Raw genomic sequence first — 70,734 nt, 5'->3', positions numbered from 1 at the left:
TGACTGAACACCCATAACCACATACTGATGGTTAAATCTCTTGAAATGTTGAAATGGACATGCTTATCTATCTACAGTATATACATGGACATGCTTCGCAACTAGGAAGTGAAGGTGGGGAACTAGGAAGTGAAGGTGCGGGCGGCGCCCCAGCGCCCTCTATCGGCCAGCCGCCACTGGACATGCTTATCTATCTATATACATGGACATGCTTATCTATCTATATACATGGACATGCTTATCTATCTATATACATGGACATGCTTATCTATCTATATACATGGACATGCTTATCTATCTATATACATGGACATGCTTATCTATCTATATACATGGACATGCTTATCTATCTATACACATGGATATGCTTATCTATCTATATACATGGACATGCTTATCTATCTATATACATGGACATGCTTATCTATCTATATACATGGACATGCTTATCTATCTATATACATGGACATGCTTATCTATCTATACACATGGACATGCTTATCCATCTATATACATGGACATGCTTATCTATCTATATACATGGACATGCTTATCTATCTATATACATGGACATGCTTATCTATCTATATACATGGACATGCTTATCTATCTATACACATGGATATGCTTATCTATCTATATACATGGACATGCTTATCTATCTATATACATGGACATGCTTATCTATCTATATACATGGACATGCTTATCTATCTATATACATGGACATGCTTATCTATCTATATACATGAACATGCTTATCTATCTATATACATGGACATGCTTATCTATCTATATACATGGACATGCTTATCTATCTATATACAAGGACATGCTTATCTATCTATATACATGAACATGCTTATCTATCTATATACATGGACATGCTTATCCATCTATACACATGGATATGCTTATCTATCTATATACATGGACATGCTTATCTATCTATATACATGGACATGCTTATCTATCTATATACATGGACATGCTTATCTATCTATATACATGGACATGCTTATCTATCTATATACAAGGACATGCTTGTCTATCTATATACATGAACATGCTTATCTATCTATACACATGGACATGCTTATCTATCTATATACATGGACATGCTTATCTATCTATATACTGTACATGCTTATCTATCTATATAAATGGACATGCTTATCTATCTATATACATGGACATGCTTATCTATCTATATACATGGACATGCTTATCTATCTATATACATGGACATGCTTATCTATCTATATACTGTACATGCTTATCTATCTATATACATGGACATGCTTATCTATCTATATACATGGACATGCTTATCTATCTATATACATGGACATGCTTATCTATCTATATACTGTACATGCTTATCTATCTATATACATGGACATGCTTATCTATCTATATACATGAACATGCTTATCTATCTATATACATGGACATGCTTATCTATCTATATACATGGACATGCTTATCTATCTATATACATTTAATTGACATTTCACACAACAGGGTTTTCTATCTTTGTCATGAACAGAAAAACACTTATAAAGCCAAAGTGTATTAAGTAACTAGTATCACTGTAGTCGTATACTACATAGGGTTGTCATGGTAACGTGTTCATGACAGGGATTTATGATTACACTTATTTTAAGGTAATATTCAAATCAAAACAAATCAAATCAAGTTTTATTTGTATAGTGTATTTCTCTCTCGGAACAGACTGATTAGTATATTGGCGTTAAAAATAAATCCTGCGATCAGGCAACTCGGGATTGGAATTTAAGCCTCAGGTGATTCCTCGAACGAGGATCAGGCTTGTGTCATGAGTGTTCACAGAACACCGGCTTAGAAACCCTCGATATGGGCGCATGCACGCAGACATAAAGAGCCCCGAAGAGTCAAACTGTCGAAATGAAGATTGGTCTTTATGAAGACGACAAATAAGATGTAAAATAGTGTAATACTGCCGCAATTAACAAGGCGAGGGAAATGGTTTGGCAAGAAATTGCTGACTGATTAAATGCGTAGGTCATACTAGCCCCAGTTATTGTTATATGTTCATATTTTAATAAATGAATATTTACTACTGTGGTGATATCAGCAGCAGGCTACATACAACCATATCGTCACAATGGCCAAGTGGTATTGACCGCTGCCATAGTATTTATTCGTCATTTTAAGATGGTGGTTCAAATCCCTCTTCTGCCACACTTTTTACTGCATTTCGTTGTCTGAATCTAATCTAAAATCTCATCTAAAAAAGTATGTAGGCTATAAAATGATGGTGCAGGCTAATTTACAATAACTGACACGATTACAATGGTGTTTGAAGCCTGGAGTAGTAAATCATGTTCTTCTAACTGGACCCTGGATTTGGCATAAATTATTTTTTCTTATGATTACTGATGGATAGATGATTCACTTAGACAGATATATATATATTGTAGCGAACGGAGACTTGGTAGTGTAACTCGCCCCATGCGGGAATCGAACCCCGATCTCCCGCATAACCGACGACCGCGCTAACCATTAGACCAAGAGAGTTAACTCCCTTGGAGGAGCTGTTAACGGGGCCTCATACAGGATCGTTACACTATCCTCACCGTTCGGGAGAGCGTGCCCTCACGCTTCACTATGTCAAGTCCCTCACGTGGACACGCCTCTCCGATGGCCTTCCTTCCATCCCAACTTTCAGACACCAGTGTAGCGAACGGAGACTTGGTAGTGTAACTCACCCCATGCGGGAATCGAACCCCGATCTCCCGCATAACCGACGACCGCGCTAACCATTAGACCAAGAGAGTTAACTCCCTTGGAGGAGCTGTTAACGGGGCCTCAGACAGGATCGTTACAATATATATATATATTGTAAATCGATTTGCATGAAGGCTTCGGTTAAATGTAAAAAAAAAAAAACATTCAATTAAATCAAGTCTCGAACACGCAACCTTGGGAACTCTAACTGGCTGCCTTAACCCCTGCGCCAGCCACATCGCTGTAAAAACAGCAATGCAAGTTGATAGACATACCTATTTATTTTTTTTACACTTTTTTATTTATCTATCGATCTATCTATCACACTTTCAAAATAAGTTATCTATCTATCGATCGATCACACTTTCAAAATATTAAATGATCTATCTATCACACAGTCAAACTATATATCTACCTATCTCGTAAAAAGTGGGAACTAATATTGCCTAAAAGACACTTGACGGAACTGTCGTTCGGGATATAGTTTCCGCCTGTGAGACAATTTTGACGCATGTATTACCTAAACCAACCTCTAAACCTGCTCGCGACCAGAATTACTCAGAAGGATTGGTTGCATAGCAACCAAGCAGCGAATTATTTGAGCCACATTGATGGAACCGAATGCAAGATGAAATTATCGCCAATTAGAAGATAATCTCTCTTAGTGGAATGGGCCCCTGTACACCTGGGCCATATTCCACAAAGCTCGATAAAGTTCTAAGCCTCGATAAAGTTCTAAGCCTCGAAAATGTTAGCTTGCGTTCGGTGCCATCAATGTGGCTCAAATAATTCGCTGCTTGGTTGAGCTCCTTCTGAGTCAGATATAATTAGCCTGGTCCCGACCAGGCTAAAACACAGGCTATAGTCATCCGTGCGTCAAAAAAGGCTCACAGGCGGAAACTAAACCCTGAACGAAAGTTCCTCATGTGTCTTTTAGGAAATATTAGTTCCCACTTCACACGAGATAGATAGATTAGATAGTTTGATTAGATAGTTTGACTGTGTGATAGATAGATAATTTGATATTTTGAAAGTGTGATCGATCGATAGATAGTTTGATTGTGTGATAGATAACTTGATATTTTGAAAGTGTGATAGATAAAACGATAGATCAATAAAGAAAAGAGTGTAAAAAAAAAAAGAAGTAATTGTCTCAACTTGCGTTACCGTCATCACAGCGGTCTGGATGGCGTAGTGGTTAAGGCTGCGGACTCGAGTTCCAAAGGTTGCGGGTTCGAGACTTGACTAAGTCATTCATTATTTTATTTTTTTACATTTAACCGAAGATTTCATGCAAAGGTTTCAAACACCATTGTAATCGTGTCAGTTCTTGTAAATTAGCCTGCACCATAATTTTATAGCCTACATACTTTTTTAGATGAGATTTTAGATTAGATTCAGACAACGAAATGCAGTAAAAAGTGCGCCTGAAGAGGGATTTGAACCACCGATATAAAATGACGAATAAATCCTAAGGCAGCGGTCGATACCACTAGGCCATTGTGGCAATATGACGGTTTGTAGCCTGCTGCTGATATCACCACAGTAGTAAATATTCATTTATTAAAATATGAACATATAACAATAACTGGGGCTAGTATGACCTACGCATTTAATCGGTCAGCAATTTCTTGCCAAACCATTTCCCTCGCCTTGTTAATTGCGGCAGTATTGCACTATTTTACATCTTATTTTTCCGTCTTCATAAAAAATCAATAATTCGGAATGCTGCGCAAATGTAGTACCCCTGCAGAGTGGAGTATCTTCATTTCGACAGATCGACTCTTCTGGGCTGCGTATGTCTGCGTGCACGCGCCCATATCGAAGATTTGTAAGCCTGTCTTCTGTGAACACTGATGACACAAGGCTGATCCTCATTCGAGGAATCACCTGAGGCTTGAATACCAATCTCGAGGTCCCTGAGCGCCGCATTTAATTATAGCGCCGCTATATTAAGCCACCGTTAGTGGAATATGGCCCTGTACACTGTGTATCCAGGAAATGTTCCCTGCATCTTATCGGTGTACACTGTCCACAAATTATTTACAATTATTTCTATGTTGTTGAAACTGCTTCATCCAGCACGGGGCACAGATCCTGGTACAGCCTGGTACTTCAGCTCCCAGGTACTCTCTCCGGTCAACAGAAGATCTCAAGTGCAGTTATGATGCAACAACAACAACAACAACAACACAACAACAACACAACAACACAACAACACAACCTGGTGTCGGTCCTGGTACAGCCTGGTACCAGGTTAACATTGAATTATTACAGTTGGTTCCCTCAACTAGCAAGTGTAAAGGTTTATCTGGGGTATGACTTGTCCAGGAGTGGGTCAGGAGTCAGGACTGAGGAGGTTACCTGGATGATCACCTGAGGCCATTGTTGGATCGAGGCTCATTCAGGACGTCAGAGATCACTCCGCCCTCTGGCTGGGTGGTGACGTCAGAGATCACTCCGCCCTCTGGCTGGGTGGTGACGAGGCCTCCGCGCTGGACTGCCTCCAAAACACACACACACGAACTGACACGGCCAACAGATCATTATATAGATGAGAGATAGAATACAGGCCTACATGTGGTACATACTATTGTATTCAGGCACATAGGCTGTAGTGCATATATTTTTATTTTTACTTTTTATTTTTAAATAAATACATACAGATGTCGTGTTCTCGTGATGTTGTGCGTCCTAAGCTGCAGGTTAAACTAGTAAAGCTTTATTTATATAGCGCCTTTCTTTCTACATGAAATGCAACTCAAAGCGCTTTAGTGTGTGACTGATCTACATCTCTTGTATTATAAACCACAGATCAGGAGGTAGGCTGAATACAAACAACCCAAACCCTTTCAGCTGAGATATTATTGGCTTTGGTGACGTCGTGAAAACTCAAACTCGTCTTCTAACTCAGAAAATAAAGTGAAAGCTGCACCTTTTAACCCCTAAACAATAAACTACATAACATAAAAAATAACTACATCCAACTTTCTGATAAGATAACTATTGAGCAAAACCAGCAGAAATACCTTTTTATACGTTCAGCAGATCGACGACAGCGAATACAGACGTTCAATGTCAACGTGAAAGTGACAAACAACGAGGGGAGGGACTGAAAGCCTGACTGAAGCAGAACCTGGATATTCCAGCAGGGGGAAGCAGAGATCAGAACCTGGATATTCCAGCAGGGGGCAGCAGAGATCTGTGAGACTCAACTGTAGCTTAGAGCCTCAGACAGACTGGTGGCTCTCTGTAGACTGTGATGTCCAGTCTCTCTCTCTGTAGACTGTGGTGTCCAGTCTCTCTCTCTGTAGACTGTGGTGTCCAGTCTCTCTCTCTGTAGACTGTGATGTCCAGTCTCTCTCTCTGTAGACTGTGATGTCCAGTCTCTCTCTCTGTAGACTGTGGTGTCCAGTCTCTCTGTAGACTGTGATGTCCAGTCTCTCTCTCTGTAGACTGTGGTGTCCAGTCTCTCTGTAGACTGTGATGTCCAGTCTCTCTCTCTGTAGACTGTGATGTCCAGTCTCTCTGTAGACTGTGGTGTCCAGTCTCTCTCTCTGTAGACTGTGATGTCCAGTCTCTCTCTCTGTAGACTGTGATGTCCAGTCTCTCTCTCTGTAGACTGTGATGTCCAGTCTCTCTGTAGACTGTGATGTCCAGTCTCTCTCTCTGTAGACTGTGATGTCCAGTCTCTCTCTCTGTAGACTGTGATGTCCAGTCTCTCTGTAGACTGTGATGTCCAGTCTCTCTCTCTGTAGACTGTGGTGTCCAGTCTCTCTCTCTGTAGACTGTGGTGTCCAGTCTCTCTCTCTGTAGACTGTGGTGTCCAGTCTCTCTCTCTGTAGACTGTGGTGTCCAGTCTCTCTCTCTGTAGACTGTGATGTCCAGTCTCTCTCTCTGTAGAATGTGGTGTCCAGTCTCTCTCTCTGTAGACTGTGGTGTCCAGTCTCTCTGTAGACTGTGGTGTCCAGTCTCTCTCACTGTAGACTGTGGTGTCCAGTCTCTCTCTCTGTAGACTGTGATGTCCAGTCTCTCTCTCTGTAGACTATGATGTCCAGTCTCTCTCTCTGTAGACTGTGATGTCCAGTCTCTCTCTCTGTAGACTGTGGTGTCCAGTCTCTCTCTCTGTAGACTGTGATGTCCAGTCTCTCTCTCTGTAGACTGTGATGTCCAGTCTCTCTCTCTGTAGACTGTGATGTCCAGTCTCTCTCTCTGTAGACTGTGATGTCCAGTCTCTCTCTCTGTAGACTGTGGTGTCCAGTCTCTCTCTCTGTAGACTGTGATGTCCAGTCTCTCTCTCTGTAGACTGTGATGTCCAGTCTCTCTCTCTGTAGACTGTGATGTCCAGTCTCTCTCTCTGTAGACTGTGATGTCCAGTCTCTCTCTCTGTAGACTGTGATGTCCAGTCTCTCTCTCTGTAGACTGTGATGTCCAGTCTCTCTCTCTGTAGACTGTGATGTCCAGTCTCTCTGTAGACTGTGATGTCCAGTCTCTCTCTCTGTAGACTGTGATGTCCAGTCTCTCTGTAGACTGTGATGTCCAGTCTCTCTCTCTGTAGACTGTGATGTCCAGTCTCTCTCTCTGTAGACTGTGGTTTCCAGTCTCTCTCTCTGTAGACTGTGATGTCCAGTCTCTCTCTGTAGACTGTGATGTCCAGTCTCTCTCTCTGTAGACTGTGGTTTCCAGTCTCTCTCTCTGTAGACTGTGATGTCCAGTCTCTCTCTCTGTAGACTGTGGTGTCCAGTCTCTCTGTAGACTGTGGTGTCCAGTCTCTCTCTCTGTAGACTGTGATGTCCAGTCTCTCTGTAGACTGTGGTGTCCAGTCTCTCTCTCTGTAGACTGTGATGTCCAGTCTCTCTCTCTGTAGACTGTGATGTCCAGTCTCTCTCTCTGTAGACTGTGGTGTCCAGTCTCACTGTAGACTGTGATGTCCAGTCTCTCTGTAGACTGTGGTGTCCAGTCTCTCTCTCTGTAGACTGTGATGTCCAGTCTCTCTCTCTGTAGACTGTGATGTCCAGTCTCTCTCTCTGTAGACTGTGATGTCCAGTCTCTCTCTCTGTAGACTGTGATGTCCAGTCTCTCTCTCTGTAGACTGTGATGTCCAGTCTCTCTCTCTGTAGACTGTGATGTCCAGTCTCTCTGTAGACTGTGGTGTCCAGTCTCTCTCTCTGTAGACTGTGATGTCCAGTCTCTCTCTCTGTAGACTGTGATGTCCAGTCTCTCTCTCTGTAGACTGTGATGTCCAGTCTCTCTCTCTGTAGACTGTGATGTCCAGTCTCTCTCTCTGTAGACTGTGATGTCCAGTCTCTCTCTCTGTAGACTGTGATGTCCAGTCTCTCTGTAGACTGTGATGTCCAGTCTCTCTGTAGACTGTGATGTCCAGTCTCTCTCTCTGTAGACTGTGATGTCCAGTCTCTCTCTCTGTAGACTGTGATGTCCAGTCTCTCTGTAGACTGTGATGTCCAGTCTCTCTGTAGACTGTGATGTCCAGTCTCTCTCTCTGTAGACTGTGATGTTCAGTCTCTCTGTAGACTGTGATGTCCAGTCTCTCTCTCTCTGTAGACTGTGATGTCCAGTCTCTCTCTCTGTAGACTGTGATGTCCAGTCTCTCTCTCTGTAGACTGTGATGTCCAGTCTCTCTCTCTGTAGACTGTTATGTCCAGTCTCTCTGTAGACTGTGATGTCCAGTCTCTCTATCTGTAGACTGTGATGTCCAGTCTCTCTATCTGTAGACTGTGATGTCCAGTCTCTCTGTAGACTGTGATGTCCAGTCTCTCTGTAGACTGTGATGTCCAGTCTCTCTCTCTGTAGACTGTGATGTCCAGTCTCTCTGTAGACTGTGATGTCCAGTCTCTCTCTCTGTAGACTGTGATGTCCAGTCTCTCTCTCTGTAGACTGTGGTGTCCAGTCTCTCTGTAGACTGTGATGTCCAGTCTCTCTGTAGACTGTGATGTCCAGTCTCTCTGTAGACTGTGATGTCCAGTCTCTCTGTAGACTGTGATGTCCAGTCTCTCTGTAGACTGTGATGTCCAGTCTCTCTCTCTGTAGACTGTGATGTCCAGTCTCTCTGTAGACTGTGATGTCCAGTCTCTCTGTAGACTGTGATGTCCAGTCTCTCTGTAGACTGTGATGTCCAGTCTCTCTGTAGACTGTGATGTCCAGTCTCTCTCTCTGTAGACTGTGGTGTCCAGTCTCTCTGTAGACTGTGATGTCCAGTCTCTCTCTCTGTAGACTGTGGTGTCCAGTCTCTCTGTAGACTGTGATGTCCAGTCTCTCTCTCTGTAGACTGTGATGTCCAGTCTCTCTCTCTGTAGACTGTGATGTCCAGTCTCTCTGTAGACTGTGGTGTCCAGTCTCTCTCTCTGTAGACTGTGATGTCCAGTCTCTCTCTCTGTAGACTGTGATGTCCAGTCTCTCTCTCTGTAGACTGTGATGTCCAGTCTCTCTGTAGACTGTGATGTCCAGTCTCTCTCTCTGTAGACTGTGATGTCCAGTCTCTCTGTAGACTGTGATTTCCAGTCTCTCTATCTGTAGACTGTGGTGTCCAGTCTCTCTCTCTGTAGACTGTGATGTCCAGTCTCTCTCTGTAGACTGTGATGTCCAGTCTCTCTGTAGACTGTGGTGTCCAGTCTCTCTGTAGACTGTGGTGTCCAGTCTCTCTCTCTGTAGACTGTGGTGTCCAGTCTCTCTGTAGACTGTGGTGTCCAGTCTCTCTCTCTGTAGACTGTGGTGTCCAGTCTCTCTGTAGACTGTGGTGTCCAGTCTCTCTGTAGACTGTGATGTCCAGTCTCTCTCTCTGTAGACTGTGATGTCCAGTCTCTCTCTCTGTAGACTGTGGTGTCCAGTCTCTCTCACTGTAGACTGTGGTGTCCAGTCTCTCTCTCTGTAGACTGTGATGTCCAGTCTCTCTCTCTGTAGACTGTGGTGTCCAGTCTCTCTCTCTGTAGACTGTGGTGTCCAGTCTCTCTGTAGACTGTGGTGTCCAGTCTCTCTCTCTGTAGACTGTGGTGTCCAGTCTCTCTGTAGACTGTGGTGTCCAGTCTCTCTGTAGACTGTGATGTCCAGTCTCTCTCTCTGTAGACTGTGATGTCCAGTCTCTCTCTCTGTAGACTGTGATGTCCAGTCTCTCTCTCTCTGTAGACTGTGATGTCCAGTCTCTCTCTCTGTAGACTGTGGTGTCCAGTCTCTCTGTAGACTGTGATGTCCAGTCTCTCTCTCTGTAGACTGTGGTGTCCAGTCTCTCTGTAGACTGTGATGTCCAGTCTCTCTCTCTGTAGACTGCGATGTCCAGTCTCTCTGTAGACTGTGATGTCCAGTCTCTCTCTCTGTAGACTGTGGTGTCCAGTCTCTCTCTCTCTGTAGACTGTGATGTCCAGTCTCTCTCTCTGTAGACTGTGATGTCCAGTCTCTCTCTCTGTAGACTGTGATGTCCAGTCTCTCTCTCTGTAGACTGTGGTGTCCAGTCTCTCTGTAGACTGTGGTGTCCAGTCTCTCTCACTGTAGACTGTAATGTCCAGTCTCTCTGTAGACTGTGATGTCCAGTCTCTCTCTCTGTAGACTGTGATGTCCAGTCTCTCTCTGTAGACTGTGATGTCCAGTCTCTCTCTCTGTAGACTGTGATGTCCAGTCTCTCTATCTGTAGACTGTGGTGTCCAGTCTCTCTCTCTGTAGACTGTGATGTCCAGTCTCTCTGTAGACTGTGATGTCCAGTCTCTCTGTAGACTGTGATGTCCAGTCTCTCTGTAGACTGTGATGTCCAGTCTCTCTCTCTCTGTAGACTGTGATGTCCAGTCTCTCTCTCTGTAAGACTGTGGTGTCCAGTCTCTCTCTCTGTAGACTGTGATGTCCAGTCTCTCTGTAGACTGTGATGTCCAGTCTCTTTGTAGACTGTGATGTCCAGTCTCTCTGTAGACTGTGATGTCCAGTCTCTCTGTAGACTGTGATGTCCAGTCTCTCTGTAGACTGTGGTGTCCAGTCTCTCTGTAGATTGTGGTGTCCAGTCTCTCTGTAGACTGTGATGTCCAGTCTCTCTGTAGACTGTGATGTCCAGTATCTCTCTGTAGACTGTGATGTCCAGTCTCTCTCTCTGTAGACTGTGATGTCCAGTCTCTCTCTCTGTAGACTGTGATGTCCAGTCTCTCTCTGTAGACTGTAATGTCCAGTCTCTCTCTCTGTAGACTGTGATGTCCAGTCTCTCTGTAGACTGTGGTGTCCAGTCTATTTGTAGACTGTGATGTTCAGTCTAATGAAGCAATGTCACACTCGAGGTTGTGCTGTTATACTGAATATCAGCACGGCTGTGATTCGGTCGTAGGTACGAGGCCGCAGGCCGGGTTGTTATACAACAGTTTTACAGCGCCATTTATTAGTTAACAGTAATAAGCGACAACAGATTATGATTTGTTTGTTTATTTAATCATTTATTTCGGCTCCACCAACATAAAATAGTTCCACAACTGAACTACAGCTGGACTGGTTGCCTAGTAACCTGAACACAAACATCCGCAGGCTAGCTACTTTGTATCGTGTACATTTATCTGTACGTTTCCATTTATTAAGCAACCAGTGAAATATGACTCGGTTGACAGTCACTTTGGTGGTGAATGTGTGGATGTGATTCAGACGAGTTGACATCAGATACATTGCTCCATCCTGTTCTCGGTGGTCTGATGGTCTCCAGTAACTTTTTAGCTTTCAGACCTGCAAAACACATTCGTCCTCTTCTGATGACCATTCATAATTTAACTCAAATGTTATTTGGAAATATATCCGTCTTTGTTTGAAACCAACACACTGATAGATAATCTGATAGATAACGACAGTTAATGTAGTCTAATTAACGGTCATTTAATAGAACACCTGTGCGGCGGAGTGATACATATAGTTAAAAGTCCCAGTGCTGTTATACTGTATATCGGCACTCATGGAATGCCTCTTGTCCAATCAAATTACTTGGTCTGAACTAACTGTTGTATAATGTAACGTAATACAATTCAACGACTGCCAGTGGCCCCTGGTCCTAGCATAGATGACTGTTTCTTATGATGACTGATGGACAGACTTACTTATGTTATATATATACTTAAATGTATTTGTTGTAAGTCGTTTTGGATAAAGGCGTCTGCTAAATGCCAAACATGTAAATGTAATTGTAAAGGCAAAGGATAAAAACGGAATAATCCTTTCAAATACATTGAACTATTTCTCTACACTATCTTTAAAAAAGTTTTCTGAAGGTGGAACTTTCAGTTTCAAATCTACCATGGTTACATGGTTGAACACAGGGGGCGTTACCATGGTTACATGGTTGAACACAGGGGGCGTTACCATGGTTACATGGTTGAACACAGGGGGCGTTACCGTGGTTACGTGGTTGCTACTGACGTCAGAAGCGTGAAAATAAATAATGAAAATAAATAATTGAAATAAATAATTTCAGCAGCTTTACTCAAATAGGCTGCGGCATTCAAGCCATTCAGATTCAGATTCAGATAACGTTTATTGCCATTATGCTTGACACATGTAGGAATTTGCTTTGGCATTTACAGAAGGTGCATTTATGCTTTTTTCACATATACATTAACAAAACAAGTACAAATACAAATGCAAAGACAGGCAAAAACAGGACAACACAGGTCAGACAGTGCATGAATAGTGCTGTATGTAAAGTGCAGTGCAGAGTTAATTCAAGGTCCAGTGCATGTTCAGTCCTGGGCAGACTTGGAGGCGGGGGGGAGGGGGAAGCCAGAGTCATTTAGCAGCCTGGCGGCTGAGGGGAAGAAGCTATGCCTGTGGCGGGCCTTTAATGCCTTAGGCAGCCGCAACCTTCTTCCAGAGGGAAGCAGGGTGAGGAGGCCGTGGCCGGGGTGGAAGGGGTCTGCCATGATCTTCCTTGCCCTCCTCAGAGCCCTGGTGTCATGCAGGGAGTTGAGGGAGGGCAAGGGACAGCCGATCACCCTCTCTGCTGAGCGTATTACCCGCTGCAACTTGGCCTTGTCCTTGGTCGTTGCAGCAGGGAACCAGGTGATGATGGAGTGGGTGAGGATGGACTCTATGATGGCCGTGTAAAACTGGACCATCATGGACCTCGGCAGCCTGAATTTCCTCAGTTGCCGGAGGAAGAACATCCTCTTCTGGGCCTTCTTCGTGAGGGCCTCGGTGTTCCGCTCCCACTTGAGGTCCCGGGAGATGGTCATGCCTAGAAAGCGGCATGACTCCACGGAGGCCACCGGGGTACCTCCCAGCGTGATGTCCACCACCATCTCCACTGTTTTTAGAGCATTGAGCTCCAGATTGTTAAAACTGCACCAGCTCTGCAGCCCCTCGATCTCACCCCTGTAGGCAGATTCGTCCCCCCTGGAGATGAGGCCCACCAGGGTGGTGTCGTCTGCAAACTTCAGGAGCTTGACCGAGGGGTGGCGGGAGACACAGCTGTTGGTGTATAGGGAGAATAGTGCTGGAGACAGGACGCAGCCCATGACTGACAGGTTTGACAACTCTCTGATTCCTGGGGGTGTACATACAGGATGACCTGTCCTGGAAGACCAACACAGCAGCCATCATCAAGAAGGCACAACAGCGGCTCTACTTCCTGAGAGTCCTCAGGAAATACCACCTCAGACAGGAGCTGCTTGTGACCTTCTACCGCTGCGCAGTGGAGAGCATCCTCACCTACTGCATCTGCGTGTGGTTCTCCAGCTGCACAGCCGCAGAGAGGAAAGCGCTACAGAGAGTCGTGAGATCGGCCCAGAAGATCATCGGCGCCCCCCTCCCCTCTCTGGAAGAGCTGTACAACACACGCTGCCTCAGGAAGGCCTCCAAGATCTCCAGAGACCCATCCCACCCTGGGAACGAACACTTTGTCCGGCTGCCCTCAGGCAGGCGGTTCAGGACCATGTCCGCAAGGACAAATAGACTGAAGCTCAGCTTCTACCCTAGGGCCAATCAGGCCCTGAACACAGCAAAGACCTAGGTTCTAGGCCCTGGACAATCTAGACAATTTGATGGCAGCTACTAGATTGTAATCAAGTGCAATACTGAAATACAACTGTGAACATTTCAAACCTGCAAACTGCGACACTTTAAATGAATGTGCAATAATACTATGTGCAATATGACAACCCACGTGTTCATAAGGTTCAGAGATAGGAAATGTTAGGATATTTATAGCATAGCATAGAGTACAGCACAGTGTTTTATTTGTATAGTATAGGAGTATAGTATAGTGGATAGTGTATATAGCCTTTATTTATGTAAACCAGCTCTTTTCCCTTCTTGTTTTTAGTAAAAAATTTTCCTAGCACCAGGGGAGCCCCCCCTCCTAAATTTCGTTGTATAGTACCTGTACTGTATTAATGACAATAAAGACCATTCATTCATTCATTCATTCATTCATTCATTCATTCATTCATTCAAGGTTTGACTAATGATTGACAACAAGCCCAAAGTGTGCCAAGAAAACATTCCCCACACCTTCACACCTGGATGGATGAGAAGGTGTACAGGGGGGTATTCCATCAACGTCACTACAGGAAAATCCAGGCTTATTTTGATAAGTGTCATGAGACTTACGTATATAAATAAGCCTAGATTGTCCTTTAGTGACGTTGATGGAATACCCCCCAGGTGTTCCTAATAAAGTGTTCAGTGACTGTAGACTGTGGTGTCCAGTCTCTCTGTAGACTGTGATGTCCAGTCTCTCTCTCTGTAGACTGTGATGTCCAGTCTCTCTCTCTGTAGACTGTGGTGTCCAGTCTCTCTCTCTGTAGACTGTGATGTCCAGTCTCTCTCTCTGTAGACTGTGATGTCCAGTCTCTCTCTCTGTAGACTGTGATGTCCAGTCTCTCTGTAGACTGTGATGTCCAGTCTCTCTCTGTAGACTGTGATGTCCAGTCTCTCTGTAGACTGTGATGTCCAGTCTCTCTGTAGACTGTGATGTCCAGTCTCTCTCTCTGTAGACTGTGGTGTCCAGTCTATCTCTCTGTAGACTGTGATGTCCAGTCTCTCTGTAGACTGTGATGTCCAGTCTCTCTCTGTAGACTGTGATGTCCAGTCTCTCTGTAGACTGTGATGTCCAGTCTCTCTGTAGACTGTGATGTCCAGTCTCTCTCTCTGTAGACTGTGGTGTCCAGTCTATCTCTCTGTAGACTGTGATGTCCAGTCTCTCTCTCTGTAGACTGTGATGTCCAGTCTCTCTGTAGACTGTGGTGTCCAGTCTCTCTCTCTCTGTAGACTGTGGTGTCCAGTCTCTCTCTCTGTAGACTGTGATGTCCAGTCTCTCTGTAGACTGTGGTGTCCAGTCTCTCTCTCTGTAGACTGTGGTGTCCAGTCTCTCTCTCTGTAGACTGTGATGTCCAGTCTCTCTCTCTGTAGACTGTGATGTCCAGTCTCTCTGTAGACTGTGATGTCCAGTCTCTCTGTAGACTGTGATGTCCAGTCTCTCTCTCTGTAGACTGTGGTGTCCAGTCTCTCTCTCTGTAGACTGTGATGTCCAGTCTCTCTGTAGACTGTGATGTCCAGTCTCTCTGTAGACTGTGATGTCCAGTCTCTCTGTAGACTGTGATGTCCAGTCTCTCTCTCTCTGTAGACTGTGGTGTCCAGTCTCTCTCTCTGTAGACTGTGGTGTCCAGTCTCTCTCTCTGTAGACTGTGGTGTCCAGTCTCTCTGTAGACTGTGGTGTCCAGTCTCTCTGTAGACTGTGATGTCCAGTCTCTCTGTAGACTGTGATGTCCAGTCTCTCTGTAGACTGTGATGTCCAGTCTCTCTCTCTGTAGACTGTGATGTCCAGTCTCTCTCTCTGTAGACTGTGGTGTCCAGTCTCTCTCTCTGTAGACTGTGGTGTCCAGTCTCTCTCTGTAGACTGTGATGTCCAGTCTCTCTGTAGACTGTGATGTCCAGTCTCTCTGTAGACTGTGATGTCCAGTCTCTCTCTCTGTAGACTGTGATGTCCAGTCTCTCTCTCTGTAGACTGTGATGTCCAGTCTCTCTGTAGACTGTGATGTCCAGTCTCTCTGTAGACTGTGATGTCCAGTCTCTCTGTAGACTGTGATGTCCAGTCTCTCTCTCTGTAGACTGTGATGTCCAGTCTCTCTCTCTGTAGACTGTGGTGTCCAGTCTCTCTCACTGTAGACTGTGATGTCCAGTCTCTCTCTCTGTAGACTGTGATGTCCAGTCTCTCTCTCTGTAGACTGTGATGTCCAGTCTCTCTGTAGACTGTGATGTCCAGTCTCTCTCTGTAGACTGTGGTGTCCAGTCTCTCTCTCTGTAGACTGTGGTGTCCAGTCTCTCTCTCTGTAGACTGTGATGTCCAGTCTCTCTCTCTGTAGACTGTGATGTCCAGTCTCTCTCTCTGTAGACTGTGATGTCCAGTCTCTCTCTCTGTAGACTGTGGTGTCCAGTCTCTCTGTAGACTGTGATGTCCAGTCTCTCTGTAGACTGTGATGTCCAGTCTCTCTGTAGACTGTGATGTCCAGTCTCTCTCTCTGTAGACTGTGATGTCCAGTCTCTCTGTAGACTGTGATGTCCAGTCTCTCTGTAGACAGTGATGTCCAGTCTCTCTCTCTGTAGACTGTGATGTCCAGTCTCTCTCTCTGTAGACTGTGATGTCCAGTCTCTCTCTCTGTAGACTGTGATGTCCAGTCTCTCTCTCTGTAGACTGTGATGTCCAGTCTCTCTCTCTGTAGACTGTGGTGTCAAGTCTCTCTCTCTGTAGACTGTGATGTCCAGTCTCTCTCTCTGTAGACTGTGATGTCCAGTCTCTCTCTCTGTAGACTGTGATGTCCAGTCTCTCTCTCTGTAGACTGTGATGTCCAGTCTCTCTCTCTGTAGACTGTGATGTCCAGTCTCTCTCTCTGTAGACTGTGATGTCCAGTCTCTCTCTCTGTAGACTGTGATGTCCAGTCTCTCTGTAGACTGTGATGTCCAGTCTCTCTCTCTGTAGACTGTGATGTCCAGTCTCTCTGTAGACTGTGATGTCCAGTCTCTCTCTCTGTAGACTGTGATGTCCAGTCTCTCTCTCTGTAGACTGTGGTTTCCAGTCTCTCTCTCTGTAGACTGTGATGTCCAGTCTCTCTCTGTAGACTGTGATGTCCAGTCTCTCTCTCTGTAGACTGTGGTTTCCAGTCTCTCTCTCTGTAGACTGTGATGTCCAGTCTCTCTCTCTGTAGACTGTGGTGTCCAGTCTCTCTGTAGACTGTGGTGTCCAGTCTCTCTCTCTGTAGACTGTGATGTCCAGTCTCTCTGTAGACTGTGGTGTCCAGTCTCTCTCTCTGTAGACTGTGATGTCCAGTCTCTCTCTCTGTAGACTGTGATGTCCAGTCTCTCTCTCTGTAGACTGTGGTGTCCAGTCTCACTGTAGACTGTGATGTCCAGTCTCTCTGTAGACTGTGGTGTCCAGTCTCTCTCTCTGTAGACTGTGATGTCCAGTCTCTCTCTCTGTAGACTGTGATGTCCAGTCTCTCTCTCTGTAGACTGTGATGTCCAGTCTCTCTCTCTGTAGACTGTGATGTCCAGTCTCTCTCTCTGTAGACTGTGATGTCCAGTCTCTCTCTCTGTAGACTGTGATGTCCAGTCTCTCTGTAGACTGTGGTGTCCAGTCTCTCTCTCTGTAGACTGTGATGTCCAGTCTCTCTCTCTGTAGACTGTGATGTCCAGTCTCTCTCTCTGTAGACTGTGATGTCCAGTCTCTCTCTCTGTAGACTGTGATGTCCAGTCTCTCTCTCTGTAGACTGTGATGTCCAGTCTCTCTCTCTGTAGACTGTGATGTCCAGTCTCTCTGTAGACTGTGATGTCCAGTCTCTCTGTAGACTGTGATGTCCAGTCTCTCTCTCTGTAGACTGTGATGTCCAGTCTCTCTCTCTGTAGACTGTGATGTCCAGTCTCTCTGTAGACTGTGATGTCCAGTCTCTCTGTAGACTGTGATGTCCAGTCTCTCTCTCTGTAGACTGTGATGTTCAGTCTCTCTGTAGACTGTGATGTCCAGTCTCTCTCTCTCTGTAGACTGTGATGTCCAGTCTCTCTCTCTGTAGACTGTGATGTCCAGTCTCTCTCTCTGTAGACTGTGATGTCCAGTCTCTCTCTCTGTAGACTGTGATGTCCAGTCTCTCTGTAGACTGTGATGTCCAGTCTCTCTATCTGTAGACTGTGATGTCCAGTCTCTCTATCTGTAGACTGTGATGTCCAGTCTCTCTGTAGACTGTGATGTCCAGTCTCTCTGTAGACTGTGATGTCCAGTCTCTCTCTCTGTAGACTGTGATGTCCAGTCTCTCTGTAGACTGTGATGTCCAGTCTCTCTCTCTGTAGACTGTGATGTCCAGTCTCTCTCTCTGTAGACTGTGGTGTCCAGTCTCTCTGTAGACTGTGATGTCCAGTCTCTCTGTAGACTGTGATGTCCAGTCTCTCTGTAGACTGTGATGTCCAGTCTCTCTGTAGACTGTGATGTCCAGTCTCTCTGTAGACTGTGATGTCCAGTCTCTCTCTCTGTAGACTGTGATGTCCAGTCTCTCTGTAGACTGTGATGTCCAGTCTCTCTGTAGACTGTGATGTCCAGTCTCTCTCTCTGTAGACTGTGATGTCCAGTCTCTCTCTCTGTAGACTGTGGTGTCCAGTCTCTCTGTAGACTGTGATGTCCAGTCTCTTTGTAGACTGTGATGTCCAGTCTCTCTGTAGACTGTGATGTCCAGTCTCTCTGTAGACTGTGATGTCCAGTCTCTCTGTAGACTGTGATGTCCAGTCTCTCTGTAGACTGTGATGTCCAGTCTCTCTGTAGACTGTGATGTCCAGTCTCTCTCTCTGTAGACTGTGATGTCCAGTCTCTCTGTAGACTGTGGTGTCCAGTCTCTCTCTCTGTAGACTGTGATGTCCAGTCTCTCTCTCTGTAGACTGTGATGTCCAGTCTCTCTCTCTGTAGACTGTGATGTCCAGTCTCTCTCTCTGTAGACTGTGATGTCCAGTCTCTCTGTAGACTGTGATGTCCAGTATCTCTCTGTAGACTGTGATGTCCAGTCTCTCTGTAGACTGTGATGTCCAGTCTCTCTGTAGACTGTGATGTCCAGTCTCTCTCTCTGTAGACTGTGATGTCCAGTCTCTCTGTAGACTGTGGTGTCCAGTCTCTCTCTCTGTAGACTGTGATGTCCAGTCTCTCTCTCTGTAGACTGTGATGTCCAGTCTCTCTGTAGACTGTGATGTCCAGTCTCTCTCTCTGTAGACTGTGATGTCCAGTCTCTCTGTAGACTGTGATGTCCAGTATCTCTCTCTGTAGACTGTGGTGTCCAGTCTCTCTCACTGTAGACTGTGGTGTCCAGTCTCTCTGTAGACTGTGATGTCCAGTCTCTCTCTCTGTAGACTGTGGTGTCCAGTCTCTCTCTCTGTAGACTGTGATGTCCAGTCTCTCTCTCTGTAGACTGTGATGTCCAGTCTCTCTCTCTGTAGACTGTGATGTCCAGTCTCTCTATCTGTAGACTGTGGTGTCCAGTCTCTCTCTCTGTAGACTGTGGTGTCCAGTCTCTCTCTCTGTAGACTGTGATGTCCAGTCTCTCTCTCTGTAGACTGTGATGTCCAGTCTCTCTGTAGACTGTGATGTCCAGTCTCTCTGTAGACTGTGATGTCCAGTCTCTCTCTCTGTAGACTGTGATGTCCAGTCTCTCTGTAGACTGTGATGTCCAGTCTCTCTGTAGACTGTGGTGTCCAGTCTCTCTGTAGACTGTGATGTCCAGTCTCTCTGTAGACTGTGATGTCCAGTCTCTCTGTAGACTGTGGTGTCCAGTCTCTCTGTAGATTGTGATGTCCAGTCTCTCTCTCTGTAGACTGTGATGTCCAGTCTCTCTGTAGACTGTGATGTCCAGTCTCTCTCTCTGTAGACTGTGATGTCCAGTCTCTCTCTCTGTAGACTGTGATGTCCAGTCTCTCTGTAGACTGTGATGTCCAGTCTCTCTCTCTGTAGACTGTGGTGTCCAGTCTCTCTCTCTGTAGACTGTGATGTCCAGTCTCTCTCTGTAGACTGTGATGTCCAGTCTCTCTGTAGACTGTGATGTCCAGTCTCTCTCTCTGTAGACTGTGGTGTCCAGTCTCTCTCTCTGTAGACTGTGGTGTCCAGTCTCTCTCTCTGTAGACTGTGATGTCCAGTCTCTCTGTAGACTGTGATGTCCAGTCTCTTTGTAGACTGTGATGTCCAGTCTCTCTGTAGACTGTGATGTCCAGTCTCTCTCTCTGTAGACTGTGATGTCCAGTCTCTCTGTAGACTGTGGTGTCCAGTCTCTCTGTAGACTGTGGTGTCCAGTCTCTCTCTCTGTAGACTGTGGTGTCCAGTCTCTCTCTCTGTAGACTGTGGTGTCCAGTCTCTCTGTAGACTGTGGTGTCCAGTCTCTCTCTCTGTAGACTGTGATGTCCAGTCTCTCTGTAGACTGTGATGTCCAGTCTCTCTGTAGACTGTGATGTCCAGTCTCTCTGTAGACTGTGGTGTCCAGTCTCTCTGTAGATTGTGGTGTCCAGTCTCTCTGTAGACTGTGATGTCCAGTCTCTCTCTCTGTAGACTGTGATGTCCAGTCTCTCTCTCTGTAGACTGTGATGTCCAGTCTCTCTCTCTGTAGACTGTGATGTCCAGTCTCTCTGTAGACTGTGATGTCCAGTCTCTCTCTCTGTAGACTGTAATGTCCAGTCTCTCTCTCTGTAGACTGTGATGTCCAGTCTCTCTGTAGACTGTGGTGTCCAGTCTATTTGTAGACTGTGATGTTCAGTCTAATGAAGCAATGTCACACTCGAGGTCGTGCTGTTATACTGAATATCAGCACGGCTGTGATTCGGTCGTAGGTACGAGGCCGCAGGCCGAGTTGTTATACAACAGTTTTACAGCGCCATTTATTAGTTAACAGTAATAAGCGACAACAGATTATGATTTGTTTGTTTATTTAATCATTTATTTTGGCTCCACCAACATAAAATAGTTCCACAACTGAACTACAGCTGGACTGGTTGCCTAGTAACCTGAACACAAACATCCGCAGGCTAGCTACTTTGTATCGTGTACATTTATCTGTACGTTTCCATTTATTAAGCAACCAGTGAAATATGACTCGGTTGACAGTCGCTTTGGTGGTGAATGTGTGGATGTGATTCAGACGAGTTGACATCAGATAGTACATTGCTCCATCCTGTTCTCGGTGGTCTGATGGTCTCCAGTAACTTTTTAGCTTTCAGACCTGCAAAACACATTCGTCCTCTTCTGATGACCATTCATAATTTAACTCAAATGTTATTTGGAAATATATCCGTCTTTGTTTGAAACCAACACACTGATAGATAATCTGATAGATAACGACAGTTAATGTAGTCTAATTAACGTTCATTTAATAGAACACCTGTGCGGCGGAGTGATACATATAGTTAAAAGTCCCAGTGCTGTTATACTGTATATCGGCACTCATGGAATGCCTCTTGTCCAATCAAATTACTTGGTCTGAACTAACTGTTGTATAATGTAACGTAATACAATTCAACGACTGCCAGTGGCCCCTGGTCCGAGCATAGATGACTGTTTCTTATGATGACTGATGGACAGACTTACTTATGTTATATATATACTTAAATGTATTTGTTGTAAGTCGCTTTGGATAAAGGCGTCTGCTAAATGCCAAACATGTAAATGTAATTGTAAAGGCAAAGGATAAAAACTGAATAATCCATTCAAATACATTGAACTATTTCTCTACACTATCTTTAAAAAAGTTTTCTGAAGGTGGAACTATCAGTTTCAAATCTACCATGGTTACATGGTTGAACACAGGGGGCGTTACCATGGTTACATGGTTGAACACAGGGGGCGTTACCGTGGTTACGTGGTTGCTACTGACGTCAGAAGCGTGAAAATAAATAATGAAAATAAATAATTGAAATAAATAATTTCAGCAGCTTTACTCAAATAGGCTGCGGCATTCAAGCCATGACTGACAGGTTTGACAACTCTCTGATTCCTGTGGGTGTACATACAGGATGACCTGTCCTGGAAGACCAACACAGCAGCCATCATCAAGAAGGCACAACAGCGGCTCTACTTCCTGAGAGTCCTCAGGAAATACCACCTCAGACAGGAGCTGCTTGTGACCTTCTACCGCTGCGCAGTGGAGAGCATCCTCACCTACTGCATCTGCTTGTGGTTCTCCAGCTGCACAGCCGCAGAGAGGAAAGCGCTACAGAGAGTCGTGAGATCGGCCCAGAAGATCATCGGCGCCCCCCTCCCCTCTCTGGAAGAGCTGTACAACACACACTGCCTCAGGAAGGCCTCCAAGATCTCCAGAGACCCATCCCACCCTGGGAACGAACACTTTGTCCGGCTGCCCTCAGGCAGGCGGTTCAGGACCATGTCCGCAAGGACAAATAGACTGAAGCTCAGCTTCTACCCTAGGGCCATTCAGGCCCTGAACACAGCAAAGACCTAGGTTCTAGGCCCTGGACAATCTAGACAATTTGATGGCAGCTACTAGATTGTAATCAAGTGCAATACTGAAATACAACTGTGAACATTTCAAACCTGCAAACTGCGACACTTTAAATGAATGTGCAATAATACTATGTGCAATATGACAACCCTCGTGTACATAAGGTTCAGAGATAGGAAATGTTAGGATATTTATAGCATAGCATAGAGTACAGCACAGTGTTTTATGTGTATAGTATAGGAGTATAGTATAGTGGATAGTGTATATAGCCTTTATTTATGTAAACCAGCTCTTTTCCCTTCTTGTTTTAAGTAATTTTTTTCCTAGCACCAGGGGAGCCCCCCCCTCCTAAATTTTGTTGTATAGTACCTGTACTGTATTAATGACAATAAAGACCATTCATTCATTCATTCATTCATTCATTCAAGGTTTGACTAATGATTGACAACAAGCCCAAAGTGTGCCAAGAAAACATTCCCCACACCTTCACACCTGGATGGATGAGAAGGTGTACAGGGGGGTATTCCATCAACGTCACTACAGGAAAATCCAGGCTTATTTTGATAAGTGTCATGAGACTTACGTATATAAATAAGCCTAGATTGTCCTTTAGTGACGTTGATGGAACACCCCCCAGGTGTTCCTAATAAAGTGTTCAGTGAGTGTATTTATGCATTTGGCCTCCCTAATGTAGGGATGTTGGTGTTGACTAGTCAGACAGACCTTCCACAACGTGGACCGTGGTATTTTAGAACATAGATCTACAGTAGAGCCAAGAAGGTTGAGTGTGGCATATATAAATAATTAAATGATGATTGTATAATGATTAAAGCTCTTTGAGCTGCAACGTTTGCAGGAAAAGTGCTATAGCCTACAAATAAAAGTTATTATTATTATAAAGTGTCAAATAAACAGGTTAGCTTGTATTCCTAGCAGACTGGACACACACTTACCCTAGCTGCTATCAAGGCCAAAGAACCACAGACTAACTTTATCACACATCAATATAAACTGGGTAACATACTTCATCTGTCTGTCTGTAGAATCATCCTTCAACCACAACTGTTCATGTGTAACTCAGAGCTGCTGGGCCTCCAGGGTGGTTCTACTGTAGCCTCAGATCAGGACTAACCTATCACATCACTCCTTCTTCATTTCATTCCTCTGTTCTACTGTAGCCTCAGATCAGGACTAACCTATCACATCACTCCTTCTTCATTTCATTCCTCTGTTCAGATCAGGACTAACCTATCACATCACTCCTTCTTCATTTCATTCCTCTGTTCAGATCAGGACTAACCTATCACATCACTCCTTCTTCATTTCATTCCTCTGTTCGTCCTGCAGCTGCTGAGAGAAGGTATGAACAGTCTGAACATGGGGGGTATTACATCAACATCGCTAAAGGAAAAGCCAGCCTTATTTTGATTTAAAAAAAGAGTCTGGTGAGAGTTATCAAAAATAAGCCTGGATCTTCCTTTAGCGACATTAATGGAATACCCCCCTCTTCTAACTGTTTATGTTTTGATTATTCTGCTTTTCCCCCTCAAACACAGTGTCAATCTTGTAGTGCAAGTTAGGGTAGTTTCACCTGAGAGGAAAATAGTTTCACAGACTCATTTTGGCTGCCTTTTTTTAAATCAACGTAACCATGTAACATTTAAACATTGAACAATCATCATTTAAAATATAACATGATATTCGACAGACGTTACGATTTGGTTTCCTTTTACATTTTAACCTTTCTGTTTGAAACAGCGAAGACCAACCCAACAGAATAGACAGTTGTCACATGACACATGACAGGTGTGTCCACCATGTATGATCTGAGGTGACCTGTTCATGTGCTGTAGGTGTGTCCACCATGTATGATCTGAGGTGACCTGTTCATGTGCTGAAGGTGTGTCCACCATGTATGATCTGAGGTGAACTGTTCATGTGTTGTACTGTAGGTGTGTCCACCATGTATGATCTGAGGTGACCTGTTCATGTGCTGTAGGTGTGTCCACCATGTATGACCTGAGGTGACCTGTTCATGTGCTGTAGGTGTGTCCACCATGTATGACCTGAGGTGACCTGTTCATGTGTTGTACTGTAGGTGTGTCCACCATGTATGACCTGAGGTGACCTGTTCATGTGCTGTAGGTGTGTCCACCATGTATGATCTGAGGTGACCTGTTCATGTGCTGTAGGTGTGTCCACCATGTATGACCTGAGGTGACCTGTTCATGTGTTGTACTGTAGGTGTGTCCACCATGTATGATGACCCCTCCCTGTCCCTAGCTCTTTAGCTGTCTAGTTTTAGGTTTTTGTAGTTTTAGTTTAGTTTTAGATTATCTTAGACTGTTTTAGACTAGTTTTAGTTTTAGACTATGTCGTTTTAGTTTAGTTTTTAGACTATGTAGGCCAGGTTTTGTATTTTTGTTTTGTATTGTATTTGTTTGTGGTGGATGTGAACAGGTCACACTTGAAAATGAGCCCTTGGGGCTCAATGTGTTTTTACCTGTAAAACAACTGTATAAATAAAGGTTAAATAACAAAAATAAAAAAATGATCTGAGGTGACCTGTTCAGGCAGGTTGGACAGATAACACAGATAACCCTTGTGCCACTTATTATCAGAGTAAACTACAGCGTCAGAGAAGCCAGGGGGCACATATGTGAACGTCTGTCTTGTCAGGAGGAGAGAGTCACACAATGACGGAGCATAACTGTCCTGTTCAGAACTGACATCAGGGGGGTATTCCATCAACGTCTCTGAAGGGAAATCCAGGCTTATTTTAAGGGGCCGTAATTACAAAAAGATGTGTCAAAGTCACAATCTGCCATTTGTACCATCAGGAAAATAGGGGTGAGGGTTAATGTTGGAAACGTTGCAGACTGTGGCTTTAACCTGGACATTGGACTGCACTGCACAGCAGTGATAAGCTCTTAATCATGGAGCTCTAACTCTAGAGTATTACACTTCTGTCTGCTGACAGGTGAGTCAGTTAACCATGGGGCTCTAACTCTAGAGTATCACACTTCTGTCTGCTGACAGGTGAGTCAGTTAACCATGGAGCTCTAACTCTAGAGTATCACACTTCTGTCTGCTGACAGGTGAGTCAGTAAACCATGGGGCTCTAACTCTAGAGTATCACACTTCTGTCTGCTTACAGAAGAGTCAGTTAACCATGGAGCTCTAACTCTAGAGTATTACACTTCTGTCTGCAGAGGTGAGGTATGTACAGATATATGTACATGCAGAGGTGAGGTATGTACAGATATATGTACAGAGGTGAGGTATGTACAGATATATGTACATGCAGAGGTGAGGTATGTACAGTAGGATGTGTAATAGTGCATAGTGCAGCCATAGGTGTAGATATATGTACATGCAGAGGTGAGGTATGTACAGTAGGATGTGTAATAGTGCATAGTGCAGCCATAGGTGTGTACAGATATGTGTACATGCAGAGGTGAGGTAAGTACAGTCAGATATACAGTAGTGGTAATCAGTAACAGTATGTAGGCTACTATGTGCACTAGGGCGGGGGTAGAGAGGCAAGGTTACCACCGGGGTCTAGAGTTCAGCAGCCTGACAGCTGTGAGGAAGAAGCTGTTCTCCAGCCTGCTGGTGTGGGAGCCTAGACTCCTGTCCTGCCTCCCGTGTGTTTCACCTCATCCAGATCAGGACAGTCTGTTCATTTGTGTTATTTAGCTGTTTGAACACAAACTGGTACTAGTAGGACTGTATGTTTATGCTGCCACAGAGTCAGTCTACAAATAATGTATTTGGACATCCCCCTCTAATGCTTTCCTTGATTGGAACAGTTTATGATATGTACAGTGTATGTTTATAGTGCATTAGCTATGCTTACGATACGTACAGTGTATTAGGTATGTTTATAGTGTATTAGCTATGCTTACGATACGTACAGTGTATTAGCCATGTTTATGATATGTAGTGTATTAGGTATGTTTATAGTGTATTAGCTATGCTTATGATATGAATACATTTCGGACGTCATATGCCATCAATGGGGGGGAAATGCGACATAAATGCGACGTGTAAATGTTAAAATGTGGGACTGTCCTGCACAAATCAGCCTTAAAACAATGTTGTAATGTTAGCTAGTTAGCTTTGTTATGCTAGTTATAAAGAAACTATAACTGTCTATAATACATTGAAATTACATAAAACTAAGATAATACACACATTTGAGTTTGAGTGTGCCTCTGAAAAACCTGTTTGGAGGGCCAAGTAGCCCTACCACTTCACCCTACCCCTCTACACCAACAAGAATCGGGACACCCTACGCATGAACGTACAAAACTGAGGGGTAGGGCTAAATTGTTGGGGCAAGGAGTGTATTGGGATTGGGCCTTACTGTATAGAAAAATGTCTTCTCTGTATTTGGTGACATTTCAGATTTAATTTTTCATTACCAAACATGACGACAACTATATTTAGTCAGTTGCCGTCTAGCTTCTTTGTTATGACATAATTAACGTTTGATATGATAATGTAATTATGATCCTCTCTCAGATGCTCTGAGCGGACACAAGATGCCTCATCTTCAGCTAGTCTTGACCGCCCTCCTGGTCCTCTCTGCGGCTGCTGTCCACGGAGGGAAGGTCCTTGTGTTCCCGGTGGACGGTAGCCACTGGATCAACATGAAAGTCATCGTCGAGGCGCTGCACTCAAGGGGACACAGCGTTTCAGTCGTGCGCCCGTCAGACAGCTGGTACATCAAGGAAACCTCCCCTCACTACAGTACGATCACCATCGACACCACAGGCGCGTTTGGCGAGGACTTTGTCCAAGAGTTTGTGTCGAGCCTCTTGCAGATCCAGCGGGAGGGACGGTCTGCCTGGGATCGCTTCAGGCTGGAAATGGAGGTGCTGGATAAGACTGTGGTCATGGTTAAGCAAGTGTGCAACTTGGTCAGACACATGTTCGACAACAAGGACCTGATGCGATCTCTAGAGGACGCCAAGTATGATCTGGTTCTGACCGACCCGGCCATGCCGGGAGGGGAAATGCTGGCCCACTACCTCAGTCTACCGCTTGTTTATAACGTGAGATGGACCTTGGGCGGTGAAGCTCATCTTGCCATCGCTCCCTCTCCTCTCTCCTACATCCCTATGATGGGGTTAGAGCTCACTGACGTCATGAGCTTCAAGGAGAGGGTTCTTAATGTACTGATTTATACCATGATGTTAGCCCAATATGTGTTTTATATAAGTCCACATTACAACGCTTTGAGTCATCATTACTTTGGTCCTGAGGTTGACTACTTCCCCCTGGTTCAAGCAGCAGACCTCTGGCTGATGAGAGTTGACTTTGTGTTTGAGTTCCCTCGCCCCACCATGCCCAACGTCGTCTACATGGGAGGGTTCCAATGCAAACCTGCCAAGCCTCTTCCCCAAGACCTGGAGCAGTTCGTCCAGAGCTCAGGAGAACATGGGGTCATCGTCATGTCGTTGGGGACTTTAGTCGGGGAGCTTCCTCACGATCTAGCTGACGACATCGCCGCCGCTTTTGCCCAACTGCCTCAGAAGGTCATCTGGAGGTACAAGGGAGACAGGCCTGTTACCCTGGGCAACAACACCTTACTAGTGGACTGGATGCCTCAGAACGACCTGTTAGGACATCCCAAGACCAGGCTGTTTGTAGCTCACGGAGGAACTAACGGACTTCAAGAGGCCTTGTACCACGGTGTACCAATCCTAGGCCTCCCCCTGATCTTTGATCAACCTGACAACCTTTCCAAGATGAGGGTGCGAGGAGCGGCGAAGACCGTGGATATCTTCACCTTGAACAGAGACGTCTTCCTCCAGGCCTCACAGGAAGTGCTACAGGAGCCGTCCTACCGGCTGAACATGCAGAGGCTCTCCAGGCTACACAGGGACACACCGATGAAACCACTAGACAGCGCCCTCTTCTGGATCGAGTTCGTCATGAGACACAGGGGTGCTGCTCACCTGCGCACAGAGTCCTACAAGATGCCGTGGTACTCCTACCACTCTGTAGACGTGGTGGTGTTCTTATTAACTGTGGCGCTGCTTCTCCTGATGACTACTGTCGCTGTTATCAGACTCTTATGCTGCAGGGTGTGTTCTAGAAAGAAGATTAAACACCAGTAGAACACGAACACACACCTAGACCTTCATATTCCCCAACACTCCCTCAGATTCCATTTAAACTTGAGGTGTTTTATGGTGAAATCGTTTAATATGAAAGTCACATAATCTTGTATGGAAGGTTCTCCTCCTCTCCTTGATGTGAAACATCATCTGATCACTAAACTACATTTATAAAACTGTGTGGTGTTCATGCAGCTTATTTTACAGCAGACATGTTTCAAACACACACACACACACACACACACACACACACACACACAGACACACACAGACACACACACACACACACACACACACACACACACACACACACACACACCATAAGTCACAAATACACACCACCCTATAAACCCAATAAAAAGGAGGGAGATGAACTGACCATTCGATCTTCAACTAAAAAAATGAAACTATTTTACAGCGTTGCTTTAATAAAAGAGCGATCTAAACAGAGAGAGACGTGGTGATTTCATTACAGATGTTGTTAATAGCCCAGGCCCTATGTTGTTGCCTCAACATCAGGACAGATTCACGTGTCAGTAACCATGGCTGTTGAGCTCACCACAGCCAGCTATGACAGGCACAGGTATCTGCTGCCCCCTACTGGAAGACTCGCGCTTTTATATTGAAGCCTCGAAAACGGTGAAAAGAGTCACCAGAAGTTTTAATGGCGGTAGATGGAGCTCTGAGAGCGAGGCCGCGTTCGTAAATAAACTCTGAGAGCGCAGGGGCGTCCACGTGACTGCCTCTTGTCCAATCAAATGACTTGATCTCTTTATGACATTGAACCCAGTGTGCGCTCCGGCGCTCTGAGAGTGAATTTACGAACGCACCCGTAGTAACATAGATCTCGAGCCAAGAAGATTATTTGGCATAAAGTGTCAAATAAACAGGTTAGCTTGTATTCCTAGCAGACTGGACACACATTTAGCCTAGCTGCTATCAAGGTCAAAGAACCACAGGCTAACTTCATCACACATCAATATAAACTGGGTAACAAGGAACCCAATTGAAATAAGCCAGTGGCTTTCTTGGGTTTTTATCCTGTTAGTTGACCTTGTATGTAATATTATGTACTTTCATGTACCTACTTCTGCAAATCTTCTAATAAAGTTTTCAATCAATCAAAAAAACAGTCATTAGTTTGCGTGGGCCTGTCTGTCTGTAGAATCATCCTTCAATCACAACTCTGTTAATGTGTAACTCAGAGCTGCCTAAGGCTATGGGGTTGGTTGGGCCTCACTCCAGAAGTTTACTGCCTGGGTAGTTTTACTGGAGCTACAAAGTCCAGATCACTATTAAAGTATCACATCACTCCTTCTTTATTTGATCCGTTCCCTCCGTTCGTCCTGCAGCTGAGAGAGAAGGTATGAACAGTTTGAACATATCTTTCTGTTGCTTGTCTTGCTCAATTGTTGTCCCTTTTGCTGTTGTTATTGATGGTGATAGGGTTAGGGTTGTTGTTGTTGGTGTTGTTGTTGTTGGTGGTGGTGGTGGTGATAGGGTTAGAGTTGTTGTTGTTGTTGTTGTTGTTGGTGGTGGTGGTGGTGATAGGGTTAGGGTTGTTGTTGTTGTTGTTGTTGTTGTTGGTGGTGGTGGTGGTGATAGGGTTAGGGTTGTTGTTGTTGAGGCCTGTGCCTCACCTGAGAGAGATGCATTCTGACTAGAGGATATGTCTTCATTCATACTTCTTTGCTTTTGATTTAAACAACCAGTCTTGACCTACGATTTACAGCCGGTCTAAATGTCTCATAACTTGTCTCTTTGTTTTCCCCCAGACCGGGTTTGGAGTCTTGTGTTCGCTCGCCCTAACTCGTCCTAACTCTGTGACGTGAAGGCCAAAGTCAACTGGAGCAACGTTATCAGTCATTACCTGGCCTCATCCCCCCGCCCAACCCTACCTGTCCAGTGCTCCAGCCCAACCCTACCTGTCCAACCCTACCTGCCAGCAGCCTTATCAGCGTTCCACTGCACACCAGTGTCTCCAGGTTACAACAATGGCCACAGCGGGCCGTCCAGGTAAACTGTTAATGTCAAAACTGAACCACTTTGGTACCAATCATAAACCTGGACCAATTTGGTACCAATCAAAACCATGTAGGTTTTTGAGAATTAATTAACATGAATTGAATTGTGTAACCATCATTTAATAATGCTAAATACATTAAGTTAACCAGCACAGGGGTGATGGCACTCAGGTAACAGAGCTGCTGGAGAAGATAGAGGAGATGGTGGCAGGAAACAGAGGAGGCCATTATGAGATAGAGAGAGAGATACTGGAGAAGATGAAAGGAGGGCAGTGGAAGAGAGAGCGAAACAGAGACTGAAGAAGGTGCAGGAACAGAGAGAGACCCTCAGATCACTCAAGGGTGAGTTTATTTCTGTCTCTGAGAAACTGCACTGTCTCTCTCTTAAAACAGATTTGTTAAAGATTTCACTAGAACAACATCAATCCTAGTGTCAATCCTAGTGTCACTAGTGTCAATCCTCCTGATCCCAGCCTACACTCCCATGAGGAAAAGTGCTCCCATCACCACTAAGACTGTCAGAACCTGGCCAGCAGGGTCCGCTCCACTGCAGATCTGCCTGAATGACACCTCATGGCAGGAATATGAGCACGAGAACCTGGAACAGTTCACGTCGTCGGTTCTGAACCACATAGTGAACTGCACCAACTCAGCCACCGTGGACAAACGGGTCCGGGTCTACCCCAACACGAAGCCATGGATGACTGGGAAGGTCCAAAAACTGATCAAGGAGAGGGACAACGCCTTCGCCTTCGCAGGGAGGGGCACACTGCTGTACAGCACCACCAGGGCTAACCTAAAGCGCGGCATCCGGGAGGCCAAGGCAGACCACAGAGAGAAGATTGAGGAATGCTTCCTGAGCAACGACTCCAGGCGGGTGTGGCAGGGGGTTCAGCACATGACAAACTTCAGAGCCAACAGGCTCACAGCCGCAGAGGACGACCCCCTGCTCGCGGAAAAGCTGAACTCCTTCTACGCCCGGTTCGACGAGGGGCGAACGGAGGTAACCACAACACAAACACCACTCTCTCCAGCTCTCAGCAGCCTCACCCTCACAGAGCATGAAGTGAGACGCGTGCTGAAGGCGGTGGACCCCAGGAAAGCCTCAGGGCCGGATGGCGTCCTGGGACGGGTGCTGAGGGACTGCGCCGACCAGCTGGCCGGGGTTTTCACCAACATCTTCAACCAGTCCCTGTCCCAGGCCACCATCCCACCCTGCCTGAAAACCTTAACTATCATCCCAGTCCCGAAGAAAAGCACGTGAGCTGCCTAAACGACTACCGCCCGGTGGCACTCACACCAATCATCATGAAGTGCTTCGAGAAACTAGTCCGGGCCCACATAGTCACAAGCCTCCCGCCCAACCTGGATCCATACCAGTTCGCCTACAGAGCCCACAGGTCCACAGAGGACGCCATCGCGACGACTCTGCACTCCACTCTATCCCACCTGGAGAGGGGAAACAGCTACGCGAGACTGCTCTTTGTGGACTTCAGCTCTGCCTTCAACACCATCCTTCCAGACAGGCTAGTGACCAAACTACTAGACCTGGGACTATCACACTCTATATGTGCATGGATCAAGGACTTCCTGTCCGACCGCCCCCAGAGGGTGCGGGTGGGCTCCCACACCTCCACAGCCCTCAGACTCAGCACTGGGTCCCCCCAGGGCTGCGTGCTAAGCCCCATCCTCTACAACCTCTACACCTACGACTTCACCCCCGTCCACCCCAGCAACTCCATCGTAAAGTTTGCAGACGACACCACCGTGGTGGGCTGCATCTCGGGGGGGGACGAGGCGGCGTACAGGGATGAGGTAGAGCAGCTGAGCAAGCTTTGCAAGGTTAACAACCTGCTGCTGAACCAGTCAAAGACCCAGGAAATCATCGTGGACTTCAGGAGGAAAAAATCTGAGGTCCAGCCCCTGCTCATCGACGGAGGGAGCGTGGAGAGAGTCTCAACCCTCCGATTCCTGGGGGTGCACATACAGGATGACCTGTCCTGGAAGAACAACACAGCAGCCATCATCAAGAAGGCACAACTCTCTCCACGCTCCCTCCGTCGAGGACTGAGAGTCCTCAGGAAAGACCACATCAGACAGGAGATGCTGGTGGCCTTCTACCGCTGCGCAGTGGAGAGCATCCTCACCTACTGCATCTGCAACTGGTTCTCCAGCTGCACAGCCGCAGAGAGGAATGCGCTACAGAGAGTCGTGAGAACGGCCCAGAAGATCACCGGCGCCCCCCTCCCCTCTCTGGAAGAGCTGTACAACACACGCTGCCTCAGGAAGGCCTCCAAGATCTCCAGAGACCCATCCCACCTTGGGTACGAACACTTTGCTCGGCTGCCCTCGAACAGGCGGTACAGGACCATGTTCGCAAGGACAAACAGACTGAAGCTCAGCTTCTACAGCAAAGACCTAGGTTCTGGGCCCTGGACAGTCTGGACGGATTGATGGCAGCTGCTGGATTGAAAATCAGGTGTAGTGCTGAGGCACAAATGTGTACATTTCAAGCCTGCAAACTGCGACACTTTAAATGAATGTGCAATAACACTATGTGCAATATGACAACCCTAGGGTACACAAGGTTGCAGTGAATAGGAAATGTTAGAATAGGTATAGCATAGCATAGAGTACAGCACAGTGTGTTATTTGTACAGTATAGTATAGTGGATAGTGTACATAGCCTTTATTTATGTAAACCAGCTCCTTTCCCTTTTATTTTTTTTTTTTCTTTCCTAGTACCAGGGGAGCCCCCCCACCCAAATTTCGTTGTTTGGTACCTGTACTATATCAATGACAATAAAGACCATTCATTCATTCATTCATTCATTCATTCAACATGTTTTCTCTCCATTTCACTTTGTTTTAAAAGCAAACTCATGATGTAAATATACTTTCCATGCCTTAAATGATGAGGTGGATAGAGCTTTCAGTTTGAGATGGAGTTGCTAGCTCCTACAGTAGCAACAGTAAACTCACTGACTAGCTAATGGGCTGTCTTGCCTCACAGTTTAGCTAAAATCAAGCTGACAAACTGATTAGCTGAACTGTGAATACAGCTAGCCAGCTATGTGATTTGCTTAACGTCAGACAGAAAATACCTTCTTCATTTGAGTGGAATGCGATATGAAACAGATTGAACCTCAGAGTAGATTCCTCCACATCAGTGTTCAGTGCTCCAACTGTAACCGGCCTTTTCTCTCTCATGATTGGGAGTTGAGACACGAATGTGGCATGAAAAGAAAGCTGAGATTCAACATCTGGTTATGGCTTCAAGTGACTGAAAATTATGGAGCAAGTCACCAACAATAAAACAGGGGAAAATGCAAGAATGGCGGTGGTGTGGTAGCACGGTTACCTTAATGTAGTTAATTTCTCTTGTTGGTTATGAATCAAAGAACAATTCTGAGTTCAAGACTATTTATTTAAAGTACAAACGTATACAGATATCAAAGCTGGATTCTGGTCTGATAGAGGAGAGAGAGAGAGAGAGAGAGAGAGAGAGAGAGAGAGAGAGAGAGAGAGAGAGAGAGAGAGAGAGAGAGAGAGAGAGAGAGAGAGAGAGAGAGAGAGAGAGAGAGAGAGAGAGAGGAGCTGCGTGGTCAAGCTGCGTGGTCAAGCTGAGAGAGGTGCTGGAATCAGAGAGACCGTTGGTTTCATCTGTTCCCACCTTTATACCTTTTGGTATGCAATAATATGTAAATACAGTTTCAAATAATAGCCTATCACATTTACTGTAGAGATGCCCCAGGTGTGAAAGAGGGGTACCCACATATGATGTCACTCTGGGCTAATGTTATTCCAGGTCAAAGGCTAGGGCAGATTCACAGGAAGTCATTCCTCAGATGACCATATAAGTACAGTCATTTCCTGAGGCAGTGTCCTGAGCATAATTATGGCTGTCATAAAACCCCCATTTTCAGTAGAACAGGCCCATACCATATTATACCATGCATGTGTTTGTGTGTGTTCGAGTAAAAATATACTACCATGACATTGACAACCCTATGTAGTATATGACTACAGTGATACTAGTTAATACACTTTGGCTTCATACGTGTTTTTCTGTTCATGACAAAGATAGAAAACCTGTTATGTGTGAAATGTCAATTAAATGTGTATAGATAGATAAGCATGTCCATGTATATAGATAGATAAGCATGTCCATGTATATAGATAGATAAGCATGTCCATGTATATAGATAGATAAGCATGTTCATGTGTATAGATAGATAAGCATGTCCATGTATATAGATAGATAAGCATGTCCATGTATATAGATAGATAAGCATATCCATGTATATAGATAGATAAGCATGTCCATGTATATAGATAGATAAGCATGTCCATGTATATAGATAGATAAGCATGTCCATGTGTATAGATAGATAAGCATGTCCATGTGTATAGATAGATAAGCATGTCCATGTATATAGATAGATAAGCATGTCCATGTATATAGATAGATAAGCATGTCCATGTGTATAGATAGATAAGCATGTCCATGTATATAGATAGATAAGCATGTCCATGTGTATAGATAGATAAGCATGTCCATGTGTATAGATAGATAAGCATGTCCATGTATATAGATAGATAAGCATGTCCATGTATATAGATAGATAAGCATGTCCATGTATATAGATAGATAAGCATGTCCATGTATATAGATAGATAAGCATGTCCATGTATATAGATAGATAAGCATGTCCATGTACCGTATTTTCCGGACTATAAGTCGCACTTTTCTTCATAGTTTGGCTGGTCCTGCGACTTATATATCAATATATATATAATTTCATACTGACTGACATGAACCAAGGAGTAAACATTACCGTCTACAGCCGACAGAGGGCGCTCTGGGCTTGTGACAACTATATGCTGCTCCTATACCACTGAGGAAATGAAACATTAGCTTGTTGAAGCTAAGCAAACGGTAGCTTGGTGAACTTGCTTACTGGTAACTTGCTTGTTGGACTCGCTGGCTTGTTATGTTCATTTAGCCTATTCAGCCTCCCAGGTATGTTCTTTATGCTATTGTGTTGCTGAATAACTGTTAATGTGTTACGTTAACATACCGGACTTCTATTCAGCCTGTTGTTCTGTGTGCTATTGTGTAGTTGAATAACTTGCTTTTCCAGATGAAATGTCTGTTCTTGCTTCTTGGTCTTGGATTTTGTGAAATACATTTCTCAATAAATGTGACTTATAGTCCAGTGCGACTTATAGTCCGGAAAATACGGTATATAGATAGATAGATAGATAGTCCATTTCAAGAGATTTAACCATCATTATGTGGTTATGGGTGTTCAGTCAGGTACACAAACACAATTTTAGATATGAACGCACACACACACACACACACACACACACCTTTGTTGTGAGCTGGGGAGAATAAAATTACTTATTTCTTGAAATTCATTATTTCTCTCTCTCTCTCTCTGCCAGGTGACTCCCTCCATCTCTCAGAGCTGAGGATCGTGCTGCTGGGGGACAGAGGAGCAGGGAAGAGTTCATCAGGAAACACCATCCTGGGCAGAGAGGAGTTTGACCTGGGGAGAACTGCTCAGTGTGTGAAGAGACAGGGAGAAGTAGCAGGGAGGCAGGTCACTGTGGTCGACACTCCAGGCTGGTTGATGAATGTCCCTGTAGAGCTGACTCCTGAGCTGGTTAAACAGGAGATTGTAAGCAGTGTGTCTCTGTGTCCTCCAGGACCTCACACTCTCCTCCTGGTCATACCAATGGCTGTTTCATTCACTGAGGAAATGAGAAGTTCAGTAGAGGAACACCTGAGACTTCTCAGTGAGGGAGTGTGGAGTCACACTATAGTGCTGTTCACCGGTGGAGACTGTCTGGGAGACACAACCATTGAGCAGCACATTGAGAGTGAAGGGAAGGCCCTCCAGTGGCTTGTTGAGAAATGTGGGAACAGGTATCATGTCCTCAACAATAAGAACAGGGGTGACGGCACTCAGGTCACAGAGCTGCTGGAGAAGATAGAGGAGATGGTGGCAGGAAACAGAGGAGGCCATTATGAGATAGACAGAGCGATAGTGAGGAAGATAGAAGTGTGGAGAAAACCCAAAGAAGAGAGAGCAAAACAGAGGCAGGAGAAGGTGAAGAAACAGAGAGAGATCCACAGATCATTCATAGGTGAGATTATTATTACTGAACTGTTATGAAGGAAACTTCCATATCAGATCACTGTGATGGTGGCTGGAATACTGAGTTCTCTGTGACATAGAACCGCTCCCATTGGTCAGTTTGGCTGCTGACCAATGGGCTTGTGCTAAGATGGTGAATGATTGATGACATGGCCAATCACTTCATTTTCTTGTGTAGAAGTTGTGTGCTGTCTGAATAAGGCAGGATCTCTAGCACCAATGTACAGACACGTCCTTGAATACGCTACATCAAATTAAAGATGTTTTGATTGTAACTAAATGCCTCATGAGTTTAGCACAAGTGTCCTACCCTATCATAATAACCCAAAACATAAGGTTTTACTACTCATTTTAAGAGGGGTTACATTTCTCCATCTCTCAGCTGTCTGCCAACACAAGTGACAGGGCTGCTGTTTATCTATAACATTTTTTAAAAATAATTCAAAACATATTTTAAATTAACAGATTATAAAGAGGTAAAGATAGAGATTATATAGATTATATAGAGATAATGAAGTATTCCATTGTGTGCATCACATTCACTGTTGATTTTAAACCTTAAATGTGTACCACCTTCCCATGCAGGTGAAATAGATGTGCAGTCAATCAATCAACCATTATGGCTTGTAGCATGTTAGCATGCCCTCCCAAGTCACCAATATCAATGGTGTTCTAAGGATGTTCAATGGAGACACACCCTGTATACAGCATGTCAATGGGAGATGCTCATTATACTGTGTTGTTTCTCTCTCTCTGCCAGGTGACTCCCTCCCTCTCTCAGAGCTGAGGATCGTGCTGCTGGGGTACAGGTATGCAGGGAAGAGTTCATCAGGAAACACCATCCTGGGCAGAGAGGAGTTTGACCTGGGGAGAACTGCTCAGTGTGTGAAGAGACAGGGAGAAGTAGCAGGGAGGCAGGTCACTGTGGTCGACACTCCAGGCTGGTGGAGTAATTACCCTGTAGCGTATACCTCTGAGCTGGTTAAACAGGAGATTGTAAGCAGTGTGTCTCTGTGTCCTCCAGGACCTCACACTCTCCTCCTGGTCATACAGGTGGATGTTTCATTCAAAGAGGAAGAGGCAAATGCTACAGAGGCACACCTGGAGCTTCTCAGTGAGGGAGTGTGGAGTCACACTATAGTGCTGTTCACCTGTGGGGACAGTCTGGGAGACACAACCATTGAGCAGCACATTGCGAGTGAAGGGAAGGTCCTCCAGTGGCTTGTTGAGAAATGTGGGAACAGGTATCATGTCCTCAACAATAAGAACAGTGGCGATGGCACTCAGGTCACAGAGCTGCTGGAGAAGATAGATGAGATGGTGGCAGTGAACAGTGGAGATGTGTTTTATCCTGAGAGTCAGGTGGGGGGTCAACCTTCACTGGCACCAAGAGGAGCTAGGAGCATGATGTTGCCTCCGAACAGTGAGTATGGTTCTCTGACTCACATATACAGTACATGATATACTGTAGTGATTCTTGTGTGCCAGCAAAGCCTCTGATCTGTTGTTGTTGTTGTTGTGTTACAGTCAGTGGAGGCAGCAGACCAGAAATGGGGTCTGACCTGAAGGTATCTGAGGGTGGATCAGTGACTGAGTCATCAAGAGGAGCTAGGAGCATGAGTCCTCCTATAAGCAGTGAGTATGGTTCTCTGACTCACATACAGTATGTGACACATTCTAATGCTTTGGAACTCATGTCGGGATCTGATGTAACGATCTGACTTTTCTTTCGAAAAATGTGAATACATTTCCGCGTTGTTGGAAATCAACGACACATCGCTAGTCAACTAACACAGCTTGTTTTGTGAGCCTGCTAACAATGTAAAGTAGTGTTATAGTTAACTAGGTAGCAGTGGGGATTTCTCACCCAATCCATTGCGTTGCAGTATTTTGGCTAGCGAATTTGTGTTGTGATTCTTAACAACGTTGAAACGTAGTTCCGTGTTTCAAAAGAAAAGTCAGAACATTTTGATTGGTTGCCGACATGCGTACCAAAAGACTAGAATGTGTCATATGATCCACATGACACAAGGGTGTTCTAAACAATGTTCAATGGGGAGATTGCTGTGTGCGTGTGCGTGTGCGTGTGCATGCACATATTTGTCTTCCTAACTCATTCTCTCTCTCTCTCTCCGGTGAATCTTGGTGAATAGAGGAGATGGTGGCAAGAAACAGAGGAGGCCATTATGAGACAGAAAGAGAGACAGTAAATACTAGAGAAGTGTGGAGAAAACCCAAAGAAGAGAGAGCAAAACAGAGGCAGGAGAAGGTGAAGAAACAGAGAGAGATCCACAGATCATTCATAGGTGAGATTATTATTACTGAACTGTTATGAAGGAAACTTCCTTATCAGATCACTGTAATTGTTACGACCCCATATATGGTCTAGGGATATGGGGATAACAATTAAATAAAACCGGGGGGGACAAGAACCAGAGGAGATGGGAGAATATAAATAAGACAAGATTTATTGTAAAAGGATAACAAAAACAGGTTTCTGTGAAACACTTTAACTAAAAACGACTCTATAAAACAAAGAGCGAATGAATATAATATGATAGTAAAGGATAAAGTAAATTGGAAAGCTATGCAACAATTAAACAAGAGCTTAAGCTACCAAGCAAACCACACACCGTAGCACTCTATGGTGGTAGCATGCGCTAACTAGACACAAACACAGAACGATACTACAGCTGAACACACAGTAACAGAATTAAAGTTTTAACCGCACACACAACACTGAAGTTATGGAATGGCCCACTGGCACCATCTGAGTGTCTCTCCCAGGCTTTTATCCTCCCTCCACCCTTGATTGAGGATTGCGCACAGGTGTGCCCAATCAGGCCGTCACCATGGCAATAGGCAGGAGGAAGGACAACCACCTGAGAGAAACACAGGAAACAAACAGAACACACAGGACTACACTCTACGGACGTAACAGTGATGGTGGTTGGAATACTGAGTTCTACCATTATGGCTTGTAGCATGTTAGCATGCCCTCCCAAATCACCAATGTCAATGGTGTTCTAAGGATGTTCAATGGAGACACACCCTGTATACAGCATGTCAATGGGAGATGCTCATTATACTGTGTTGTTTCTCTCTCTCTGCCAGGTGACTCCCTCCATCTCTCAGAGCTGAGGATCGTGCTGCTGGGGTGCATGTTTGTAGGGAAGAGTTCATCAGGAAACACCATCCTGGGCAGAGAGGAGTTTGACCTGGGGACAACTGCTCAGTGTGTGAAGAGACAGGGAGAAGTAGCAGGGAGGCAGGTCACTGTGGTCGACACTCCAGGCTGGTGGAGTAGTCGCCCTGTAGAGATGACCTCTGAGCTGGTTAAACAGGAGATTGTAAGCAGTGTGTCTCTGTGTCCTCCAGGACCTCACACTCTCCTCCTGGTCATACGGGTGGATGTTTCATTCAAAGAGCAAGAGGCTAATGCTGCAGAGGCACACCTGGAGCTTCTCAGTGAGGGAGTGTGGAGTCACACTATAGTGCTGTTCACCTGTGGGGACAGTCTGGGAGACACAACCATTGAGCAGCACATTGCGAGTGAAGGGAAGGTCCTCCAGTGGCTTGTTGAGAAATGTGGGAACAGGTATCATGTCCTCAACAATAAGAACAGGGGTGATGGCACTCAGGTCACAGAGCTGCTGGAGAAGATAGATGAGATGGTGGCAGTGAACAGTGGAGATGTGTTTTATCCTGAGAGTCAACCTTCACTGGCACCAAGAGGAGCTTGGAGCATGAGTCCTCCTCTAAGCAGTGAGTATGGTTCTCTGACTCACATATACAGTACATGATATACTGTAAGGATTCCTGTGTGCCAAAGCCTCTGATCTGTTGTTGTTGTTGTTGTTGTTGTTGTACAGTGGGTGGAGGCAGCAGAGCAGAGATCAGTTTCCCATCATCATCAGAGTTGGGGTATGACCTGAAGAACAGTGAGTGTGGTTCTCTGACTTGTCTCCTAGAAGTATAATGTTTATCAATAGTAGACAGTAACAATGTTAACAACAACAGTGGTCTGTCCTAAACTGCACATCGTACAAACATTTGATCTGAATGATGTCTCAGTTGACACCTCCCTTCCATCACATACATACCTGATGTACTGTTGTGCTTCCAGTGTGCCAGCAAAGCTTTCCCAGAATCTGATCTGTTGTTGTTGTTGTTGTTGTTGTTGTTGTGTTACAGTGAGTGGAGGCAGCAGAGCAGACTCATATGTTTCTGGGGTAGGATCACAGGCGTCACTGCAGAGGTCTGAGGGAATGAGGAGCTTTGGCTGACTCCCTCCTGCTGAGAGCTGTGGATGGGGCTGACTCCTGGTCCTGGGTCCCTCTCTGAGCCTGGTTCCTCTCAAGGTTTCTTCACACAGGGGAGTTTTCCCTCTCAGGTTGTTTTGGGTCAACAGTCTCAAAGTGGTTTCTATTGTTAAACAATTTATTGTTGTCAATTGTTGATTGATTGATTGATTGATCTGATGTTGATATGACAAGTAGAAACGTATATATGATCATTTTAATTCGAGATCATATCATCATATATCAATCATCTTTACCATTTTAAAAGTTTGCCAGACGGCAAATGATTGATGTTCTCTCTAGTCTGGGCGATAGTTTCTGGAAGAGAGATTTACTAGCAAACACTGCCACCAAGTGGAAAGAAAAATAACTGAAAGGAAGAAAAAAAAGAAAAAACCAACAAAAAGCCACACCTGCTTTTAGTTATTTATAGGTTGATTTTATCTCAATGTAATCTTGTACATGTTATATTTGCACTATCTGGGAAGCCCTCACACCCTGGGAATCCAAGGCCTGTCATGTAACTCTGTCTAATTGTGAACATAACCTGTTTAGAAGAGTGGTAGGTGGCCTAGGTGTAGCTCTGTCTAACTGTGAACATAACCTGTTTAGAAGAGTGGCAGGTGGTCTAGGTGTAGCTCTGTCTACTGTGAACATAACCTGTTTAGAAGAGTGGCAGGTGGTCTAGGTGTAACTCTGTCTAACTGTGACATAACCTGTTTAGAAGAGTGGCAGGTGGCCTAGGTGCAGCCCTGCTTTCTGTGGTAAATAATTGTATATTGCTTGATGTCTCAATGTGATCTTTATATGACCATTATATACAACCTGTGATAACATTTGAAACCTTTGAAATGCTTTATGGAGCATGTTTGTTTTTAGTTTTCTTGTGTGTTTTGGGGTCATTTATGTTGATAAAGTACATAATTGTCAGGTCATATAGCTGAGGTTGTTCTGAACAAAAGGATACCAAGCATTGGCATAGTAGACATGTTTTAATGTCGTATATAAAAGCAAAGTCAAAAGTCTACAGAAACAGCTAAACGGTTAACATCCTGGCTTTGACTGCAACTGTAGCCGTTTTCATACATCTTCTGATGCACATTTGTCATACATCTTCATCATAATTGCAAATTATTAGTTATATTACCCCATATGGTATGAAATTATGTTTTTGTTTGTATGTGTATGTTTATGTATTATGATGAAATTTGTTTATTTCATAATTGTTATCTACTTTGTGTTCTACTTTGGTTTACAACCCTAGCTACTGTACTGGACCTAGTCTGATTGTACTTTTGTACTAGGTATAATTCCCATGTCTATCATTTCCATATGTACCAATACCAATATTAACCATATCCTGATAAAAATGTTGTATTAAAATCTGCTCATTGAAAATATGTTCGTGACTGTTTGCTTTATTAATTTGTTACTGTTCTCAAAACTGAAATGTATTTCTGATTCAACAAACTTGCCTCCCGTCTCCTCTGTTCTGCACCTGGGTCCACACCTTAGCAGCTCATCCCAGGTGGGCTGGTGAGGGGGGCGGAGGTGTCGTCCTGGGGGGTTGAACCTCCTCAAGACCACCGTCTTCACAGGGGGGGCACACATCTGCAGGAGGGGGGGGGGGCAGTGTTAGAATAGAGTGGTGTTTTCAGTTCTGTCTGAATGGAAATGTGTTCCTACCTGTCTGTCTGTGTTCCTGTCTGTCTGTTCCTACCTGTCGGTCTGTGTTCCTGTCTGTCTGTTCCTACCTGTCTGTCTGTGATCCTGTCTGTGTTCCTGTCTGTCTGTTCCTACCTGTCTGTCTGTGTTCCTGTCTGTCTGTGTTCCTGTCTGTCTGTGTTCCTGTCTGTCTGTTCCTACCTGTCGGTCTGTGTTCCTGTCTGTCTGTCCCTACCTGTCTGTCTGTGTTCCTGTCTGTCTGTGTTCCTCTCTGTCTGTCACTGAGAGCTCCATTAGAGCCCCTCCTGTCACACTGTCACATGGTGTCACCCCCCCTAAATGGTAAATGGACTGACTATAGCCTCTTATTCCAAAGCGCTTTACAATGGCCTCTCATTCACACACAAATGGCAGCAAGCTACCATGCAAGGTGCCGGCCCGTGCCTTGGGAATTAGTGTCTTCCCCAAGGATACCTCGACACGTGGCCAGCCAGGGTTCGAACCGCCGATCTGCCGACTTTGTGATCATTGGACGCAGCTCTACCTACTGCACCACAACCGCCCTACACGCACACACGCAGAGACACTCTTCGTGGTTATGAAAAGTTGAGTTTTGTTTTTCAAAATTCATGTGGCAAATAACAAGCCTCCGAAATGAACAACAAGCTATATGTGGGACTGTCGGTCCGATATTGTAAAAAAATCAAATAAAAAAAATATGTTTACGGAAGTACATGTCTCAAGTATTATCTCGGCGGTTAGTCGAGTGAAAGAAAAACAACATAGGCCTACAGATGATAATTCACACAATATAATACCACGAAAGCGTACAGCACTAAACAATAACATTTATTTGGGCAGCATCATACTCAAACTCAGGCCGAAGGGCAGGGTCCGGGCAGGTGCACACACTGTCACAGACTGTCAGTGCATCATACAGGTACATCATTCAGCTGGTTATAGCTGTTTCTTTTTCTATTCTACTATTCTATTCTACTTCTGCTGTCTGCGTCTCCCTGGGTATTCCTAGACCAGATGGCAAACAGTAAAGAAATGCCACAATATACCAGGACTTAAGAAACGAGATGTCCAACAAAGGATTTGACAAACCCTGGCCAATTTTGCGCAACAAGTAGACTCTGATGCAGTGGAGACAGGGTTGCCAGATGGGCTGGTTTTTGGTGGATTTAGAAGTTTTTAGATTGGTTAGGTTGGAAATTCTCAATCCCATCTGGCAACCCTTAGCGGAGAGTCTACAGATTGTATGTTTACAGATATCGCGCTGCTGTGCACACCACACTTTGTTAAAATAAATAAAGCTTGTACTTTTCTACTTATAATACATTCTACTGATGTAGTCTACTACCATTTGGTTTTAGTTATAGGCTATTGCTCTCACTTGTTTGTACCTTTTGCTAATGTAGTATATTTTTACACATTAATGGCCTTCTTATATTCACGTATATTTTACACATATATTCACGTATATTTTACACATATTACACGTATATTTTTATTACCTCAAATACACTTTATTGAATACTTTATTATTTCATTTACAAACGATCTCAATTGTCGCACATGTGCTGACACACACACACGAGTTGTCGCACATGTGCTGACACACACACACGAATTGTTGCGCATGCGCAGTCACACACACACGCATATGCACGCCCCCGAGGGTCTAGGCCAATCAGAGGCCTAGGAGGAGGGCTATAAGACTTCTGTGCAGAGGCGCGAGCGGGCTGCTCTGCTGACTATCTCGACTGTGACTGTTTAGTGTGCCTGTAATCTGAAGACCCGACCTTTTTTGAATAAATACTTTTAAACCTGGGCCAGAAGTTTTCACCTCTTCTTTATCACTGAAACAGAGAAAATATTCGACACTAAGTCAAGCATTTAGAATGTAGAGTGCATATTGCGAAATTTCGCAACGTCAATAACGCATCGGCCTCTAAAAACCGCACGTTTCTTTTTTCTTTTTTTTACTCGCGAAAGGGCCCCCGCCGCCACCTTGCGGGGCCTCGGGATTTTGCGGTATGCCACTGTGTCCACCATGTATGACCTGAGGTGACCTGTTCATGTGCTGTACTGTAGGTGTGTCCACCATGTATGTGTCACGGGGTGACAAAGGAAATAACCTGTCATTGTTTTATGTGCTGTCTCTTTTGCCACCCTGGGTTAGTGCACACACAGAACCTTTTTTTATTTGTATTCTGTTTCCCTCCTGGTGGTAGAAGCGCACCATGTCTGTTCCTACTCCTCTCCTATACACACCTGGTGCTGGTTGGGGACTGGGAGTGGCACTGTTCCCCTTTACTCTCTATTTAAGGCACCAGCAAACAGTAGGAGACGAGCGGTTCGGGAACAAGGGTTACGACGAGAGAGCGACAACGAGACGACCACCAGACGAAAACCTGCCGAGTACGAGAGGGACCCGCGACGTTAGGACGAGAGAACGTCTGATTGGGGATACGGGAGGGTGTGAAGCAAAACACCCTTCCCAGAGCTAAGTACCCCTTCTCTATACTCTCGTTCACGCATATCTCGGTGGGTTCCCGTGGCCAGTGACACGCCGTGACGTGAGGTGTTTGTCTCTCCTACAGCTGAATACGCACCAGGCGCCGAGCGGTGGTCCCGACAGAGGGACGACTGGTCACCAACGGAGCTGTCCGTGTCTGAGCACTGAGCACCAGAGGCCTGTTGGGAAACTTGGGAGGGTGCAGCCAGCGCCCTTCCCGAAGTTAAGTGACTTTTATCAATATTAGCTGTCGCCAGAACGAGCGTTCCGACCCTTGGCTTGCCTCGAACGTAGGCTAGATATAGTGGTCTAGGGTTAGGGTCTTTTTTCCAAACTTTTAGTATTTATTCTAATAAAGTTTCCATTTATACTGTTCCTCTCTCTGGGTATTGTCTGGGTGATTTTGGCTGGCTCCTCCACAGTCTCCGCTTAGTAGGCAGGGCAAGGACGTGTCGTCCATAAGCATAGTAAGCAGTGCTTACCCAACGAAAAAATAAAAAAGGACAGTGAAAATATTAAAATAAAAGTGCATGTAACCGTTTGTTTGTTTTCATTAAAAGAGTCGTATTTTAGGTCCCAGGGCAGCAGGAGTCATTCATTTTTAGCGCCACCTGCAGGAGTAAGCACTCGCTATTCTGCTTGCATTGCGTTGCATTATAAGCACTTCTCTCTCTGCTTTCCCTCGCGTACATTCAAATGCGTGAAAATGTCTTCTTTTTTTTTATGCCTCAGCCCGCTGTTTAATGTGGCCAGGGTAAGCATGCTTACCAGCCAATCAGTAGTTCGTTCATTCCGATAAGAGCTACTGATTGGCTCTTATCACTTTCAAGTTCACTTAACATTTCACCTTACTTTCTCTTGCCCGGCAGAATAGCTTATGCTAGCTAGCTCAAACGATCTAAATAATAATAATCAATAAGGATAACTTGCTTGATTTTGTGAATATGGACATTACTGTCAGCGACCTAAAGGGATTTCGTAGACTGGACTGGACTGGCTAAAGGCCGCCCGAAGCCACCGCTCACCGATCTTCACACCCAGAAAGGGAGAGTCGCTAGGGGGTTCCAGCAAGCCTGGTATGAGCGGTTTATATGATTCGCGAGGCTGGTGGCGATCTGTGCTTGTTTATATGGTTTGAGTACTGCTGTGCTGCTGGTTATGGCTTCTTATTTAAGACTTCCTCTGCTTTTACCTTTGAATGTCGCTGAGATAGGCCTAATGTTGCTGTCCGTGCCATTGGTTCTGGACCAAAAGTGTCTGAGAGAGATAGAGAGGGAGGGTTTGTGATGTAATGTCAAGTGCCTGTGTGACAAAAGTGTGAAAAGAAAGTGTGTTGTGAGTTTACTATGGAGGATGGAAACGGTGTGTGTCTGTGTTATGCGTGTGTGCGTTTGCGATGTTGAAACTGGACTTGTAGATTTCAGCAGGTTGGCTACTTGAAAAGATCTTGGTTCAAAAAAGATTGAACAATGAGCACCCCTGATATAGTCGAAACTGGCAACTGTTTTTTTTGTTTTTGGTTATCTGATCACAAAGTGACCCTACAGTTTATTAGCGGGTTCTAGGGCATCAAAATGGCATTTCCTTGAAACTGCGTTCACTGATAGCATGTATGTGTAATTATGTGTATTTCTATATCTTATGCTTACCCAATCTAAAAGCTCACGGCACGTGCCTGAGGCAGGGGTAGTGGTTGGGCTTAAGCTGCGTGCACACAGGGCCATTGCGTTGCACCGGAAGTCATTCATCTCAATGGGGCCGTTGCGTTGCTCAGTTGCGTTGCTCTGCATTGCGTTTCTTGACCGGCAGGGTGCGGCAATCAGTCAAAAAATGTCAGCTTTTTGCGTTGTGTTGGATCAAAACAACCGGAAGTAAACCGGAAGTAGTTTCTTGCCCAGAGCTCTCGCCTCAGATTTTAAATCCTCAATTTTGGCCGCCATTGGCTAAAATCTGTAATTTGGCTCTACAAGTGTTAATATGTCATTTTATGAAGTTTTTATATGTTTTCAGGCGAGAAAGTAACCATATATATTCACAAAATGTGTCCAGTTTATCAAAATAACCCGTTTATATATCTGATCTGACGTTTTTTTCCCCACTTCTGTGGGAAACTTCGCTAGCAACACGAGTAGAGCTTTGCATCTGCATCGCACGTTGAAGTACGTCAAGTCCATCCCACCAGGTTGCGCCAGAACGGTGGGTCACGGTCCGCGGTGTGCACGCGGCGTTAGGGTTTCCCCCGCCCCGTTACATATGACCTGAGGTGACCTGTTCAGGCAAGTTGCACAGATAACCAGTGTGCACAAATGTGAACGTCTGTCTTGTCAGGAGGAGAGAGTCACACAATGACGGAGCATAATTGTCCTGTTCAGAAATGACATCAGGGGGGTATTCCATCAATGTCACTGAAGGAAAATCCAGGCTTATTTTGTTATTGTTTGTCCCCCCCAGGTCAAGCGTAATGTAGGAGACATTTAGAAAGTAAAGATTGTCAAAGGTACCAGGCAACATCTCAGCCTTCAGATTCAAGTTACGATGAAGGGCATAATTAGAAAAGATGTGTTAGTCACAATCTGCAATTTGTACCGTCAGGAATGGGCCATCGTAAACAATTAACCAAATGCACCCATGACATTTTCGCCTCCAAATAAACTTGATTTCAATTATGTATCTCTTTCTAGCATAATAAAAATAAAAATAAAGATCAATATTTTGAGGCCATCTCGTGTTAACACACGTCAATACACGTTAAAACATAAACAACTGCGTTGTATGTACTAATGGCCCAAAGGTCATAGGTCACGCTCTACTGTGTAATGTGGTATATTTAATTAGCTTATTTATCATTGCTGGAAACATTGCAGACTGTGGCTTTAACCTGGACATTGGACTGCACTGCACCAGTAGCGTAGGCAGAAATGTACTTTAGGGCGGGCCTACGGGTGGGCCAGCTTTTTATTTAATTTGTTATGTTTCAGTTCATATTCATGGTCCTACTCTTGTTTGCATCCATCAAACACGTTTCCAATGCGACGTACATCAGAGGACACCCCGCACGCATTGATTTACAGTTGATCAAGTACAGTAGCCTACATCAAGTCGGCTTTCGAGCGGTAAAAGTCCACACCGGATTCGGCAAACACAGTTACTGGAAATCAGTTCCGTTGTTCAGAGGATAAAACACATACATCAGTAATTCAACTTGATATTTGTTCACATCTTTTCTTATTTGTTTTGGTTTGAATTGGTTTGAATGGATATTCTCAATTGGTTAATACTTCTTTATTTTTTTATAATAATGAGAAAATAAATGACACCGAAGCTTCCTCAGGGTGGGCCCATGAGTAAAGTGGGCGGGCCTGGGCCCTGGCCCTAACGTGGCTACGCTACTGCACAACACTGATAAGCTCTCCGGCTGCAGTCATTCCAGCTGGATGCATGGCTGCTGACAGGTGAGTCAGTTAACCATGGAGGTCTAACAGTATCACACTTCTGTCTGCTTACAGGTGAGTCAGTTAACCATGGAGCTCTAACTCTAGAGTATTACACTTCTGTCTGCTGACAGGTGAGTCAGTTAACCATGGAGCTCTAACTCTAGAGTATCACACTTCTGTCTGCTGACAGGTGAGTCAGTTAACCATGGAGCTCTAACTCTAGAGTATCACACTTCTGTCTGCTTACAGGTGAGTCAGTTAACCATGGAGCTCTAACTCTAGAGTATCACACTTCTGTCTGCTTACAGGTGAGTCAGTTAACCATGGAGCTCTAACTAGAGTATTACACTTCTGTCTGTAGCTGGACGCTCTAACGCTTCCCTCTGTGTCCACTCTGTCAGACTGACACTGACTGCTCTACCAGGGACCTTTGTGGAGAGGATAACTGCGCTGGACGCACACGCATGCATCTTTACAACCAGGAGACTGAATCACTGACTCTTAAGGTAAACCTGGGTGATAAGATGTGCACATACAGTGACTGATTATTCACATTCGATTTAATTGTCATTGGCATAGTACAGTACAGTGACAACGAAATGCATTTGGCATCCAGCCAGATACAATAGTGCATAGTGCAGCCATAGGTATGTACAGATATATGTACATGCAGAGGTGAGGTATGTACAGTAGGATGTGTAATAGTGCATAGTGCAGCCATAGGTGTAGATATACAGACAGGGGTGAGGTAAGTACAGTCAGATATACAGTAGTGGTTATCAGTAACATGTACAGTATATGTAGGCTACTATGTGCAAAACCAGCAAAGTTCATCCTGTTGGGGGGAGTGAAGGGGGCTGGGGCTGGGGGGGACTTGGTGGGGTGTGCAAAGTTCATCCTGTTTGGGGGTGGAGGGGTGGAGGGCGAGGGGGGGTAGAGAGGCAAGGTTACCACCGGGGTCTAGAGTTCAGCAGCCTGACCGCAGTGAGGAAGAAGCTGTTCTCCAGCCTGCTGGTGTGGGAGCCTAGACTCCTGTACTGCCTCCCGTGTGTTTCACCTCATCCAGATCAGAATAGTTCATTTGTGTTATTTAGCTGTTTGAAAACAAACTGGTACTAGTAGGACTGTATGTTTATGTTGCTACAGAGTCAGTCTACAAATACTGTATTTGAACATCCCCCTCTAATGCTTTGCTTGATTGGAACAGTTATGATATGGAGTGTATTAATGTTTATAATGCCTTAGCTATGTTTATTAGGTATGTTATAGTGTATTAGCCATGTTTATGATATGTACAGTGTATTAGCCATGTTTATGATGAAAAAATTTATGAAAAAATTACCAGGCCAGTTCATGACAGAATAGCGGTGCTCTGTAGGCTAGCAACCCTGCTCCTACCCTGCCAGTCTGCACTGATATTAGAGGAGAGATAACAGTAACTTCGCGGCTGAACTTTAGTTAATCTTCGAGTGTCATATGCCATCAATGGGGGGAAATGCGGGACTGTCCTGCGCAAATCAACCTTAAAACAATGTTGTAATGTTAACTAGCTAGCTTTGTTATGCTTGTTATGCAGAAACTATAACTGTCTATAATACATTGAAATGACATAAAACTAAGATAATGCACACACTTGAGTTTGAGTGTGCCTCTAAAAAACCTGTTTGGAGGGCCAAGTAGCCCTACCACTTCACCCTACCCCTCTATACCAACAAGAATCGGGACACCCTACCCCTACGCATGAACGTGCATGAGGGGTAGGGGTGAATTGTTGGGGCAAGGAGTGTATTGGGATTGGGCCTTACTATATATAAAAATGTCTTCTCTGTATTTGGAGACATTTCAGATTTAATTTTTCATTACCAAACATGACGCCAACTATATTTTGTCAGTTGCCGTCTAGCTTCTTTGTTATGACATAATTAACGTGTGATTATGATAATGTAATTATGATCCTCTCTCAGGTGCTCTGAGCGGACACAAGATGCCTCATCTTCAGCTAGTCTTGACCACCCTCCTGGTCCTCTCTGCGGCTGCTGTCCACGGAGGGAAGGTCCTTGTGTTCCCGGTGGACGGTAGCCACTGGATCAACATGAAAGTCATCGTCGAGGCGCTGCACTCAAGGGGACACAGCGTTTCAGTCGTGCGCCCGTCAGACAGCTGGTACATCAAGGAAACCTCCCCTCACTACAGTACGATCACCATCGACACCACAGGCGCGTTTGGCGAGGACTTTGTCCAAGAGTTTGTGTCGAGCCTCTTGCAGATCCAGCGGGAGGGACGGTCTGCCTGGGATCGCTTCAGGCTGGAAATGGAGGTGCTGGATAAGACTGTGGTCATGGTTAAGCAAGTGTGCAACTTGGTCAGACACATGTTCGACAACAAGGACCTGATGCGATCTCTAGAGGACGCCAAGTATGATCTGGTTCTGACCGACCCGGCCATGCCGGGAGGGGAAATGCTGGCCCACTACCTCAGTCTACCGGTTGTTTATAACGTGAGATGGACCTTGGGCGGTGAAGCTCATCTTGCCATCGCTCCCTCTCCTCTCTCCTACATCCCTATGATGGGCTTAGAGCTCACTGACGTCATGAGCTTCAAGGAGAGGGTTCTTAATGTACTGATTTATACCATGATGTTAGCCCAATATGTGTTTTATATAAGTCCACATTACAACGCTTTGAGTCATCATTACTTTGGTCCTGAGGTTGACTACTTCCCCCTGGTTCAAGCAGCAGACCTTTGGCTGATGAGAGTTGACTTTGTGTTTGAGTTCCCTCGCCCCACCATGCCCAACGTCATCTACATGGGAGGGTTCCAATGCAAACCTGCCAAGCCTCTTCCCCAGGACCTGGAGGAGTTTGTCCAGAGCTCAGGAGAACATGGGGTCATCATCATGTCGTTGGGGACTTTAGTCGGCGAGCTTCCTCACGATCTAGCTGACGACATCGCCGCCGCTTTTGCCCAACTGCCCCCGAAGGTCATCTGGAGGTACAAGGGAGACAGGCCTGTTACCCTGGGCAACAACACCTTACTAGTGGACTGGATGCCTCAGAACGACCTGTTAGGACATCCCAAGACCAGGCTGTTTGTAGCTCACGGAGGAACTAACGGACTTCAAGTGGCCTTGTACCACGGTGTACCAATCCTAGGCCTCCCCCTGATCTTTGATCAACCTGACAACCTTTCCAAGATGAGGGTGCGAGGAGCGGCGAAGACCGTGGATATCTTCACCTTGAACAGAGACGTCTTCCTCCAGGCCGCACAGGAAGTGCTACAGGAGCCGTCCTACAGAGAGAACATGCAGAGGCTCTCCAGGCTACACAGGGACACACCGATGAAACCACTAGACAGCGCCCTCTTCTGGATCGAGTTCGTCATGAGACACAGGGGTGCTGCTCACCTGCGCACAGAGTCCTACAAGATGCCTTGGTACTCCTACCACTCTGTAGACGTGGTGGTGTTCTTATTAACTGTGGCGCTGCTTCTCCTGATGACTACTGTCTCTGTTATCAGACTCTTATGCTGCAGGGTGTGTTCTAGAAAGAAGATTAAACACCAGTAGCACACGAACACACACCTAGACCTTCATATTCCCCAACACTCCCTCAGATTCCATTTAAACTTGAGGTGTTTTATGGTGAAATCGTTTAATATGAAAGTCACATAATCTTGTATGGAAGGTTCTCCTCCTCTCCTTGATGTGAAACATCATCTGATCACTAAACTACATTTATAAAACTGTGTGGTGTTCATCCAGCTTTTTTTTTTACAGCAGACATGTTTCAAACACACAAACACACGCACACACAGACACATACAGATACACACACACACACACACACACACACACACACACACACACACACATCTTAAGTCACAAATACACACCACCCTCACATCCCCAATGAAAAGGAGGGAGATGAACAGACCATTTGATCTTTAACTTAAAAAATGAAACTATTTTAATAAAAGTGCTTTAATAAGAGAACGTTCTAAACAAAGAGAGACGTGGTGATTTCATTACAGGTGTTGTTAATAGCCCAGGCCCTATGTTGTTGCCTCAACATAAGGACAGATTCACGTGTCTGTAACCATGGCTGTTGAGCTCACCACAGCCAGCTATGACAGACACAGGTATCTGCTGCCCCCTACTGGAAGACTCGCGCTTTTATTTTGAAGCCTCGAAAACGGTGAAAAGAGTCACCAGAAGTTTTAATGGCGCTAGATGGAGCTCTGAGAGCGAGGCCGCGTTCGTAAATAAGCTCTGAGAGCGCAGGAGCGTCCACGTGACTGCCTCTTGTCCAATCAAATGACTTGATTCCTTTATGACGTTGAAACCAGAGTGCGCTCCGGCACTCTGAGAGGGAAGCTACGAACGCACCCGTAGTAACATAGATCTAGAGCCAAGAAGATTATATGGCATAAAGTGTCCTATTATCTTGTATTCCTAGCAGACTGGGCCACATTTAGCCTAGCTGCTATCAAGGCCAAAGAACCACAGGCTAACTTTATCACACATCAATATAAACTGGGTAACAGTCATTAGTTTACGTAGGCCTGTCTGTCTGTAGAATCATCCTTCAATCACAACTCTGTTAATGTGTAACTCAGAGCTGCCTAAGGTTATGGGGTTGGTTGGGCCTCACTCCAGGGGTTTATTGCGCCACACCCGGGTGGTTTTACTGGAGCTACAAAGTCCAGATAACTACTAAAGTATCACATCACTCCTTTTTTATTTGATCCGTTCCCTCCGTTCGTCCTGCAGCTGATGAGAAGGTATGAACAGTTTGAACATATCTTTCTGTTGCTTGTCTTGTCAGATTGAACTTCTTCATCAGAACTTATTTTGCTGTTGTTGTTGTTGTTGTTGTTGGTGGGTTAGGGTTGTTGTTGTTGTTGTTGTTGTTGTTGTTGTTGTTGTTGTTGAGGCCTGTGCCTCACCTGAGAGAGATGCATTCTGACTAGAGGATATGTCTTCATTCATACTTCCTTGCTTTTGATTTAATTTAAACAATCAGTCTTGACCGCAATCTACAGCCGGTCTAAATGTCACATATCTTGGCTCTTTGTTTTCTTTGTGTTCTTTTTGTGCTCGCCCTAACTCGCCCTAACTCGGTGACGTGAAGGCCAAAGTCACGCGGAGCAACGTGATCAGTCATTACCTGGCCTCGTCCCCCCGCCCAACCCTACCTGTCCAACCCTACCTGCCAGCTGCCTTATCAGCGTTCCACTGCACACCAGTGGATCTCCAGGTTACAACAATGGCCACAGCGGGCCGTCCAGGTAAACTGTTAATGTCAAAACTGAACCACTTTGGTACCAATCATAAACCTGGACACAAGCTTATGTAGGTTTTTGAGAGTTAATTAACATGAATTTAATTGTGTAATCATCATTTAATAATGCAAAATACGCTAAGATTTTAATGACCGTTTTCAGAAATGCCAACAGACAGTTTTTAGCCTAATGAAACCCAAACACGTGTGAGACAACTTAATTTAAATAGATTATATTATTAATTGAAATGTCTGTTATGACAACAGTCACAAGTGCATTAGTGCACTAGACTGAATGCATGAGGATGCGCTGGCCTACTGTATTTAGGTGTGTAGGGTAGGGGTGGGGGTAGGGGGGCAGGGGGGTAGGGGTAGCCTAGAGGTTAGAGAGGCCGGTTAGCAATCGGAAGGTTGCTGGTTCGCTCCCCGCCTCAGGAGGGAGCTGCATGTGAGCTGGTGACTGGAGGGTTGCTGGCATCATATCTAAGGTGCCTACCACTGCTGTTGTGTACTTGAGCAAGGCACTTAACGCCTAATTGCTCCAGGGGCGCTGACTATGGCTGATCCTGTGCCTAGAGCAAAACATACATTCCGTTGTACTCTGTGCAATGACAAGAGCAATGATGGCAGTTGAAACGTTTCGGGCGAAGCAACTTGTACCTGCAGTAATCCAGAGTAGACAGGAACAGAACAGACTTAGGAAAAATAACAAACCAAAGTACTTAACTTAAATCACAAGAGCATAGGAGACTAGATTCTATGAAATTCCAAAAAGAGGATCACAAGACAAGCCTCTCTGAAGCTCTCACAATGACAATCGGGGGGTTAACTTGTTCTCCAGGATTCAAGGGAACACAGTACAGTGCAGGCGCCTGCTTCAGTGACCTGAAGTCTTACATCCTGACAGCATCTCACTTGTTTAACGTAATGTCTGCAGTCTGTAGATGCTGATGAATCAAACCCATCACAGCAGCTCATGGGCCACGTACCACAACAACTTTTTGTAGTCAGGAAGTCAGAACACCGGCAAGTCAGACACACACACTAACAGCAGACCATAATTTCCATTCAAACACAGACTCATACAATGATCAGAATCAAAATCGCTTTAATTGACCAAAGTACAATGCCAGCAGGCCCAAGGACTTTACTTTGGTGTTATTGGTGCTAAGATACATACAAGACGGACACTGGAGACACGCGTGGCATAACGACTTAGGTATGCAATACAACAACCTTAGCCAGACAACCTTAGCCAGACAACGCCACCTTGGGAATTGCGCCCAAGGAAATAATATCCAGGAGGAATAATTCAGACACCTCGAGTTACAATGTACAATATCCCCTATAGGTTCTTTATATATTTCAGCGTCTTTGAGCCCCAGAATAGCGCTATATAAATACCATGAATAATTATATATATAAATGTATTAAAATGTAAAGAAGAAGTCATGTTTGGAAGCATCTGTGGGAGGAGGGTCAGTGTCTGTTGAGAGACTGAGGAAGCATCTGTGGGAGGAGGGTCAGTGTCTGTTGAGAGACTGAGGAAGCTAGAAGTCAATCACTATCACAGAACAACGTCATGTTGACTACAGACACATTTAGACAGGTCATCAGTTCAAACAGCTAAACATTCTACTAGGCTGTAGTCTACTAGACACACCAACATTTAAGACCATATATGGCCTCATACACATCCACACAGTTGGTCACAGCACCTTTATTGGACAAGACATCACAGATGACGGTGGGCTTATTGGATTTGGCCCCAGATTCAGTCGATACAGCCGCCATACCATGACCTGACCAGCAGATGTCAGTATGGAGCTGCTGTATGGTTGCCATGGTTTCAGTATGGAGCTGCTGTATGGTTGCCATGGTTTCATTATGGAGCTGCTGTATGGTTGCCATGGTTTCATTATGGACTTTATGACTTCTCTCTCTCTCTCTCTCTCTGCCAGGTGACTCCCTCCATCTCTCAGAGCTGAGGATCGTGCTGCTGGGGTCCAGAAGAGCAGGGAAGAGTTCATCAGGAAACACCATCCTGGGCAGAGAGGAGTTTGACCTGAGGAGAACTGCTCAGTGTGTGAAGAGACAGGGAGAAGTAGCAGGGAGGCAGGTCACTGTGGTCGACACTCCAGGCTGGTTGAGTATTCACCCTGTAGAGTGGACCCCTGAGCTGGTTAAACAGGAGATTGTAAGCAGTGTGTCTCTGTGTCCTCCAGGACCTCACACTCTCCTCCTGGTCATAGAAGTGGATGTTTCATTCACTGAGGTAATGAGAAGTTCAGTAGAGGAACACCTGAGACTTCTCAGTGAGGGAGTGTGGAGTCACACTATAGTGCTGTTCACCCGTGGGGACTGTCTGGGAGACACAACCATTGAGCAGCACATTGAGAGTGAAGGGAAGGCCCTCCAGGGGCTTGTTGAGAAATGTGGGAACAGGTATCATGTCCTCAACAATGAGAACAGGGGTGATGGCACTCAGGTCACAGAGCTGCTGGAGAAGATAGAGGAGATGGTGGCAGGAAACAGAGGAGGCCATTATGAGATAGAGAGACAGATACTGGAGAAGATAGAACAGGAAAGGAGGGCAGTGGGAGAGAGAGCGAAACAGAGACTGAAGAAGGTGCAGGAACAGAGAGAGACCCTCAGATCACTAAAGGGTGAGTTTATTTCTGTCTCTTTTTAAAAACAGGTTTGTTAAAGATTTCACTAGAACAACATGTTTTCTCTCCATTTCACTTAGTTTTAAAAGCAAAATCATGATGTAAATATACTTTCCATGCCTTAGATGATGAGGTGGATAGAGCTTTCAGTTTGAGATGGAGTTGCTAGCTCCTACAGTAGCAACAGTAAACTCACTGACTAGCTAACTGGCTGTCTTGCCTCACAGTTTAGCTAAAATCAAGCTGACAAACTGATTAGCTGAACTGTGAATACAGCTAGCTAGCCAGCTATGTGATTTGCTTAACGTCAGACAGAAAATACCTTCTTCATTTGAGTGGAATGCGATATGAAACAGATTCAACCTCAGAGTAGATTCCTCCACATCAGTGTTCAGTGCTCCGACTGTAACCGGCCTTTTCTCTCTCATGATTGGGAGTTGAGACACGAATGTGGCATGAAAAGAAAGCTGAGATTCAACATCTGGTTTTGGCTTCAAGTGACTGAAAATGATGGAGCAAGTCACAAACTATAAAACAGGGAAAAACGCATTAATGGCGGTGGTGTGGTAGCACGGTTACCATGACAACCATATGTAGTATACGATTACAGTGATACTAGTTAATACACTTTGGCTTTATAAGTGTTTTTCTGCATGGCAAAGATAGAAAACCCTGTTATGTGTGAAATGTCAATTAAATGTGTATAGATGGATAAGCATCTCCATGTATATAGATAGATAAGCATGTCCATGTATATAGATAGATAAGCATGTCCATGTATATAGATAGATAAGCATGTCCATGCATATAGATAGATAAGCATGTCCATGTATATAGATAGATAAGCATGTCCATGTGTATAGATAGATAAGCATGTTCATGTGTATAGATAGATAAGCATGTTCATGTATATAGATAGATAAGCATGTCCATGTATATAGATGGATAAGCATGTCCATGTATATAGATAGATAAGCATGTCCATGTATATAGATAGATAAGCATGTCCATGTATATAGATAGATAAGCATGTCCATGTATATACTATATAGATAGATAAGCATGTTCATGTATATAGATAGATAAGCATGTCCATGTATATAGATAGATAAGCATGTCCATGTATATAGATAGATAGATAGTCCATTTCAACATTTCAAGAGATTTAACCAGCAGTATGTGGTTATGGGTGTTCAGTCAGGTACACAAACACAATTTTACATAGGAATACACACACACACACACACACACACGCACACACACACACACACACACACACACACACACACACACACACACACACACACACACCTTTGTTGTGAGCTGGGGAGAATACAATTACTTATTTCTTGACATTCATTATTTCTCTCTCTCTCTCTCTCTCTCTCTGCCAGGTGACTCCCTCCATCTCTCAGAGCTGAGGATCGTGCTGCTGGGGTACAGGTGTGCAGGGAAGAGTTCATCAGGAAACACCATCCTGGGCAGAGAGGAGTTTGACCTGGGGAAGGCAGCTCAGTGTGTGAAGAGACAGGGAGAAGTAGCAGGGAGGCAGGTCACTGTGGTCGACACTCCAGGCTGGTTGAGTATTCTCCCTGTAGAGTTTACCTCTGAGCTGGTTAAACAGGAGATTGTAAGCAGTGTGTCTCTGTGTCCCCCAGGACCTCACACTCTCCTCCTGGTCATAGAAGTGGATGTTTCATTCACTGAGGAAAAGAGAAGAGCAGTAGAGGCACACCTGAGACTTCTCAGTGAGGGAGTGTGGAGTCACACTATAGTGCTGTTCACCCGTGGGGACTGTCTGGGAGACACAACCATTGAGCAGCACATTGAGAGTGAAGGGAAGGCCCTCCAGGGGCTTGTTGAGAAATGTGGGAACAGGTATCATGTCCTCAACAATGAGAACAGGGGTGATGGCACTCAGGTCACAGAGCTGCTGGAGAAGATAGAGGAGATGGTGGCAGGAAACAGAGGAGGCCATTATGAGATAGACAGAGAGATACTGGAGAAGATAGAACAGGAAAGGAGGGCAGTGGGAGAGAGAGCGAAACAGAGACTGAAGAAGGTGCAGGAACAGAGAGAGACCCTCAGGTCACTAAAGGGTGAGTTTATTTCTGTCTCTTTTTAAAAACAGATTTGTTAAAGATTTCACTAGAACAACATGTTTTCTCTCCATTTCACTTAGTTTTAAAAGCAAAATCATGATGTAAATATACTTTCCATGCCTTAGATGATGAGGTGGATAGAGCTTTCAGTTTGAGATGGAGTTGCTAGCTCCTACAGTAGCAACAGTAAACTCACTGACTAGCTAACTGGCTGTCTTGCCTCACAGTTTAGCTAAAATCAAGCTGACAAACTGATTAGCTGAACTGTGAATACAGCCAGCCAGCCAGCTATGTGATTTGCTTAACGTCAGACAGAAAATGCCTTCTTCATTTGAGTGGAATGCGATATGAAACAGATTCAACCTCAGAGTAGATTCCTCCACATCAGTGTTCAGTGCTCCAACTGTAACCGGCCTTTTCTCTCTCATGATTGGGAGTTGAGACACGAATGTGGCATGAAAAGAAAGCTGAGATTCAACATCTGGTTTTGGCTTCAAGTGACTGAAAATGATGGAGCAAGTCACAAACTATAAAACAGGGAAAAACGCATTAATGGCGGTGGTGTGGTAGCACGGTTACCATGACAACCATATGTAGTATACGATTACAGTGATACTAGTTAATACACTTTGGCTTTATAAGTGTTTTTCTGCATGGCAAAGATAGAAAACCCTGTTATGTGTGAAATGTCAATTAAATGTGTATAGATGGATAAGCATCTCCATGTATATAGATAGATAAGCATGTCCATGTATATAGATAGATAAGCATGTCCATGTATATAGATAGATAAGCATGTCCATGTATATAGATAGATAAGCATGTCCATGTATATAGATAGATAAGCATGTCCATGTATATAGATAGATAAGCATGTCCATGTATATAGATAGATAAGCATGTCCATGTATATAGATAGATAAGCATGTCCATGTATATAGATAGATAAGCATGTCCATGTATATAGATAGATAAGCATGTCCATGTATATAGATAGATAAGCATGTCCATGTGTATAGATAGATAAGCATGTCCATGTGTATAGATAGATAAGCATGTCCATGTATATAGATAGATAGATAGTCCATTTCAACATTTCAAGAGATTTAACCATCAGTATGTGGTTATGGGTGTTCAGTCAGGTACACAAACACAATTTTACATAGGAATACACACACACACACACAGACACACACACACACACACACACACACACACACACACACACACACACCTTTGTTGTGAGCTGGGGAGAATAAAATTACTTATTTCTTGACATTCATTATTTCTCTCTCTCTCTCTGCCAGGTGACTCCCTCCATCTCTCAGAGCTGAGGGTCGTGCTGCTGGGGTACAGGGCTGCAGGGAAGAGTTCATCAGGAAACACCATCCTGGGCAGAGAGGAGTTTGACCTGGGGACAGCTGCTCAGTGTGTGAAGAGACAGGGAGAAGTAGCAGGGAGGCAGGTCACTGTGGTCGACACTCCAGGATGGTTGATGGATGCCCCTGTAGAGTATACCTCTGAGCTGGTTAAACAGGAGATTGTAAGCAGTGTGTCTCTGTGTCCTCCAGGACCTCACACTCTCCTCCTGGTCATACCAGTGGATTTTTCATTCACTGAGGAAAAGAGAAGAGCAGTAGAGGAACACCTGAGACTTCTCAGTGAGGGAGTGTGGAGTCACACTATAGTGCTGTTCACCTGTGGGGACAGTCTGGGAGACACAACCATTGAGCAGCACATTGAGAGTGAAGGGAAGGCCCTCCAGTGGCTTGTTGAGAAATGTGGGAACAGGTATCATGTCCTCAACAATGAGAACAGGTTTGATGGCACTCAGGTCACAGAGCTGCTGGAGAAGATAGAGGAGATGGTGGCAGGAAACAGAGGAGGCCATTATGAGATAGACAGAGCGATAGTGAGGAAGACAGAAGTGTGGAGAAAACCCAAAGAAGAGAGAGCAAAACAGAGGCAGGAGAAGGTGAAGAAACAGAGAGAGATCCACAGATCATTCATAGGTGAGATTATTATTACTGAACTGTTATGAAGGAAACTTCCATATCAGATCACTGTGATGGTGGCTGGAATACTGAGTTCTCTGTGACATAGAACCACTCCCATTGGTCAGTTTGGCTACTGACCAATGGGCTTGTGCTAAGATGGTGGATGATTGATGAGATGGCGAATCAGTTCATTTCTTTGTGTAAAAGTTTGTGCTGTCTGAATAAGGCAGGATCTCTAGCACCAATTTACAGACACGTCCTTGAATACGCTACATCAAATTAAAGATGTTTTGATTGTAACTTATAAATGCTTCATGAGCTTAGCACAACTGTCTTACCCTATCATAATAACCCAAAACATAAGGTTTCACTACTCATTTTAAGAGGGGTTACATTTCTCCATCTCTCAGCTGTCTGCCAACACAAGTGACAGGGCTGCTGTTTATCTAAAGAAACAGAATTCAAAACATGTTTATATTAACAGATTATAAAGAGATAAAGATACAGATTATATAGATTATATAGAGATAATGAAGTATTCCATTGTGTGCATCACATTCACTGTTGATTTTAAACCTCAAATGTGTCCCACCTTCCCATGCAGGTGAAATAGATGTGCAGTCAATCAATCAATCAAACATTATGGCTTGTAGCATGTTAGCATGCCCTCCCAAGTCACCAATATCAATGGTGTTCTAAGGATGTTCAATGGAGACACACCCTGTATACAGCATGTCAATGGGAGATGCTCATTATACTGTGTTGTTTCTCTCTCTGCCAGGTGACTCCCTCCATCTCTCAGAGCTGAGGATCGTGCTGCTGGGGTACAGGGCTGCAGGGAAGAGTTCATCAGGAAACACCATCCTGGGCAGAGAGGAGTTTGACCTGGGGAAGGCAGCTCAGTGTGTGAAGAGACAGGGAGAAGTAGCAGGGAGGCAGGTCACTGTGGTCGACACTCCAGGCTGGTGGAGGGATAACCCTGCTGGGGAGACCTCTGAGCTGGTTAAACAGGAGATTGTAAGCAGTGTGTCTCTGTGTCCTCCAGGACCTCACACTCTCCTCCTGGTCATACGGGTGGATGTTTCATTCAAAGAGGAAGAGGCAAATGCTGCAGAGGCACACCTGGAGCTTCTCAGTGAGGGAGTCTGGAGTCACACTATAGTGCTGTTCACCTGGGGGGACAGTCTGGGAGACACAACCATTGAGCAGCACATTGAGAGTGAAGGGAAGGCCCTCCATTGCCTTGTTGAGAAATGTGGGAACAGGTATCATGTCCTCAACAATAAGAACAGGGGTGATGGCACTCAGGTCACAGAGCTGCTGGAGAAGATAGATGAGATGGTGGCAGTGAACAGTGGAGATGTGTTTTATCCTGAGAGTCAGGTGGGGGGTCAACCTTCACTGGCACCAAGAAAAGCTAACAGCATACGGTTGCCTCCGAACAGTGAGTATGGTTCTCTGACTCACATATACAGTAAATTATATACTGTAGTGATTCCAGTGTGACAAAGCCTCTGATCTGTTGTTGTTGTTGTTGTTGTTGTTGTTGTTGTTGTTGTGTTACAGTGAGTGGAGGCAGCAGACCAGACACTGGTTATGGATCTGAGCTGGTATCTAAGGGTGGATCAGTGACTGAGTCAGCAAGAGGAGCTAGGAGCATGGAGCCTCCTTTAAGCAGTGAGTATGGTTCTCTGAAGACATCTCCCCTCCATCACATACATACATATATACATATATACTACCTGTACTGTAGTGCTTCCATCACATACATACATATATACATATATACTACCTGTACTGTAGTGTTCCATCACATACATACATATATACATATATACTACCTGTACTGTAGTGCTTCCATCACATACATACATATATACATATATACTACCTGTACTGTAGTGTTCCATCACATACATACATATATACATATATACTACCTGTACTGTAGTGTTCCATCACATACATACATATATACATATATACTACCTGTACTGTAGTGTTCCATCACATACATACATATATACATATATACTACCTGTACTGTAGTGCTTCCATCACATACATACATATATACTACCTGTACTGTAGTGCTTCCATTGTGCCAGCAAAGCTTTCCCAGAATCTGATCTGTTGTTGTTGTTGTTGTTGTTGTTGTTGTTGTTGTTGTGTTACAGTGAGTGGAGGCAGCAGAGCAGAGACAGGGTATGATTCTGAGCTGGTATCTGAGGTTGGATCAGTGGCTGAGTCACTGTTGAAGCCTGAGAGAAGGAGGAGAGACGTCCTCACAGAGGATCCAGAGGTTCTCCAACAGTAGACTCTGCTGAGAGGTGTGGATGGGGCTGACTCCCTCCTGCTGAGAGGTGTGGATGGGGCTGACTCCCCCCTGCTGAGAGGTGTGGATGGGGCTGACTCCCTCCTGCTGAGAGGTGTGGATGGGGCTGACTCCCTCCTGCTGAGAGGTGTGGATGGGGCTGACTCCCTCCTGCTGAGAGGTGTGGATGGGGCTGACTCCCTCCTGCTGAGAGGTGTGGGTGGGGCTGACTCCCTCCTGCTGAGAGGTGTGGATGGGGCTGACTCCCTCCTGCTGAGAGCTGTGGATGGGGCTGACTCCCTCCTGCTGAGAGCTGTGGATGGGGCTGACTCCCTCCTGCTGAGAGGTGTGGATGGGGCTGACTCCCTCCTGCTGAGAGGTGTGGATGGGGCTGACTCCCTCCTGCTGAGAGGTGTGGATGGGGCTGACTCCTGGTCCTGGGTCCCCCTCTGAAAAAGTTTTTTTTTTGGGTCAACTGTCTCAAAGTTGTTTCTATTGTTTCTGTTGTTAAACACTTTGTGACAAAACTGCTTTTATAAAAAACTTTTTTTTATATTTCAATATGAGTTGTTAACATCCTGACTCTGACGATGCAACTGTAACAGAGTTATGATGTTTTATCGTTTTTGTTCAGATATTTGTTTATTTCATTTTTATCTACTGTGTGTACTACTTTGGTTTACTGTATGAACCCTAGCTACTGTACTGGACCTCGTCTGGTTGTACTTTTGTGCTAGCTACAATTTCCATGTCTATATCATGACCATTTCCATATGTACCAATACCAATATTAACCATATCCTGATTACAAATTAAAAATAAAATCTGCTCATTGAAAATATGTTCATGACTGTTTGCTTTATTAATATGCAACTGTTTTCAAAACTGAAATGAAAAGTAGTTAAACCAGTTAGTCATGTGTGGTGAGACTGGTCTGGGTTGGTCTGTGTTGTTAAACCAGTTAGTCATGTGTGGTGAGACTGGTCTGGGTTGTTCTGTGTTGTTAAACCAGTTAGTCATGCGTGGTGAGACTGGTCTGGGTTGGTCTGTGTTGTTAAACCAGTTAGTCATGTGTGGTGAGACTGGTCTGGGTTGGTCTGTGTTGTTAAACCAGTTAGTCATGTGTGGTGAGACTGGTCTGGGTTGGTCTGTGTTGTTAAACCAGTTAGTCATGCGTGGTGAGACTGGTCTGGGTTGTTCTGTGTTGTTAAACCAGTTAGTCATGTGTGGTGAGACTGGTCTGGGTTGGTCTGTGTTGTTAAACCAGTTAGTCATGCGTGGTGAGACTGGTCTGGGTTGGTCTTTGCAGTGACACACCTTCATTTCTCGTGGTCTTATAGTCCCAGGAGTTAGAAAGGCTTTTCCCCATTGTTTATATTTTTTATATCCCAAAATAAAATGATTGGACAGACCTACACAGACCAGTTAGATCACACACAGACCTACACAGACCTACACAGACCAGTTAGATCATATACAGACCTACACAGACCAGTTAGGAATCACTGTAACGCCAAATAGATAATCATGAGTTGAAGTACAAGTGTGGAAAATGTTTGCTTTGCTTTGGTGGATTGGAAGAATTAATTAATTAATTGTATAGCCTGATGTTTGACCAGTGAAACCATACAGTACAGTTTTATAGCCTGATGTTTGACCAGTGAAACCATACAGTACAGTTTTATAGCCTGATGTTTGACCAGTGAAACCATACAGTACAGTTTTATAGCCTGATGTTTGACCAGTGAAACCATACAGTACAGTTTTATAGGTTAGATATAGCTGAGATTAGAAATAACATCATAACATCATGAACATTTGTGGAGCGCTGTTGCAAAACTAGCTTGAAGTTTAAGATGTTTAGGCCTTTGGCGCCACCTACTGGACTTATTGTGCCACAACATCTCGTCACCTCAACTCCCAAAGTGAGGGCTCAGGTGAGGTTCATTAGGGCTCAGGTGGGGTTGATTAGGGGACTGACTCATGCTACCAGGCCACTCGTTGTTTCACAAGTGACTTGTAACACAAAGCAAGCCTTTCGTTCATGAAAAAAAAAAGCGCTTGGAATGACTTTACGAATTTACGAAAGCACCCTTTGTCGTGTAGGCTAAAGATTGTAGCCTAATTAGAATGGAGACTCATTCGTGCTACCTCAAGCTTCAACATTTGAAGGAAAAGTGCTATACAAATAAAAGTTTATTATTATTATTATTACTATTATTATTATTATTATTATTATTATTATTATTATTATTATTATTATTATGAGGGTCAGGGTTAGCCCTATCCTGTTCACATGATGAATACATTTGGAATCTGATTTATTTTGAATGAAGCATGGGTCTACACTTCACCAGCTTCAAATCATGTTTTGATAAAGGTCATGTTTGATTCAGGAAATGTATTTCTTTGAGCATAACTGGTCAACAAACCAATGAGAGAGTAACTAAATCTGTTCTGTTTCCAGGTCTCCATAATGACATGTTGTGGACAGGGAGCATCTCCAGGTAGGAACATGGTTATCATTCATTCATGCTGGATGGAAGCTTTGGCCCTGAAGCTGAGAGGTCTGAATGAACAAGGTCGCTGGTTTGCTCTCTGCGTCCGTCTCAACTGGTGAGATTTGACTTTGGTTTGTCTTGGTTCCACCATGGTGTGGAAGGTGGAAAGGCTGTTTGAAGGACTAGGATGGATGTGGTGGTGTCGTGGTTGGGTGGAGGGTGTTGGTGTCATGGCTGGGTGGAGTTGTCGTGGCTGGGTGGAGGGAGAATGTGTCGTGGTTGGGTGGTGGTCTTGTGGCTGGGTGGAGGGTGGTGGTGGTGTCATGGTTGGGTGGAGGTGTCATGGCTGGGTGGAGGGTGGTGGTGTCATGGTTGGATGGTGGTGTCATGGTTGGGTGGAGGTGTCGTGGCTGAGTGGAGGGTGGTGGTGTCATGGTTGGGTGGAGGGTGGTGGTGTCATGGTTGGGTGGAGGGTGGCAGTGTTATGGTTGGGTGGAGGGTGGTGTTGTCGTGGTTGGGTGGAGGGTGGTGTCATGGTTGAGTGGAGGGTGGTGGTGTCGTTGTTGGGTGGAGGGTGGTGCTGTCATGGTTGGGTGGAGGGTGGTGGTGTCGTGGCTGGGTATAGGGTGGTGGTGTCATGGAGGGTGGTGGAGTCGTGGCTGGGTGGTGTCATTATTGGGTGGAGGGTGTCGTGGTTGGGTGGAGGTGTGGTGGTTGGGTGGAGGGTGGAGGTGTCATGTTGGGTGGAGCGTTTTGGGGTGTTTGGTTGGAGGGTGGAGGTGTCTTGTTTGGGTGGAGGTTTGAAGTGGTGTCGGTGTCATGGCTGGGTGGAGGGTGGTGGTGTCGTTGTTGGGTGGAGGGTGGAGATGTCATGGTTGGGTGGAGGGTGGAGGTGTCATGGTTGGGTGGAGGGTGGAGCGTTTTGGGGTGTTTGGGTGGAGGTGTCATGGTTGGGTGGAGGTGGTGTCGGTGTCATGGCTGGGTGGAGGGTGGTGGTGTCGTTGTTGGGTGGAGGGTGGAGGTGTCATGGTTGGGTGGAGGGTGGAGCGTTTTTGGGTGTTTGGGTTGAGGGTGGTGGTGTCGTGGTTAGGTGGAGGGTGGAACATTTTGGGGGTGTTTGGGTGGAGGGTGGAGGTGTCATGGTTGGGTGGAGGTTTCATGGTTGGGTGGAGGGTGGTGGTGTCATAGCTGGGTGGAGGTGGAGGTGTTGTCGCTGGTGTGTTTGGGTGGAGCATGTTGGGGTGGAGGGAGAAGGTGTCATGGTTGGTTGGAGAGTTGTGGTGTCATGGCTGGGTGGAGGGTGGAGGTGTTGTGGATGGGTGGAGGGTTGTGGTGGCTGGGTGGAGGGTGGAGGTGTCGTGGTTGGGTGGAGGTTGGTGGTGGCTTCGATGGGTGGAGGTTGGTGTTGTAGCTGGGTTGAGTGTGGTGGTGTCGTGGCTGGGTGGAGGGTGTTGGGATGGAGGGTGCCCAGTCCTAACATGAAGACATGGAGGTTAAAAGCAGGACAAGGGCCTTGTCCTAATATGAAGACATGGAGGTTAAAAGCTAAAAGTTAAAAGGTATCATGGTTAGGTGGAGGGTGGTGGTTGGGTGGTGTCGTGGTTGGGTGGAGGGTGGTGTTATGGTTGGGTGGAGGGTGGTTGTGTCATGCCTGGGTGGAGGTGTCATGGTTAGGTGGTGGTGGTTGGGTGAAGGGTGGAGGTATTGTGGGAAGGTGGAGGGTGGTGGTGTCATGAAGGGTGGTGGTGTCGTCGCTGGGCGGAGGGTGGTGGTGTCGTCGCTGGGCGGAGGGTGATGGTGTCGTGGCTGGGTGGTGTTGTCATTATTGGGTGGAGGGTGTCGTGGTTGGGTGGAGGTGTCATGGCTGGGGTAGAGGGTGGTAGTGTCATAGTTGAGTGGAGGGTGGAGCGTTTTAGGGTGTTTCGGTGGAGGGTGGAGGTGTCATGGTTGTGTGGAGGGGGTGGTGTCATGGTTGGGTGGAGGGTGGTGGTGTGGCTGGGTGGAGGGGGTGGTGTCATGGTTGGGTGGAGTTGTCATGGCTGGGTAGAGGGTGGTGATGTCGTGATTGGTTGGAGGTGTCATGGCTGGGTGGAGGGTGCTGGTGTCATGGAGGGTGGTGGTGTTGTCATTATTGGGTGGAGGGTGTCGTGGTTGGGTGAAGGGTGGAGGTATTGTGGGAAGGTGGAGGGTGGCGGTGTCGTGGCTGGGTGGAGGGTGGTGTAATTTCTGTGTGGAGGTGTCATGGTTGGATGGTGGTGTCGTGGCTGGGTGGAGGGTGGTGGTGTCGTGGCTGGGTGGAGGGTGGTGGTGTCATGGCTGGGTGGAGGGTGGTGGTGTCATGGTTGGATGGTGGTGTCATGGTTGGGTGGAGGTGTCGTGGCTGGGTGGAGGATGGTGGTGTCATGGTTGGGGGGAGGTGTTGTGGCTGGTTGGAGGGTGGAGGTGTTGTGGCTGGGTGGTGGTGTCGTGGTTGGGTGGAGGGTGGAGGTGTCGTGGTTGGGTGGAGGGTGGAGGTGTTGTGGCTGGGTGGAGGGTGGTGGTGGCTGGGTGGAGGGTGGAGGTGGCTGGGTGGAGGGTGGTGGTGTCGTGGAGGATGGACGTGTCGTGCTTGGGTAGAGGGTGTTGATGTTGTGGAAGGGTGGTGGTGTCATTCCTGGGTGGAGGGTGGAGGTGTCATGGTTAGGTGGAGGGTGGTGGTGTTGTGGTTGGGTGGTGTCGTGGTTGGGTGGAGGGTGGTGTTATAGTTGGGTGGAGGGTGGTTTTGTCATGCCTGGGTGGAGGTGTCATGGTTAGGTGGTGGTGTCGTGGTTGGGTGGAGGGTGGTGTAATGGCTGGGTGGAGGTGTCATGGTTGGATAGAGGGTGGAGCGTTTTGAGGTGTTTGGGTGGAGGGTGGTGGTGTCGTGGTTGGGTGGAGGGTGGTGGTGTCGTGGTTGGGTGGAGGGTGATGGTGTCGTGGTTAGGTGGAGGGTGGTGGTGTCATGGTTGTGTGGAGGGGGTGGTGTCATGGTTGAGTGGAGGGTGGAGCATTTTGGGGTGTTTCGGTGGAGGGTGGAGGTGTCATGGTCGTGTGGAGGGTGGTGGTGTCATGAAGGGTGGTGGTGTCATCGCTGGGCGGAGGGTGGTGGTGTCGTGGCTGGGTGGTGTTGTCATTATTGGGGTAGAGGGTGGTGGTGTCATGGTTGAGTGGAGGGTGGAGCATTTTGGGGTGTTTTGGTGGAGGGTGGAGGTGTCATGGTTGTGTGGAGGGGGTGGTGTTATGGTTGTGTGGTTTGTTTGGGTGGAGCATGTTGAGGGTGGATGGTGGGGGTGTCATGGTTGGGTGGATGGTGGAGATGTCGTGGTTGGGTGGAGGGTGGTGGTGGAGAAGGGTGGTGTGTTTAGGTGGATTATGTTGAGGGTGGAGGGTGGTGGTGTCATGGTTGGGTGGAGTTGTCATGGCTGGGTGGAGGGTGGTGGTGTCATGGTTGGGTGGAGGTGTCGTGGCTGGGTGGAGGGTGGTGGTGTCATGGCTGGGTCGTGTTGTCATTATTGGGTGGAGGGTGTCGTGGTTGGATGGAGGGTGGAGGTGTGGTGGTGTTGGGTGGTGGTGTCGTGGTTGGGTGGAGGGTGGTGGTGTCGTGGTTGGGTGGAGGGTGGAGGTGTCATGGTTGGGTGGAGGGTGGCGGTGTTATGGTTGGGTGGAGGGTGGTGTTGTCGTGGTTGGGTGGAGGGTGGTGGTGTCATGGTTGGGTGGAGGGTGGTGGTGTCATGGTTGGGTGGAGGGTGGTGTCGTGGCTGGGTGGAGGGTGGTGGTGTCGTGGTTGGGTGGAGGGTGGCGGTGTTATGGTTGGGTGGAGGGTGGTGTTGTCGTGGTTGGGTGGAGGGTGGTGGTGTCATGGTTGGGTGGAGGGTGGTGGTGTCATGGTTGGGTGGAGGGTGGCGGTGTTATGGTTGAGTGGAGGGTGGTGGTGTCGTTGTTGGGTGGAGGGTGGTGCTGTCATGGTTGGGTGGAGGGGGGAGGTGTCGTGGTTGGGTGGAGGGTGGAGCGTTTTGGGGTGTTTGGGTTGAGGGTGGAGGTGTCGTGGTTGGGTGGAGGGTGGAGCGTTTTGGGGTGTTTGGGTGGAGGGTGGAGGTGTCGTGGTTGGGTGGAGGTTTCATGGTTGGGTGGAGGGTGTTGGTGTCATAGCTGGGTGGAGGTGTTGTCGCTGGTGTGTTTGGGTGGAGCATGTTGGGGTGGAGGCAGAATGTGTCATGGTTGGGTGGAGGGTGGTGGTGTCATGGTTGGGTGGAGGGTGGTGGTGTTGTGGCTGGGTGGAGGGTGGTGGTGTCGTCATGGTTGGGTGGAGGGTGGTGGTGTCGTGGTTGGGTGGAGGGCGGTGGTGGAGAAGGGTGGTGTGTTTGGGTGGAGCATGTTGAGGGTGGAGGTGTCATGGTTGGGTGGATAGTGGAGGTGTCGTGGCTGGGTGGAGAGTTGTGGTGTTGTGGCTGGGTGGAGGGTGGTGGTGTCATGGTTGGGTGGAGGGTGGCGGTGTTATGGTTGGGTGGAGGGTGGTGTTGTCGTGGTTGGGTGGAGGGTGGTGGTAATTAATAATAGTTTTAATTTAATAATTTTGCCATTTAGCAGACGCCTTTATCCAAAGCGACTTACAATTACGAATTACAGGGACATTCCCCCTGGAGTAACTGAGGGCTAAGTGCCTTACTCAAGGGCACACTAGTAGTGGTGTGGTTTCAGCGGGATTTGAACTCACAACCTTCCGATCACAAGTCCAACTCACTATCCACTAGACCACCACTACCACTACTCCACCACTACTGTCGCTGGTGTGTTTTGGTGGTGTCATGGTTGAGTGGAGGGTGGTGGTGTCGTTGTTGGGTGGAGGGTGGTGCTGTCATGGTTGGGTGGAGGGTGGTGGTGTCGTGGCTCGGTATAGGGTGGTGGTGTCATGGAGGGTGGTGGTGTCGTGGCTGGGTGGTGTCATTATTGGGTGGAGGTGTCGTGGTTGGGTGGAGGTGTGGTGGTTGGGTGGAGGGTGGAGCGTTTTGGGGTGTTTGGTTGGAGGGTGGAGGTGTCTTGGTTGGGTGGAGGGTGGAGGTGGTGTCGGTGTCATGGCTGGGTGGAGGGTGGTGGTGTCGTTGTTAGGTGGAGGGTGGAGGTGTCATGGTTGGGTGGAGGGTGGAGCGTTTTTGGGTGTTTGGGTTGAGGGTGGTGGTGTCGTGGTTAGGTGGAGGGTGGAACATTTTGGGGGTGTTTGGGTGGAGGGTGGAGGTGTCATGGTTGGGTGGAGGTTTCATGGTTGGGTGGAGGTTTCATGGTTGGGTGGAGGGTGGTGGTGTCATAGCTGGGTGGAGGTGTTGTCGCTGGTGTGTTTGGGTGGAGCATGTTGGGGTGGAGGGAGAAGGTGTCATGGTTGGTTGGAGAGTTGTGGTGTCATGGCTGGGTGGAGGG

The 70,734-nt window shown here is 45.8% G+C and overlaps 5 protein-coding genes across 9 annotated transcripts in view; 4 read left to right on the top strand and 1 right to left on the bottom strand.

Annotated features, from left to right (window-relative positions):
• The window catches only part of LOC308165269 (GTPase IMAP family member 9-like), a 9,214-nt gene extending 3,369 nt beyond the window's left edge, over window positions 1-5,845 (bottom strand). For 3 of the 5 annotated variants that reach the window (XM_080539419.1, XM_080539420.1, XM_080539417.1), the window contains exons 1-2: window positions 5,799-5,845; window positions 5,134-5,295 (exon numbers count right to left, since the gene is read on the bottom strand). In XM_080539419.1, coding sequence (XP_080395545.1) covers window positions 5,134-5,173 — 40 coding nt within the window. In that variant the 5' untranslated portion in view covers window positions 5,174-5,295; window positions 5,799-5,845. Of the gene's footprint in view, window positions 1-4,816; window positions 5,296-5,798 lie in introns of all 5 variants that reach the window. The other 2 variants (XR_013937671.1, XM_080539418.1) reach the window with 1 other exon arrangement.
• Window positions 5,846-26,782: 20,937 nt separating this feature from the next.
• On the top strand, window positions 26,783-28,327 carry LOC308165689 (UDP-glucuronosyltransferase 2A3-like; the record flags this gene model as incomplete). The annotated part of the gene is made up of 1 exon (XM_080539840.1): window positions 26,783-28,327. The coding sequence occupies exon 1, from the start codon at window positions 26,855-26,857 to the stop codon at window positions 28,325-28,327; it is 1,473 nt and encodes a 490-aa protein (XP_080395966.1). The 5' UTR covers window positions 26,783-26,854.
• Window positions 28,328-30,291: 1,964 nt separating this feature from the next.
• On the top strand, window positions 30,292-42,168 carry LOC308165687 (GTPase IMAP family member 8-like). The gene is made up of 8 exons (XM_080539838.1): window positions 30,292-30,343; window positions 35,803-36,507; window positions 37,279-37,941; window positions 38,046-38,153; window positions 38,672-38,824; window positions 39,633-40,283; window positions 40,391-40,459; window positions 40,713-42,168. The coding sequence occupies exons 1-8, from the start codon at window positions 30,322-30,324 to the stop codon at window positions 40,802-40,804; spliced, it is 2,463 nt and encodes an 820-aa protein (XP_080395964.1). The 5' UTR covers window positions 30,292-30,321; the 3' UTR covers window positions 40,805-42,168.
• A 6,679-nt stretch (window positions 42,169-48,847) lies between these two features.
• On the top strand, window positions 48,848-52,007 carry LOC308165686 (UDP-glucuronosyltransferase 2C1-like; the record flags this gene model as incomplete). The annotated part of the gene is made up of 2 exons (XM_080539837.1): window positions 48,848-48,948; window positions 50,407-52,007. Exon 2 carries the CDS (start codon window positions 50,427-50,429, stop codon window positions 52,005-52,007), a length of 1,581 nt encoding a protein of 526 aa, XP_080395963.1. The 5' UTR covers window positions 48,848-48,948; window positions 50,407-50,426.
• A 1,133-nt stretch (window positions 52,008-53,140) lies between these two features.
• LOC308164901 (GTPase IMAP family member 8-like) lies at window positions 53,141-63,617 on the top strand. The gene is made up of 8 exons (XM_080538963.1): window positions 53,141-53,221; window positions 53,572-53,728; window positions 55,683-56,387; window positions 57,785-58,489; window positions 59,800-60,504; window positions 61,271-61,933; window positions 62,056-62,166; window positions 62,667-63,617. The coding sequence occupies exons 2-8, from the start codon at window positions 53,707-53,709 to the stop codon at window positions 62,804-62,806; spliced, it is 3,051 nt and encodes a 1,016-aa protein (XP_080395089.1). The 5' UTR covers window positions 53,141-53,221; window positions 53,572-53,706; the 3' UTR covers window positions 62,807-63,617.
• The last annotated feature ends 7,117 nt before the right edge of the window (window positions 63,618-70,734 follow it).

This window comes from Nansenia antarctica, assembly GCF_963989245.1.
Source record: "Nansenia antarctica genome assembly, chromosome: 9".
NCBI classification, from domain to species: Eukaryota; Metazoa; Chordata; class Actinopteri; order Argentiniformes; family Microstomatidae; genus Nansenia; species Nansenia antarctica.
The sequence above is the reverse complement of the archived record's forward strand: the minus strand, read 5'-3'. Positions and strand labels throughout refer to the sequence as shown.

Excerpts from the sequence above, each read along its gene's own strand:
- LOC308165687 (XM_080539838.1), top strand. The coding sequence starts at position 30,322 with ATGGCCACAGCGGGCCGTCCAG. Across the intron at positions 30,344-35,802 it reads GGCCACAGCGGGCCGTCCAG|GTGACTCCCTCCATCTCTCA; the intron begins GTAAACTGTTAA and ends TCTCTCTGCCAG. Across the intron at positions 40,460-40,712 it reads GGGGTATGACCTGAAGAACA|TGAGTGGAGGCAGCAGAGCA; the intron begins GTGAGTGTGGTT and ends GTTGTGTTACAG.
- LOC308164901 (XM_080538963.1), top strand. The coding sequence starts at position 53,707 with ATGGCCACAGCGGGCCGTCCAG. Across the intron at positions 60,505-61,270 it reads GATCCACAGATCATTCATAG|GTGACTCCCTCCATCTCTCA; the intron begins GTGAGATTATTA and ends TCTCTCTGCCAG. Across the intron at positions 62,167-62,666 it reads CATGGAGCCTCCTTTAAGCA|TGAGTGGAGGCAGCAGAGCA; the intron begins GTGAGTATGGTT and ends GTTGTGTTACAG.